We start from the raw sequence: 60,948 nt of genomic DNA, 5'->3' as shown, positions 1-60,948 counted from the left end.
AGACAACCCCGTTGGATCTTGATCTGTCATTCGTCTGCATGGCAGTTTGGTTCCTTCTCTCTGTGAACCTGGTCTTTTTTTGGCTATTAGATCAATGGAGAAATCGCCACAGACACATTCAGGTTGGTAATCAAAGTTTCATTGTACTTTAATCAATTACAATTCAAACAATTACAGAAGCTGTTCTGTCTTTGTGAAGCCTTAATGACCTAAATTGAGCCTAAATACCATCTTGTATTTCCTTTATAAATTAGGATGATGATGAAAACCTTGAAGACATTGATTGGTAAGTTGATAATGTTTTTTTCAGTGTATCCAACCGTGTGTGTGCGTGTGTGTGTGTGTGTGTGTGTTTGTTTGTGCGTGCGTGTGTGCATGCATGTGTGAGATGTGTGTGTTTATGTTTAAAATGTGTGGTATGATGCATTTTGATTGTACAAGTGTACTGAAATCATCAAAAGTCAATTTAGTTTATTTTATTTTGTTGTATCTCAAAAGGGCCCAGAGGGACAGTGTGACAGCACGGGTCGACAGCTGCCCTGACCATCTGGAAGTGCTAATGCAGATGCATGAGCGCCATTGTGACTGTCGAGGACAAGACGATTCAGGTTCTGACTCCTATGATCCGGGGGGCTGTGGACAAGACCCGGTGTCTGAGATGAGCAGAGGCTTCGCCCCCGTGCCGCCTGGCGGCGTCACCAAGCCCTTTCCAACACGCAAGGGCAAAAGTTCAAAGGGCAAATCAGAGCTGAACGTTCCTCTCTCAGCCAAGGCCGACAGGGAGCGTCTGGTGCTGCCTCGCTGTCAGAGGCTCTGTTGCAAGAGCTCAGACTCTCTGGTGAACAGGGCAGCTGTCACAGCTCCATATGACACAGCACTGTCTGTCACCGGTCCATTTGTCACAGCCCCGTCTGACACAGCCCCGTCTGTCAGACCACCATTCGCGATCACCAGGACCAGTAGAGTTGACAGCCCCGCTAGCGCCTTATCCACCCCCATGGCGTCTACTGGTGTGCTGGTAAAGGGACAATCTGACTCCGATGTTCCACGATTACCCGAGCGCCACTGGAGACAAGATCTGGAGCTCTCTCAGCGTCGGAGGGTTTTTCGCAAGAAGTGGGAGGGAGTCTTTCAAGGGTCGGCCATTTCCACCTCGGACTCTCTGATGAAGAGGACACCTGACACAGCCTTGTCTGACGCAGTCCCTTCTATCACAGCTCCATCTGTCAGACCACCATTCGCGATGACCAAGACCGTTAGAGTTGACAGCCCCGCTAGCGCTTTATCCACCCCCATGGCGTCTACTGGTGTGCTGGTAAAGGGACAATCTGACCAGGACGTACCACGATCACCCGAGCGCCACTGGAGGCGAGATCTGGAGCTCTCTCAGCGTCGGAGGGTTTTTCGCAAGAAGTGGGAGGGAGTCTATCAAGGGTCGGCCATTTCCACCTCGGACTCTATGGTTAAGAGGGCTGCTGACACAGCTCCATCTGTCAGTCGACCACTTTCCATGACCAGGATCAGTAGAGTTGACAGCCCCGCTAACGCCTTATCCACCCCCATGGCGTCTACTGGTGTGCTGGTAAAGGGACAATCTGACTCCGATGTTCCACGATCACCCGAGCGCCACTGGAGACAAGATCTGGAGCTCTCTCAGCGTCGGAGGGTTTTTCGCAAGAAGTGGGAGGGAGTCTTTCAAGGCTGGAGACAAGATCTGGAGCTCTCTCAGCGTCGGAGGGTTTTTCGCAAGAAGTGGGAGGGAGTCTTTCAAGGGTCGGCCATTTCCACCTCGGACTCTCTGATGAAGAGGACACCTGACACAGCCTTGTCTGACGCAGTCCCTTCTATCACAGCTCCATCTGTCAGACCACCATTTGCGATGACCAAGACCGTTAGAGTTGACAGCCCCGCTAGCGCTTTATCCACCCCCATGGCGTCTACTGGTGTGCTGGTAAAGGGACAATCTGACTCCGATGTTCCACGATCACCCGAGTGCCACTGGAGACAAGGTCCGGAGCTCTCTCAGCATCGGAGGCTCATTCGTAAGAGGTGGGAAGAAATCTGTCAAGGGTCGGCCATTTCCACCTCGGACTCTATGGTTAAGAGGGCTGCTGACACAGCTCCATCTGACACAGCTCCATTTGTCAGTCGACCACTTTCCATGACCAGGATCAGTAGAGTTGACAGCCCCGCTAGCGCCTTATCCACCCCCATGGCGTCTAGTGGTGTGCTGGTAAAGGGACAATCTGACTCCGATGTTCCACGATCACCCGAGTGCCACTGGAGACAAGATCTGGAGCTCTCTCAGCGTCGGAGGCTCATTCGTAAGAATTGGGAAGAAATCTGTCAAGGGGCGACCTCTTCCACCTTGGACTCTCTGATGAAGAGGACACCTGACACAGCCCTGTCTGACGCAGTCCCTTCTATCACAGCTCCATCTGTCTCTCCTCTTCCCCCTACTCCACCACCACTACGCCCCCCTACTCCTCTTCCTCCTCCCCCTACTCCACAACTACGCCCCCCTACTCCTCCTCCTCTTCCCCCTACTCCACAACCACGCCCCCCTATTCCTCCTCCTCTTCCCCCTACTCCACAACCACGCCCCCCTACTCCTCCTTCTCCTCCCCCTACTCCACCACCACGCCCCCCTACTCCTCCTTCTCTTCCCCCTACTCCACCACCACCACGCCCCCCTACTCCTCTTCCTCCTCCCCCTACTCCACAACCACGCCCCCCTACTCCTCCTTCTCCTCCCCCTACTCCACAACCACGCCCCCCTACTCCTCCTTCTCCTCCCCCTACTCCACCACCACGCCCCCCTACTCCTCCTTCTCCTCCCCCTACTCCACAACCACGCCCCCCTACTCCTCCTTCTCCTCCCCCTACTCCACAACCACGCCCCCCTACTCCTCCTCCTCTTCCCCCTACTCCACAACCACGCCCCCCTATTCCTCCTCCTCTTCCCCCTACTCCACAACCACGCCCCCCTATTCCTCTTCCCCCTACTCCACAACCACGCCCGCCTACTCCTCCTCCTCTTCCCCCTACTCCACAACCACGCCCCCCTATTCCTCCTCCTCCACCATTTGTGATGACCAAGACCGTTAGAGGAGACAGCCTCGCTAGTACCTTATCCACCCCCATGGCGTCTAGTGGTGTGCTGGGAAAGTGGTATATGTTACACGATGTGTTGTAAAGTGGCAAATGTTCCAGTTCCCCCCAACACTAGCCACTGAACAAAAACAAGACATTCAAGGCAATACATAACAAATAACACCACGATGACAGACTGACCAACACAAATCTACCCAACCACCCACCTACCAACCACATGTCTGAGGAAGGACCCTGGCTACAGTGCTGATGAACTAAACTCTGGTATGCTGGACCAGGGTGTGTGAAGAAGTGTCATCTAGACCATCACCATCTACCCCATTGGCCTCAAAATTAGGTTTGTTCAGTTTGGGGTTACTTGTTATTATGTCTTGTGCTTGTACTGATTTCATTCATGAATAAAGTCTCTGAACATTCTCTGCCTGTGTTTGGGTTCTATCTCCACTGTATACTGATGCACGTTAATCAGTGCCCATCCCACGGCTATGCTCAGTGAGCTGCCTGGACTAAGAGACTTTGTGGAATAAAATGTGTAATAAAAATCAAATTAAAGCCGCCGTAGGTAGTTAGGTGGCTAGGTAGGTAGGTAGTTAGAGAGGTAGTTAGGTGGATAGGTAGGTAGGTAGGTAGGTAGGTAGGTAGGTAGGTAGTTAGAGAGGTAGTTAGGTGGATAGGTAGGTCGGTAAAGAGGTAGATAGGTAGGTAGGTAGGTAGGTAGATGGGTAGGTAGGTAGGTGGGTAGGTAGGTAGGTAAGTAGGTAGAGAGGTAGGTAGGTAGGTAGGTAGGTAGGTAGGGAGTTGGGTAGGTAGGTAGATAGGTGGGTAGGTAGTTAGCTAGGTAGGTAAATAGGTAGGTGGGTAGGAAAATAGGTAGGTAGATGGGTAGGTAGGTAGGTAGGTGGGTAGAAAGGTAGCTAGGTAGATAGTTGGGTAGGTAGGTAGGTAGGGGGGTGGGTAGCTAAGTGGGGGGGTGGGTAGGTAGGTAGATGGTTAGGTAGGTAGGTAGGTACTGTAGATGGGTAGGTAGGTAGGTGACTAGGTAGGTAGGTAGATGGATAGGTAGGGCGGTAGGTAGGTAGGTAGGTAGGTAGATACTTTAGATGGGTAGGTAGGTAGGTAGATGACTAGGTAGGTAAGTAGATGGGTTGGTAGGTAGGTAGATGGGTTGGTGGGTAGGTAGGTAGGTACTGTAGATGGGTAGGTAGGTAGGTAGGTGACTAGGTAGGTAGGTAGATGGGTTGGTAGGTAGGTAGGTAGGTAGGTAAGTAGATGGATAGGTAGGTAGGTAGGTAGGTAGGTAGGTAGATACTTTAGATGGGTAGGTAGGTAGGTAGGTAGGTGACTAGGTAGGTAGGTAGATGGATAGGTAGGTAGGTAGGTAGATACTTTAGATGGGTAGGTAGGTGACTAGGTAGGTAGGTAGATGGGTTGGTAGGTAGGTAGGTAGGTAGATGGGTTGGTGGGTAGGTAGGTAGGTACTGTAGATGGGAAGGTAGGTAGGTAGGTGACTAGGTAGGTAGGTAGATGGGTAGGTAGGTAGGTGACTAGGTAGGTAGGTAGATGGGTAGGTAGGTAGGTGACTAGGTAGGTAGGTAGATGGGTAGGTAGGTAGGTACTGTAGGTATGCTGCCTGGTCCCATCCTACCTCCCATACACACAAACTGAAAAACATCTAAGGACATCTTAGAATCACATGACCTACTTGTACCCAACAACAGGCAAAGACAGGAGTGTAGAAGGATACGTTACTACCAAGCTTCTCAAGCTCCTCCCCCTCAAGCTCCTCCCCCTCCACCCCAAACTCTCACCTGGAGCTCTCTGGTGAGGTCGAACAATCCAGAAATTACAAACCAAAGACGAACAGGATGAGTTCCTTCACCCTGCTAACGTATACTGCTAACATCTACTGCTTCAACCTTTACATCTACTGCTTCACCTTCGAACATCTACTGCTTCACCCTCGAACATCTACTGCTTCACCCTCGAACATCTACTGCTTCACCCTCTAACATCTACTGCTTCAGCCTCCAACATCTACTGCTTCACCCTCGAACATCTACTGCTTCACCCTCGAACATCTACTGCTTCACCCTCGAACATCTACTGCTTCACCCCCTTACATCTACTGCTTCACCCTGCTAACATCTACTGCTTCGCCCTCTAACATCTACTGCTTCAACCTTTACATCTACTGCTTCACCCTGCTAACATCTACTGCTTCGCCCTCTAACATCTACTGCTTCAACCTTTACATCTACTGCTTCACCCTGCTAACATCTACTGCTTCGCCCTCTAACATCTACTGCTTCACCCTCTAACATCTACTGCTTCACCCTGCTAACATCTACTGCTTCACCCTGCTAACATCAATCAATCAATCAAAGCTTTATTTGTATAGCGCATTTCATACACAGAGGCAACACAATGCGCTTTACAGAGAACAAGGGAGGTGGGCATATGACCCACTCTCTACATATTCCAGAGGGAAGCAAAAAAACAACATCTACTCCTTCAACTCAGCCTCAAAAGCAACTCTGTGGATGTGCCAGTTACCGTAATGATAGGGTCAGTGTTTGCAACACTCCCTACTGATCATCCTAACTCTCACCTCCTTTTAGGGTGAACAATCCAGAAAGGTCAAAGGCCAAAGACCTCAGGAGCATAGCTTTGTGTCGTTGTTGGTAGTGGAGGTAGTCAGACGAACGCAGAAACAGAGGTTGAGAATCTGCATTGTACAGTATATCTGCATCGGTATTTTTGTAGTGTTCCACTTCTCTTTGTAAAAGCAATCACTCCATAGATAGAATTCACCTATTATTATTTTTTGCTAATGAGATTTTGTACCAAACTGTTTTTATGTGTTTTGTCCAGGCTATTGTGATATGGTGACACGTTTGGAATATATTTTGTATGTATACATTATGTATAAAGTACTTATCTATGTACAAGAGAAGAGTGTTTTTGCTCCTATAGTGACTCCCCCCAAATGGTTCTATGTTGCTCCATATCTGAATGTCTGTGTGTCATGTGACATTACTGTTAATGACGTACTGTATTTGTGAAACTGTATAAATGTACATAACCTTTAAAGTTGTCTCAGGTTTCTTTCATGCGTAATCAATCAATCAATCAATCAATCAATCAATCAATCAATCAAAGCTTTATTTGTAGAGCGCATTTCATACCCAGAGGCAACACAATGCGCTTTACAGAGAACAAGGGAGGTGGGCATACGACCCACTCTCTACATATTCCAGAGGGAAGCAAAAAAACAGTAATCACCCGGGGGCCAGATAAGTGAGCTGTAAAAATTCTTCCCTGACCCCTCTCAACAAGGCGATCGAGCAAGCTCCAGGAATATGTTTGTCTACCGGCTAAGAACATTTATAAAGCAATAAATTACATTAAATTACATTTCAGAGTAAGAGAGGCTAAAAAAGCATCATAGGAGAGACATGGCAAATACTGGTGTGTGTTTGCTATGGCCCAGGCCTAAAGCCGGAAATGGGCTGGTGTATGTCTGTGTGTACGTATGTGTGTGTGTTAACTAAATGCAACGACATCCACAGCAGACACAGGGGTATCTATCGGACTCCGGGAGGTCTGGGTTATGTTGCCCAGATATGGATAAAAGACGGTTAGCTCTCTCATACTTGGGCCTCAAAAGTGCAAACTCAGAGATAAATCTAACGCACCTCAAGTCAAATGTACAGTGTGTGTACTTGACCCAGGTTCTCAGTATGTGACTCACAATTCTCACCACTAGAGGGCGTCACACTCCAATTAATTCACCCATTCCCCCCTCTTTCTCATTCCATCAACTCATAGTTGATCAGATGGTAAATGGAGTGCATTAACGTATAACGCTTTTATCCAAAGCGCCTTACAAAGGCCTCTCATTCACCCATTCATCTCTCCCCGCCTCCACCCTATCTCTCTCTTCCCTCCCTCTCTCTCATCGGATCATGGGCTGTGCACTCGGGGGTCAGGAGCGCAGCGCGCCTCTGTCTTGGGCTGCTTTCAAATCCTACTGCTAGCCTACGAGAAGTCTTCAAAATAACAAAACGCCCTTGAATATGAATGATTCACAAAGAGCGATAACCCTTATTTAATATCACCAATAATGCCTATCCGTCTCTATCGAAAACGTGGACAATTAACGACTGAGCGCTGAGTGACATCGGTTGCTATCGGTTGTTATCCGACCAGCCTTTTAAGCGCTTGTGGGAGTGTATTAAATAAGGGGTATCGTTGGGTCTTAAGCAAAAAGAAGCTTAAATCTATTTCAATCTAGCCCTACATTTATTTCAATTAGCTGGCCGCCTGTTTGTGTATCTCTGCAGGCCGGAGACTTCGAGGGGGCGGGTCAACTGTCAATCAATTTTTACTTTGACCAATCAGAGGCTGACAATCGTCTTGTCAATCAAAAACTAATTTCGCCTGAAACGGTTGTCAATCACTTTTTATTTGGCGAATCGCCGTTCTCTAAGGGCGTGGTGGAAATGACGCTATAGCTAGTTCGCTAGCTATTTACATTGACTTCGTTTGCTAGTTCTCTAGCTATCTACATTGACTTCGTTTGCTATAGTTAGCTTGCTAGTTACGTAGGCCTAATGCAATTTGTTATGGAGTTAGATTGACTGGATTACATGACTGTGTGTGAGAGAGATTATATTTTTAATGCAAATCATGGAGCTTGAAAGACTTAATAAATCATGATGATAAAAGCCTTACCAAGACTCCGCTTGGTATTCTCTTAGTAGGCTTATGATCAATGTAATGGAGGCTTGTGGGTAGAGGCTAGCAATGGCCTACACTAGCCCAATAGTCCAGGCATTTTATGAGACAAAAGGGGTCAATATGGAAAAAATTGCAACAGAAATTATTTCAACTGTTTTAGTGTCATACATATGTTCTTTATAACATATCAAAAGTCCCCCAAAATCCCAGTGGTGGAAAGTAATGAAAAATGCAGATGGAAGGTATGTGACAAATATACCAATTTCCAATTTTCGCCTATGTAAAAGAAAAAGGTTTATGCATGTTTTCTTGTCTGATGTCCACACAGCACTGTCCCCAATCAACCAGAAACTATATAGGATGCATCACAGTGCATATACAGAAATATATTTTTAATTCTATTGGCATTTGGTGAAGAGAAAAGGAGTGAATCTCACACATATTGCAACAGAAAATCCTGCCCTGTAGAGAACAGTAGAACCCTGGAGAACAGTCTACAGCCCTGTAGAGAACAGTAGAACCCTGGAGAGGACAGTCTGAGATGTAGAACCGTCCATAGCAGAGCAGCCAGGTGCTAGAGGGTCCACTTCAGATACCTGTGGGAGAAAATCACACACGCGTGCGCGCGCACACACACACACACACACACGATTAGAGGGTCCACTTCAGGAGAGAAGAGAACATGAGCAGGATGATAATAATAATAATAATAACTTGCCTTCATCATCATCTACATCATCACATGCCGCCTGATGTGAATTTGCACACCCTGATCCTTTACAGCTGCTAAATGCAACAGAACACTCAAGGCCATGTTTCTTGCATGTGCACCTGAGGCTGCTGCAGTCTGTCTTGCAGGTGCATCTGATGATCTTAAGAAGTTCTTGTGGATCTGGTGGTAAGTCCGTCTGGACAGGGACAAGCCTCCCATCATTCTCGTTCCACAACCATTCTTGTGACATGATACAAATCTGCTCGTCCTCCTCATCTACCACCCCAACCTCAACTCCCATGACCTCTTCTTCAAACTTGAGCCCAAGAAAAGCATGAAGCCACGCATCTGGAACATCATGTCCGTCAAGCAGCAGCTAGGTCCCAGTGTGTGCACTCACATTCTCTTCATTCATGCTATAGCTGGGTGTGACACTACGTCCTGCCTTTATGGCATTGGGAAAGGAGCTCCCCTCAATAAGTTCAGAGCCAGCAGCGAGTTCCATCAGCAAGCTACAGTGTTTGACTCATAGTCAGCTTCTAGAGCAGAGATTGTGTCAGCAGGAGAGAATGCTTGGCTGTGCCTGTACAATGGGAAGCCTGGGGAGGGACTTGACAGTCTAAGATACAAGCGCTTTTGTGAGAAGGTGGCTACCAGCACTTCTCATGTACAGCCACAGAGTCTACCACCAACGTCAGCAGCAGCAAAGTACCAGAGTCTCCGTGTGTACTACCAGGTGCAACAGTGGAAGGGACCTGTAGATGAACTCCTGCCACAAGAATGGGGGTGGAACGAGAATGATGGGAGGCTTGTCCCTGTCCAGACGGACTTACCACCAGATCCACAAGAACTTCTTAAGGTCTTCAGTTGCACCTGCAAGACAGACTGCAGCAGCCTGAGGTGCACATGCAAGAAACATGGCCTTGAGTGTTCTGTTGCATTTAGCAGCTGTAAAGGATCAGGGTGTGCAAATTCACATCAGGCGGCATGTGATGATGTAGATGATGATGGGCCATCTACAAAATGAAGAGGCTAGATCTATAAAGAACAACACGCATCATATTGGATTAATATCATCTTTAACTGAGAGCAGTGGAGGTCATCCAGAGAGGACACAACTTAAGTGAATGTTGATGAGAACACACCATCTATTAGAAACATGAGACTAGCTCCTCCTGTCACCTCTCTCCCAGCCTGGCCTCCTCCACTCTGATGTCCATGTTGGTCTCCTCCTGTCACCTCTCTTCCACTGTGGTGTCCATGTTGGTCTCCTCCTGTCACCTCTCCTCCTGTCTTTTGTCCATGCTGGTCTCCTCCTGTCACCTCTCCTCCACTGTGGTGTCCATTTTCATCTCCTGTCCACAAATTAACAAAACATAAACATAAGCTATAAACACACACACACCCACCCACATACCCACTTATCCATCCATCCATCCATCCATCCACATTATTTTTTAAACTTGCCAGGATCTAATTAATGTAGTGTCTCTTTGGCTAACATCAGGTATCTCACCTCTCATCTCTATGTCCTCTCCTCCTGTCCCCTCTTCCACTCTTGTACCTCTTGGTTTCCTGTCAACAAATTATATATTTTTAACAGAACATAATCATGCATACTGTGTATCTATTTTCCTGTAGGAACAGCAATACTTTGAGGCGACAGTTTTCAAAATACTGTCAAAAATACAGCTTTTGGGATAAAATTATTTTGGGTGATTTTTCATGTATGGGAAGTCAGACGTCCTAGGAAGAAGAAGAAGAAAAAGTAGAAGAAGAAGAAGATATATATCTTATATATTATATATTGCCAAATACAAGAGTTCTGGCAGCTGAGGCTGCCCGGCCCCTGATTATGCTGGCGCAAGCTCAGTGTTTGTATCAGGGCTGGGTGGAGGTAATAGTTCAGAGTTTGTATCAGGGCTGGGTGAAGGTAATAGTTCAGTGTTTGTATCAGGGCTGGGTGGAGGTAATAGTTCAGAGTTTGTATCAGGGCTGGGTGGAGGTAATAGCTCAGTGTTTGTATCAGGGCTGGGTGGAGGTAATAGTTCAGTGTTTGTATCAGGGCTGGGTGGAGGTAATAGCTCAGTGTTTGTATCAGGGCTGGGTGGAGGTAATAGCTCAGTGTTTGTATCAGGGCTGGGTGGAGGTAATAGCTCAGTGTTTGTATCAGGGCTGGGTGGAGGTAATAGCTCAGTGTTTGTATCAGGGCTGGTGTGAGGTAATAGTTCGGTGTTTGTATCAGGGCTGGGTGGAGGTAATAGCTCAGTGTTTGTATCAGGGCTGGGTTGAGGTAATAATCCAGTGTTTGTATCAGGGCTGGGTGGAGGTAATAGCTCAGTGTTTGTATCAGGGCTGGGTGGAGGTAATAGCTCAGTGTTTGTATCAGGGCTGGGTGGAGGTAATACTTCAGTGTTTGTATCAGGGCTGGTGTGAGGTAATAGTTTAGTGTTTGTATCAGGGCTGGGTGGAGGTAATAGCTCAGTGTTTGTATCAGGGCTGGGTGGAGGTAATAGCTCAGTGTTTGTATCAGGGCTGGGTGGAGGTAATAGTTTAGTGTTTGTATCAGGGCTGGGTGGAGGTAATAGTTCAGTGTTTGTATCAGGGCTGGGTGGAGGTAATAGCTCAGTGTTTGTATCAGGGCTGGGTGGAGGTAATAGCTCAGTGTTTGTATCAGGGCTGGGTGGAGGTAATAGTTCAGTGTTTGTATCAGGGCTGGGTGGAGGTAATAGCTCAGTGTTTGTATCAGGGCTGGTGTGAGGTAATAGTTCGGTGTTTGTATCAGGGCTGGGTGGAGGTAATAGCTCAGTGTTTGTATCAGGGCTGGGTTGAGGTAATAATCCAGTGTTTGTATCAGGGCTGGTGTGAGGTAATAGCTCAGTGTTTGTATCAGGGCTGGTGTGAGGTAATAGCTCAGTGTTTGTATCAGGGCTGGGTGGAGGTAATAGCTCAGTGTTTGTATCAGGGCTGGGTGGAGGTAATACTTCAGTGTTTGTATCAGGGCTGGTGTGAGGTAATAGTTTAGTGTTTGTATCAGGGCTGGGTGGAGGTAATAGCTCAGTGTTTGTATCAGGGCTGGGTGGAGGTAATAGCTCAGTGTTTGTATCAGGGCTGGTGTGAGGTAATAGTTTAGTGTTTGTATCAGGGCTGGGTGGAGGTAATAGCTCAGTGTTTGTATCAGGGCTGGGTGGAGGTAATACTTCAGTGTTTGTATCAGGGCTGGTGTGAGGTAATAGCTCAGTGTTTGTATCAGGGCTGGGTGGAGGTAATACTTCAGTGTTTGTATCAGGGCTGGTGTGAGGTAATAGTTTAGTGTTTGTATCAGGGCTGGGTGGAGGTAATAGCTCAGTGTTTGTATCAGGGCTGGGTGGAGGTAATAGCTCAGTGTTTGTATCAGGGCTGGGTGGAGGTAATAGCTCAGTGTTTGTATCAGGGCAGCCTCACTCATTTTGGGCAAAGTGATAGTAGAGAGAGTGACAGAGAGAGTGATAGACAGAGAGAGTGATAGACAGAGTGACAGACATAGAGTGATAGTGATAGACAGAGTGACATAGAGAGTGATAGACAGGCAGGCAGGTAGGCCAAGATTACATCATTAATGATATGTGTTAGATGATAAACTTGCCTTAGATAGACTGTAACCGAGTTGAATTGTTTAAACTCACTCATAAGTGAAACGCACTCATCGCCTACTCTCCTTGCAACACACACTTCTAAAGTTATTTACAATGGCTCTAACCACACCCCTTTCCTCACCTAAATGTCTCTAACCACACCCAGCCCACCTAAAGGGCTTTTTGCTGATTGGGTATCTCACTGTAACTTGAGATCAATGCTCTAGCAGCTTAAACCATCTCAAATATGCAGTCAGTTGGTAGCAGTCACCAGCCTCAGCGACATGAACAAACTGGGAAAAACATCAATAGGTTACCAGCAATGGAGAAATTCTGAAATTAGGTACAGTAACCAAATCAGACATATTATACAGGAATGTATTGTATTCATATTCCATGAGGGCGACAGTAAGTACATAGGTGAATGTCTTTGAGGAAAAACCTGTCTGGGAGGGGTTTCAGGGAAGGAAAATGTGCATTTTGTGTTCCAGGTTACATACAAATTCAAGTTTCAAGAGTTACACAAGTTCTGTTGTGTTTTCCCAGGCATGTTCTATAAATCAAACATGTTCTTGGAAATGTCCTGTTTGCAGCGTGGTAACATTCAGAGGTGGAGCAGATAGTCTCCGTCACACAGATGAGGACCAGTGTGCAGATTATGAGGTTAACACCACCACCTCTATTCAGACTGTGGATCTTGTGCTCCACAGTTCAGCGCCTTTCGAACAGGATCTGCCCACTCAAGGTTTGTGGAGAAACACGTTTCAACACAGTCATGTTCAACATTACCTGACTTCTCTCTAAAAAGCCCTGATAGTCAATGGACTGAAGCCAGTTTTGACTGATATGGTCTGGAGTGTCTATGACAGTGATAAGGTGTTCAGCTCGCTAATGCCATGGTTTAAGATGTTCAGCTGGCTAATGCCATGGTTTATTGCTTCATCAACACTGTTTTCGTAGTCCTCCTTTCATTCAGGTAAGAACTGCAGATTTTGTAAGAGTATATGTCATTGTTTCCCTAACAATTACCATTGCATAATTAACTCTAATTGGACACCAGCATGTGCAAAATCAACAACCAATCAATGCTGTGCTGGCACTTAATTCATCATGAATTGTCTCAATAACTATTTATGATCATAATATTTCAGTGGTTTGTTTTGTTGTACTAAAGCTGTGTATGGGTGAGTTTGGATGGGATAGAGTTGTTCTTCTCATGGTTGTCCTGTGGTTTCTTTCTCCTCATGTTTCTCATGCAGATACCTTCACCGTGGAGGATGCCGTGGAGACCATTGGTTTTGGAATGTTCCAATGGAAGCTCTCTGTCCTCACTGGGTTGGCATGGGTGAGAGTGGACATTACTGTCGTTTTTCCTATGCTAGACTGATGATTGTAATTAACTCCTAGTGACCAGTCAACTAAAGTAGTTCTGGTGTCTTGTTGTCTCTGATCTGATTGGCTGGCTTTAGACAGCAGATGCTATGGAGATGATGACCCTCAGTATCCTGGCTCCTCAGCTACACTGTGAATGGAGGCTTCCCAGTTATAAACTGGCATTTATAGTGTCGGTCAGTCTCTCTCTCTCTCTCTCTCTCTCTCTCTCTGGTACCCCTGTGGCTCAAGTGTTAGTATATTGTTGCTTGAGCTAGAACACACAGCATCATTACATTCATAACCGAATTACATGATATTAGTTGCACTTTCAACTACTTGTTTACAAATTGTCCAAGATGAGCCTGTGTAGATTATTAGGATCTGTGCTTTTATAATGGCATTGCATGTTTCTCAGGCAGTGTTCATTGGGATGATGGTCAGTTCCACTCCGTGGGGGAATATAGCAGACAAGTATGGCAGGAAACTAGTAAGTTTATTTATTTATTTATGTATGTGTTTATTTTACATGCACTTGAGGCAAAGGTTATTGTTCACTCAATGTGTTGAGTTATGGATATAGTTATGTGGACTTACTTATTACATTGTGTGTGTGTGTGTGTGTGTGTGTGTGTGTGTTTAACAGGGAAGCAACAGCACTCATGAGATAGACAGTAGTCTTCAAAAATTTAATGGGCAGGAATGAACGTTGGATGCTGATGAAGGCTTAAGGCTGGAACGTTCATTCCTGCCCATTAAAGTTTTGAAGACCATTGTCTATCTCATGAGTGCCGTTGCGTCCCTTCATTCATTATAGCACTTGACCTGGCACCTGTGACTGCTCCAGTTTAATTTGGAGTTGTGCGCACTCGTACGCTTTTGTGTGTGTAACAGGGCCTGGTGGTGTGTATGGTGTGGACCCTGTACTATGGCGTGCTGTGTGCCTTCGCTCCGACATACGGCTGGATCCTGGTCCTGCGCGGCCTGGTGGGCGTGGGCATCGGAGGAGCCCCTCAGTCGTGAGTGAACCTCGTAGGCCACCGTACCGCTGGGGCCTCCACTGCTGCATCATGTCAGGGATCAAACACACTTTCAAACAGGGTTTCATTTAACACAGTAATACCCAAACATAATATGAAGCTTGAAAGGGAAAGAATAGACAAAACATCTGCTTTGTACAACAAGTTTCAAATCTTGTGAAATGTTGAATGTAGGCCATCAGACAGAATGAAGAACATGGTGTTATTGTAACACGCCCACATAATCTCCTAGGTCAGTAACTCTAGACCTGTGAACAACAGCAGAACAAGGAACAAAACTGTGTATTAATATCCTGGAGTGACAGAACCTGTTCCTGACGCAGACACACACACACACACACACACACACACACACACACACACACACACACACACACACACACACACTGCAACATCATCATAGACACATTTAAATGAGCAGAGTACATACCTTCCTTTCTATTTCAGGGTGACCCTGTACTCAGAATTCCTCCCAGTGAAGTCAAGAGGCAACTGCATTATACTGATTGAGGTAGCCTGCTGTGTCCAGAGAGTGTTTTTCTATGACTTTCCTTTTTTATGTCATAACAAGGAAATACTTCGCACATCTGGTTCAAAGACAGGTGTGTAGGAGAGGGATACATCCAAAGTATAAAAAAGGAAAAATGTAAACTATTAGTGCACCTAATTGATCTCTGATCCTCCCTAATTGTTATTTTGAAATGCCCCCCTTTTTGTAGTTGAAATGTAAAATTGTTTGCAATCTCTGTACTTTTTTCTGTACTTGTGTTCATTTGTCATGTGTTTAATTTCTAATCCTGTTATTTTAACTAGTTGATTATTGACTTGTTATCAACTTAGTAGTCGATGATTTTTGTTAAGCAAATTCCATTTCTCACGTGAAGCCACACCCTAGAACCACACCCTGGAACCGGAACCTATTTAGATTGGAGTCTCAGTGTATGGATTCTCATTAATTTTTGTCTGACGAAGGTCTATGACCAAAACATTACCTAACCCTAACCCTATCACCTATTAAAATCTGTGCAGGTTTAGACAGTGTGCGGGTTTCCTCTTTTATCTCATAAAAGACAAAGATTTTGGCTGCAGCCCAGACTGTATATAGAATAATCCCCTTCTGAACTTTGCTCTCCCCTCAGATATTCTGGGCCCTTGGTGCTGTATCTGAGGTCCTTCTGGCCATGTGGATAATGCCTACTCTTGGCTGGCGCTGGCTGCTAGCCCTGTCCACGGCCCCACTGGCGGTCTTTGTTGCCCTCAGTTATGTAAGTATTGCTTACAAATCGTTATTCATTCTGTATCATTCATGGCAAACACTCAGGTGCATCCGTGGCTCACTGAACACGCCTGTACTCGCTAGTGAACAGGAAGTAATGCAGCCTGAACTGTCTGATGCAGTGGCTGCCTGAGAGTGCCCGCTTTGATGTGCTGACAGGAAACAGGGAGAAAGCTCTGTCAACGTTGAACCGCATCGCCACTGACAATGGCAAGACCATGCCGCTAGGCGTGCTGGTAGCCAACAAGCAGGTAAGACAGTAAAACTAGTGTGCTGTGTGTTTGTTCAAGGTATGTACAAGGTGGTGTCACTGAGATCTTAAATCCAGCAAAACATTTACTCAACATTAGTAAGTCTTGCTCACACTGATGTCTGTGAAATGATAACAACTGTGTTACTTTTCTGTGTGGCAGGAAAACCGCGGAAGGATCAGCGATCTCTTCACCCCTCAGTATCGCACCACTACTCTTCTTCTGTGGTTTATATGGTAAGATAGATACCAGGATTAGTTTTTTCCTCCTGTCCAATTATCACCAGTTTGATGGTCTCAGAGTCCTGTCAAGGAGTTGTTATGTAAAATAATTGAGACTATGGCATGAGCTATAGTTGGAGCTTACTCCATTTAATGAATCTCACATTCCCAAGCAAGCGGACGCACAACGTGACGTCAGTAGTAGCATGACAAATGTAACATGCAATACTAGAACATGGTTCTGTCGTAAGAGTGGAACGCTAGAACACAGCTCTGTCGTAAGTGTGGAACGCTAGAACACAGCTCTGTCGTAAGAGTGGAACGCTAGAACACAGCACTGCCACGACAGTGCCAGACGTAACAGGAGTGGTTCAGACCGTGTGTGATCTCTCTCTGCCCCAGGTTTGCGAACGCCTTCTCCTACTATGGCCTGGTCCTCTTAACCACAGAGCTGTTCCAAGCGGGGGATGTGTGCGGTGGTGAGTGAAAGCAAGTTTTATTTAAAATATCATGTTTCATGTCTTGTCTAGTTTGGAAGTCTGAAAACAGAACAATCCCCTAGTGACGCAAGGTGCCAAGATTGAGCCCAGCTGTGACCTGGAGTGCAAACACCTAACGTTAGATGATTACAAAGACCTTCTCTGGACCACATTAGCAGAATTCCCAGGTAAACAACAAACTTAACCAGAGTTACCAGGAAGGGAAACTATTGAAGCTCCTCTGGCTGGGCCGGTTCCTCTCCTGATCCTCAGCCTCCATCAGCATGTTTACCTTCAGCAAAGCAGCCATGTTTGTGCTCGTCCCACTGCAGGGATCCTTCTAGCCCTGTGGGTGATTGATCGCCTGGGCAGGAAGAGAAGCATGGCGCTGTGCTTCCTCGGGTTCGCTCTGTCCATTCTACCCCTGTACGCTTGTATTGGGAGGTAAGTGCTATGGGTCACCTTGTCACTCTTGCCACTCTGGAGTATATCTACAAGACTATATGAACTTCACCCCCCCCCCCTCTCTCTCTCTCTCTCTCTCTCTCTCTTTCGTTCTTTCTTCAGGATAGCTCTCATCATCTTCATCTTCATAGCTAGAGCCCTCATCACTGCGGGATTCCAAGTTGCTTATGTTTACACACCAGAGGTATTGCAAGCTTAACTCTTTACTTGTAATCTTGAGCACATTTGATCCAAGTTCAAATGTTTATTATTAATATTATTATTGTTGTTGTTGTTGTTATTGTTATAGGATAAGGCTGTACAGTGTATATATAGTGTGTATGGTGTATGTAGCTGTATTGTAATTTCCCCCACCCTGGCTGTTCAGGTATACCCCACAGCAGTCAGAGCTCTTGGGCTGGGCTCTAGCAGTGGGATGGGCAGGGTCGGAGCCCTCTTCACTCCTTTTGTGGCACAGGTGTGTAACACTGGACCACTCTGTAAAGAAAAGATCCTCTTTCTATGTGTAACATTTCTCTGTGCTTTACTAATTTACTGTTATTTTCAAGTAATGAGCACGTAGTATTCTGTTATTATCTTATTGTGTTCATACCGTAGGTGTTGGTGAGAACATCCGTGTTTCTGAGCCTGTCGGTGTACTGCCTCTGTTCCGTGCTGGCCATAGGAGCATCTCTGCTCCTGCCCATTGAGACCACCGGCCGCAGCCTGCAGGAGTTCAGCCCCCGCGCTGGGGAACAGGAGATGACCAACCAGCAGTCCAGAGGCTCCGAGCCCACGTCAACACCCACGTCCACGACAGCCATTAACAACAACAGGATGGCACAAGGCATTGAGAGAAATTGAAAAAAAGTGATTGCCTCAGTCTTTCAAATAAAAGACAATAATTGACCCACTGAGTCCATTAAGATGTATAGCCTTCATCTTTGGACATTTAAAGTTATACAGTGTAAGAAAGATGATTTTGCACGAAAGTCTGGATTAAGGGAAATACCAATAAATAGTCTACCTCATCTTTGTCATCATTTTTGCCTTCGTGCATGGCACTGTCCCTACTAACACAGTACGTAAAACTGACGGGACACATTGGTGTAATTGTGGTAACTTTGCGACGTCACCAGCAGCGGACCTAGCTGACACCTAGCTGACACTTGCCTTTTCAGTCGCAAAATAACCAAAATAGCCGTCCTCAAGGACACTGTAAGGGAACGTAGCCGCCACTGCTGCTTAAATCCGTAACTACGATGTAATTAAATAACGTGACAATGTGGTTACATCACAGTCCCAATCTGACTTTATTGGAAATGTGTCACAGTGGGTCAGAACATTTGTAAATTACTTAGGTTTTAAAATAAATTTTGAAGTCATACAGTTACAGAATTGTAATAATGAGGAGAAATCCTGCATGTCTGTTTTGTGTGTAATTTCTCATTTACAGTTAATATTAACACTAAAGATTTGCAGTCTAGGCCTAATAAAAATAATGATAAAAAATATGCCTATGAATAAAGTCCTAATTTTGCAACCTAAATGTGAGCAATGAACGCTGAGCAGTGAACGTAGAATGCAAGGCATTGGGCTACTTTCTTAGGTGACACAATTGAAAAACTAGACAAACAAGTTACACACTCTGTGCCAGTAGGTGGCGGTATGCACATTAAAGTTGTTTGCGATCCGCCACTAAACCCAGCGAAGAAGAAGAAGAACGAGGACGGGTGAAACTTCCGCTCCGTTTGAAACAGAAGCGATTGAGAAAGACCAACACGCTGTCTTTGTCCCCGCGACAACACAGATCCTGTAAGTATCTCAATTTCAATGTATACATTAGTATGTATACATACATACTATGTATTTTGGTATCGTCCCAGATAAAACACCAACGTTATGTGCAAGCTTCCCTTTTGTAATGATTATCAATATGCAGATGCTCTCTTTCCAATGTTAGCTAACTAGCTAGCCAGCTAACATGATTAGCCTTTTTCTGTACATCATGGCTAGCTAAGTAGCCTACGTAAAATTACTCTCGCAATTATTGTTATAACTTTAGCTTTTGTGTAATTGTAGCTTAAATTATAATGTTGGCTTGGCAACTTGAGAATATTTCAGTTGTGTACACATATAACTTTTATGAAGTGTTGTCGTGGGCCATTGTTTCCTAATTACGGGCAATGGTGGAGTCTTCTCAAGTCTAGCAGGCTCGCGCGAGCTCCTGCACGTTCGTACTGTTTCATCGCTTGGAATAAAATGCGATAATTAGCTTACTCATTGATTTCGCATTAACCCATGACACCGTTAGTATGTGTTTGTTTTTGGGCATTCATTTTTCCGAAGTTAACGTTAACAGAATACTAGAAGCCCCAACAACGGAGCTAGGCTAGCTAGCAGGATTTGTTATAGCAGCCATCTTGGCTCATTTGGTTACAGCAGCCATCTTGGTGGATTTCATGTTACTCTTAACTGTTGAAATGGTTGCTCATTCTGTCAAACGGGTAAAGAATTGTGTACTACGTTTTCACTCACATACAAATCCAAATTTTGCATAATAGGTACTCATGATGTGGACTACTATTAGAGGCGCTAAGACGGGGACAGGCGTGGCCAGGGGCAGTCCTGGGACAGCACCACAGGCTCTGTGAGTCTTGTTCAGTTGAATGCCCTCATGAGTATTAACAGAAGAGCACCATATACATATGCACACATACACTCTAACATGTCGCTCTCTCCTCAGCTCAGCCCAATGGTCTCTGATGGTTCTGTCTGGCCAGCCCTTAGGTGGAGAAACACCTGATCATCAATAAAGGCAGGCACACGTAAGTACAAATGCACATACGTTTCCATAGACGGGATAAACAAATGGGGATATTGATATTGAGTTAATGTTAGCGGTAGACATGTGAGATTCATAAGACGCATCACTGATGCCAGTGACGCCACAATATCAGGGAAATTGAGCAATTGCTTCCCTGTAGTGCAAACTTGCAAGATTCGCTCAGTTATTAACCCTTCTTGCCTTTTTTGTTGTTGGTTTTCTCTCTCCTCCTTCCTCTCTGTGCAGTTCTCCTGTGTGCTGAGCCGCTATCCCATGTATTGCCACTGCTGACAGGGTAGAGCTCAGCCCCATGCAGAAGTGAGTGATGAGGAGAGGGAAGATCATTTTCCTGTTTTTTTTCCCTCCAGTTTTAGGAACCGTCTCAAGAATGTGTTCCCCACTTTTATGCCTTTAAATCAGGGTTGGAGTATTCCAGGTGTGTGGCCATGGCCATGAACACCAGTAGAGGAGGGAACCAAGTGTCTCATTCTCTCTCCACAGTTGTGTGGTTGTAACCCCCCACTAGCTACATATTCATTCAATCTTTATTTAACCTCGTGAATCAATTGAGAGTAAGCTCTCATTTACAATGACGTATAATCACTCTATATTTGAACTTGTACTACAGGTGAGATAATCCTTTTTAATGGTCTCTCTCATTCGCTCTCCTAGCTGTGATGTTAGAGTTGTGCAAGACTTGGGTGTTCTCCTGCTCTGAGTGCCCATTCTCCTATACCTCCCAGATCTACCTCCACAAGCACATCAAGAGGAGCCATGACAACCTCTGTCTCTGCTGAGGAACACACAGAGCATTATGAAGTAGCCAGTGCCTTGGCGAAGGTGTTTGAGCAGCAGTCATCAATGGATTAACTCCCAAGACACAAGGAAGAGACAGTGCAACACACGCTATGACTCCAGTGAGGAAGGTAATATAATAAAGTGCATTCAACAGTCCCAAAAGAGTACTACTTGAGTTGACTAATCTGAGCTAATTTACCTCTACTATATGTTCCAGTGCCCAGGCAGCCGGTCGGCAGAACTCAGACCAGACCAGCTATGCCAGGTGCCAGAGCCGGAAGGCCTGCTCTGCCAGTTATCAATGCAGGTATCCATGCATGTTTGTGTTGGTGAAATGTCTATGCATATTTGCACACTTACAGTTAACTCAGGACTTTCTGAAGACTCATGTACTCAGTTCACTAATTCGCTCATCTCACATCTCACTACTCGGCAGTAGATGTTCATCGCCCGGGTCCTTTGAGCCAAGGCGCTGTGAGCCCAGGCCCTTCAGACGTCCAGGCACGAGCAGCATGCATCAGCGATTAGCACCCCGGCCAGACCAGGTCAGGGTCTGACATGTCTCATGTCGAGTTGATTCTTCCCCTTATGCCAGAATCACTACGCCGCCAGCACCATAGTTTCCTGCTCATCCCTTTATCCTCTGGTTTTCAGGTAGTTCTCTGATGCCATCGCCTGTGAGACCAACAGCTCCAGCAGTGTTGCCATCAAGCTCTGCAGATGCTGGTATGCTGAATTTTGTGAACTACTTCATGCTGCATGTAGGGATATACTTTGAGCTGAATATCCATTATGGGACCGTACAATTACTTATAGCCACATCTGTGTTTAATATCCAGACTTCCAGAGGATGATGTGTCAGCAGTTCTCCAGCGTCATGCAGAGTCTGAGGGAGATGGCACAGACAATGATGAGGCTGGAGCAGAGACTGTCCGGCGAGTCTGCAGACAGCTATCGGGGAGCAGTACTGGATGACCTGCACCCTGCTAAAACGGAGGAGGAGCTGCTGGTCTTGGAGGAGCAGCTGAAGGACAAGGATCATCAAAGGAAGATGGTGAGTAACTTCAGGGCAGAACTTTGTTCCTTATTTTTGCAGGGAAGTGTTAAGGAAATGTAAAAGTAAATGATTGTCTTTATGTTTTGCAGACACGATATCTGAGTTCCATTGGCGGCAAAGATCTGCCAGATGTGGTCCGGCGGGTGCTGTCAGCCATTGCCATACACAGAGTGTGGTGTGTCTACAGCGTCCATGGGAAGAGGGGGAAGAAGCCTCTGAAGAATATGACCCTCTACAATGTCATATTACGTAAGGGATTGTTCATATTTTCGCAAAATAATACATTGTCTTTGCTTCATGCCATGTGCATTGAAACCATTCCCTTTTTGGTTAAAAGGTGCAGTTATGGCCTGTAAGCCAAGCACCACTGTGACGGAGGTGTCTGCCCAGCTGCAGGAGATGCTGAAACATGCCCCTGCTCGATGCAAAAAGGTATGTGATGTCAGGCAGTTAATTTTCTCGTATCCAGTGACATGGCATGCTTCCAATGAACGTATGCGACTTGCTTTACAGCCATTTCATTATGTCCTTAGGCATCTGCTCCAGCCCAGCTGACCTCCCCAGCCCAGCCCCTGACCGCAGCTCCAGCCCTGACCACAGTGGAGTATTCAGATGAGGATGACCTCTTCTGCCCAGACCCTCGATTCAGATGTGGGTGACCCCCAGCCCGTCTCCCTAAACCTGCCTTTCCAGCCTGCCAGGATGGATGCCTTTTTTGTAAATAGTTTTTGTAAATTTTAACCTTTTTTTTGTGGGATACAACGGTCTGTTCCCGGTCTGCCTGCCACAGAATGCGCACTGTTTCATTTTTGTTTTTAGAACTTTTGCAATTGTCAGATAATGGGTTGCTAGCCAGAGCTTGTACATGCTTTTTTTTGCTTTTCTGGCTATGCGTAATGTGACAGACCGTAAACCTCATCCTTGTAAATATGTATACTTTTAATTTGTAATGTACTTTGTGTAATAAAATGTTCTAAACTGTTAATGGTGTTCAGTCTTATATTGGTTTGTATCATAATGCTTGCTGCTATATCCCCATATAGCATTAATTAGGGCCCGAGCACTGGCGGTGCGAGGCCCTATTGAAACTCGAAGGATTATTATTCTTCTCCTTCTTCTCCTTCTCCTTCTTTACTCCAAACAAATGCCTTTTAGGCGGCCTGAACATCGATGAAAACGGATGAAACTTTGCAGATACGTCAGTCCCGGTGAAAAATTTGATAATTCAAGGGTGACGGAAATGGGTGTGGCAAAACGGCTCAAGAGCGCCCCGTGGAAAGTTTAAAATGGCGAGCCCCACCTTTCAGTTTGATGTAGGCAAACGAAATTCGGTGGGCATATGTATTTCATCGAGCCACACTTAAATGTCTCTTGGAGCTATACCCAACATGCAACAGGAAGTCCGCCATTTTGCTCTTAATGTGCCATTTTGTCCTTGTTTTGACCATTTCCATGCCTTGTACTTCGACGAACTCCTCCTACAGATTTCATCCGATCAACTTCATATCGGGTCAGCTTCATCTTAAGACCTTTGTGATCAAAAGTTATCAAAAAAATTGAGTTTTCACCAAACACCCTTGCCGTGGCGCCCCGCCAAAGTTTGACATTTCGCCATAAAACACGAAGTCCTCATAACTCCTACATACATTATCCAATTTGTCCGATATATCTCACGCTTCATGACGGTTCTGTCCTGAACACATCTATGTGTCAGTATTGCGTCATACTTATAGCGCCACCTATTGGTGAAACAGGAAGTCCTCATAACTCCTCCATACATTATCCAATTTGTCCGATATAGCTCACGCTTCATGACGGTTCTGTCCTGAACACATCTATGTGTCAGTATTGCGTCATACGTATAGCGCCACCTATTGGTGAAACAGGAAGTCCTCATAACTCCTGCATACATCATCCGATTTGCACCAAATTGCTGATGCTTCATGAAGGTGACCTTCTGAACCCATCTATGTGTCGGTATTGAGTCACACTTACAGCGCCACCTACTGGTGAAACAGGAAGTCCTCATAACTCCTACATACTTTGTCCGATTTACACAACATTTCTCACGCTTCATCAAGGTACTGTCCTGAACACATCTATGCGTCGGTATTGAGTCACGCTTAGAGCGCCACCTACTGGTGACAGGAAGTTTCTGTCAGTACTGGACACCGAAATAGCACACCCTTTAACGGCGCCACACCCCGACCCGCGTGGGGTGCGAGGGCCCGCTCACTGCTGCTCGCAGCACTAGTTCGTTTTTGTACTGGTAAATGCTAAATATAGCCAGTGGTACTGCAAATGCTAAATATAGCCAGTGGTCAGTAAGTGACCATATTTGCACCGTGCGAAAAAGACGTGCAGACCAAGTCATATAAATACCTGTAAATCTAGTGTCAGCCAAGTGAGTTTATTACGGAAGTTCCTGCCCACGTTTTTTGCACGCAGCCGCACCATATTTGCACCGTGCGAAAAAGACGTGCAGACCAAGTCATATAAATACCTGTAAATCTAGTGTCAACCAAGTGAGTTTATAACGGAGGTTCCTGCCCACGTGATCACGTGCGTTCTTTGCACGCGGCCGCAAATTCGGAATGACGTGTCGTTCTAACGTAGTGTCTACTAATCGGCAGATCTCGCGTTTCCGTAAAGGCCGCGTAATTTCCGCACGCGGCGCAGATGAATCGTCACCTATAGCGGCCGTATGTAGAACGTTTGCGCAACCTGCGTGTGTTAATAGGGTTGTGTCAATCTCCCTTACCTCGAAAGACGTCCAATATGTTCGCTTGATCGTCCGCAGCTGACACTTATTAATGACAAATTAGCTTTGCGTCTCACACCCCTTCTCCTAAGAGAAAGGCGATTCGGCAAATAAAAAGTGATTGACAACCGTTTCAGGCGAAATGAGTTTTTGATTGACAAGACGATTGTCAGCCTCTGATTGGCCAAAGTAGAAATTGATTGACAGTTGACCCGCCCCCTCGAAGTCTCCGGACCTGCAGAGATACCTGGCCACGCCCCCTGCTATCCTTCCTCTCACTATCCCCATAGATAGGTCAGTAGTGGACTCACCAGCCCCATGGAAATTGTCATTAAAAGAGTTCAAATTTCCCAAGTCCTGTTTAGATAAGAAAGTTTCTTGTAAACATAAAATATCACAGTTTTTCAGCAGGTTGTCAACTACTATACGTCGGGCTCTGTCTCCTGCGTTGTTGCCCAGGCGTAGCCCGCGGCAGTTGTATGATCCAACCCGCATAAAGTTTAAAGTATCGTGGGCTCCTTTCAAATCCTACTGGCCTACGAGTATAGTCTTCAAAATAACAAAACGCCCTTGAATATGAATGATTCATAGAGAAGGATTACCCTTATTTAATATCGCCAATAATGCCTATCCATCTCTATCGAAAACATGGATAATTAACGACTGCAGAGCTGAGTGACATCACTACGGACACTATGCTATCTGTTGTTATCTGACCAGCGCTCCTATTTAATTCTGAATGTCGGAGTGTATTAAATAAGGGGTATCGTTGGGTCTTAAGCAAAAAGAAAATAGCTTAAATCTATTTAAATCTAGCCCTACATTTATTTCAATTATAGCCGCCTGGACTAGCCGTCAAGTCACAGTGTTCTATCCGCTCTGTGACATCACGGGCACTACGGCGTAACGTGCACACGTCACAGCGGCAAGGTACATATCTGGACTAGCCGTCCAATCACAGTGTTCTATCCGCTCTGTGACATCACGGGCACTACGGCGTAACGTGTACACGTCACAGCGGCAAGGTACATATCCTGCTGTAACAAGTGGACAAGCCTCAGTGCGGTGTTTGCGATGAGAAGAACATGTTGCTAAAGATGTATCTTTGCCAATATGTTTGTTAGTGGAATAACTAATGTTTTTAAAACCCGAGAGAGGGTGCCGTGTGGACATGTACACCATGGTCCTTATAAGGCGACGCCCTCTCAGACAACCCCGTTGGATCTTGATCTGACATTCGTCTGCATGGCAGTTTTGTTCGCTCTCTCTGTGAACCTGATCTTTTATTGGCTCTTAGATCAATGGAGAAATCGCCACAGAAACATTAAGGTTGGTAATCAAAGTTGCATTGTACTTTAATCATTTACAATTCAAACAATTACAGAAGCTGTTCTGTCTTTGTGAAGCCTTAATGACCTAAATTGAGCCTAAATACCATCTTGTATTTCCTTTATAAATTAGGATGAAAACCTTGAAGACATTGATTGGTAAGTTGATAATGTTTTTTTCAGTGTATCCAACCGTGTGTGTGTGTGTGTGTGTGTGGGTGTGTTTGTTTGTGCGTGCGTGTGTGCATGCATGTGTGAGATGTGTGTGTTTATGTGTAAAATGTGTGGTATGATGCATTTTGATTGTACAAGTGTACTGAAATCATCAAAAGTCATTTTAGTTTATTTTATTTTGTTGTATCTCAAAAGGGCCCAGAGGGACAGTGTGACAGTCGACAGCTGCCCTGACCATCTGGAAGTGCTAATGCAGATGCATGAGCGCCATTGGGACTGTCGAGGACAATACGATTCAGGTTCTGACTCCTATGATCCGGGGGGCTGTGGACAAGACCCGGTGTCTGAGATGAGCAGAGGCTTCGCTCCCGTGCCACCTGGCGGCGTCGCCAAGCCCTTTCCAACATGCAAGGGCAAAAGTTCAAAGGGCAAATCAGAGCTGAACGTTCCTCTCTCAGCCAAGGCCGACAGGGAGCGTCTGGTGCTGCCTCGCTGTCAGAGGCTCTGTTGCAAGAGCTCAGACTCTCTGGTGAACAGGGCAGCTGTCACAGCTCCATATGACACAGCACTGTCTGTCACCGGTCCATTTGACACAGCTCCATCTGACACAGCTCCATCTGTCAGTCGACCACTTTCCATGACCAGGATCAGTAGAGTTGACAGCCCCGCTAGCGCCTTATCCACCCCCATGGCGTCTAGTGGTGTGCTGGTAAAGGGACAATCTGACCAGGACGTTCCACGATCGCCCGAGGCCCACTGGAGGCGAGGTCCGGAGCTCTCTCTGCGTCAGAGACTCTTTCGCGAGAAGTGGGAAGACGTCTGTCAAGGGACGAACACTTCCACTTCGGACTCTCTGATGAAGAGGACACCTTACACAGCCCCGTCTGTCACAGGTCCATCTGACCCAGTCCCTTCTATCACAGCTCCATCTGTCAGACCACCATTCGCGATGACCAAGACCGTTAGAGTTGACAGCCCCGCTAGCGCCTTATCCACCCCCATGGCGTCTAGTGGTGTGCTGGTAAAGGGACAATCTGACCAGGACGTTCCACGATCACCCGAGCGCCACTGGAGGCGAGATCTGGAGCTCTCTCAGCGTCGGAGGGTTTTTCGCAAGAAGTGGGAGGGAGTCTAACAAGGGTCGGCCATTTCCACCTCGGACTCTATGGTTAAGAGGGCTGCTGACACAGCTCCATCTGACACAGCTCCATCTGTCAGTCGACCACTTTCCATGACCAGGACCAGTAGAGTTGACAGCCCCGCTAGCGCCTTATCCAGCCCCATGGCGTCTAGTGGTGTGCTGGTAAAGGGACAATCTGACTCCGATGTTCCACGATCACCCGAGTGCCACTGGAGACAAGATCTGGAGCTCTCTCAGCGTCGGAGGCTCATTCGTAAGAATTGGGAAGAAATCTGTCAAGGGGCGACCTCTTCCACCTTGGACTCTCTGATGAAGAGGACACCTGACACAGCCCTGTCTGACGCAGTCCCTTCTATCACAGCTCCATCTGTCTCTCCTCTTCCCCCTACTCCACCACCACCACGCCCCCCTACTACTCCTCCTCCTCCCCCTACTCCACAACTACGCCCCCCTACTCCTCCTCCTCTTCCCCCTACTCCACAACCACGCCCCCCTACTCCTCCTCCTCTTCCCCCTACTCCACCACCACGCCCCCCTACTCCTCTTCCTCCTCCCCCTACTCCACAACCACGCCCCCCTACTCCTCCTCCTCTTCCCCCTACTCCACAACCACGCCCCCCTACTCCTCCTCCTCTTCCCCCTACTCCACAACCACGCCCCCCTACTCCTCTTCCTCCTCCCCCTACTCCACAACCACGCCCCCCTACTCCTCCTCCTCTTCCCCCTACTCCACAACCACGCCCCCCTACTCCTCCTCCTCTTCCCCCTACTCCACCACCACGCCCCCCTACTCCTCCTCCTCTTCCCCCTACTCCACAACCACGCCCCCCTATTCCTCCTCCTCCACCATTTGCGATGACCAAGACCGTTAGAGGAGACAGCCCCGCTAGTACCTTATCCACCCCCATGGCGTCTAGTGGTGTGCTGGGAAAGTGGTATATGTTACACGATGTGTTGTAAAGTGGCAAATGTTCCAGTTCCCCCCAACACTAGCCACTGAACAAAAACAAGACATTCAAGGCAATACATAACAAATAACACCACAATGACAGACTGACCAACACCAATCTACCCAACCACCCACCTACCAACCACATGTCTGAGGAAGGACCCTGGCTACAGTGCTGATGAACTAAACTCTGGTATGCTGGACCAGGGTGTGTGAAGAAGTGTCATCTAGACCATCACCATCTACCCCATTGGCCTCAAAATTAGGTTTGTTCAGTTTGGGGTTACTTGTTATTATGTCTTGTGCTTGTACTGATTTCATTCATGAATAAAGTCTCTGAACATTCTCTGCCTGTGTTTGGGTTCTATCTCCACTGTATACTGATGCGCGTTAATCAGTGCCCATCCCACGGCTATGCTCAGTGAGCTGCCTGGACTAAGAGACTTTGTGGAATAAAATGTGTAATAAAAATCAAATTAAAGCCGCCGTAGGTAGTTAGGTGGCTAGGTAGGTAGGTAGTTAGAGAGGTAGTTAGGTGGATAGGTAGGTAGGTAGGTAAGTAGGTAGTTAGAGAGGTAGTTAGGTGGATAGGTAGGTAGGTAGTTAGAGAGGTAGTTAGGTGGATAGGTAGGTAGGTAGGTAGGTAGTTAGAGAGGTAGTTAGGTGGATAGGTAGGTCGGTAAAGAGGTAGATAGGTAGGTAGGTAGGTAGGTAGATGGGTAGGTAGGTAGGTGGGTAGGTAGGTAGGTAAGTAGGTAGAGAGGTAGGTAGGTAGGTAGGTAGGTAGGGAGTTGGGTAGGTAGGTATATAGGTGGGTAGGTAGTTAGCTAGGTAGGTAAATAGGTAGGTGGGTAGGAAAATAGGTAGGTAGATGGGTAGGTAGGTAGGTAGGTGGGTAGAAAGGTAGCTAGGTAGATAGTTGGGTAGGTAGGTAGGTAGGGGGGTGGGTAGCTAAGTGGGGGGGTGGGTAGGTAGGTAGATGGTTAGGTAGGTAGGTAGGTACTGTAGATGGGTAGGTAGGTAGGTGACTAGGTAGGTAGGTAGGTAGATGGATGGTAGGGCGGTAGGTAGGTAGGTAGGTAGATACTTTAGATGGGTAGGTAGGTCGGTAGATGACTAGGTAGGTAAGTAGATGGGTTGGTAGGTAGGTAGGTAGGTAGATGGGTTGGTGGGTAGGTAGGTAGGTACTGTAGATGGGTAGGTAGGTAGGTGACTAGGTAGGTAGGTAGATGGGTTGGTAGGTAGGTAGGTAGGTAAGTAGATGGATAGGTAGGTAGGTAGGTAGGTAGGTAGATACTTTAGATGGGTAGGTAGGTAGGTAGGTGACTAGGTAGGTAGGTAGATGGATAGGTAGGTAGGTAGGTAGGTAGGTAGGTAGGTAGATACTTTAGATGGGTAGGTAGGTAGGTAGGTAGGTGACTAGGTAGGTAGGTAGATGGGTTGGTAGGTAGGTAGGTAGGTAGGTAGGTAGATGGGTTGGTGGGTAGGTAGGTAGGTACTGTAGATGGGAAGGTAGGTAGGTAGGTGACTAGGTAGGTAGGTAGATGGGTAGGTAGGTAGGTGACTAGGTAGGTAGGTAGATGGGTAGGTAGGTAGGTGACTAGGTAGGTAGGTAGATGGGTAGGTAGGTACGTACTGTAGGTATGCTGCCTGGTCCCATCCTACCTCCCATACACACAAACTGAAAAACAATTAAGGACATCTTAGAATCACATGACCTACTTGTACCCAACAACAGGCAAAGACAGGAGTGTAGAAGGATACGTTACTACCAAGCTTCTCAAGCTCCTCCCCCTCAAGCTCCTCCCCCTCCACCCCAAACTCTCACCTGGAGCTCTCTGGTGAGGTCGAACAATCCAGAAATTACAAACCAAAGACGAACAGGATGAGTTCCTTCACCCTGCTAACGTATACTGCTAACATCTACTGCTTCAACCTTTACATCTACTGCTTCACCTTCGAACATCTACTGCTTCACCCTCGAACATCTACTGCTTCACCCTCGAACATCTACTGCTTCACCCTCTAACATCTACTGCTTCAGCCTCCAACATCTACTGCTTCACCCTCGAACATCTACTGCTTCACCCTCGAACATCTACTGCTTCACCCTCGAACATCTACTGCTTCACCCCCTTACATCTACTGCTTCACCCTGCTAACATCTACTGCTTCGCCCTCTAACATCTACTGCTTCAACCTTTACATCTACTGCTTCACCCTGCTAACATCTACTGCTTCGCCCTCTAACATCTACTGCTTCAACCTTTACATCTACTGCTTCACCCTGCTAACATCTACTGCTTCGCCCTCTAACATCTAATGCTTCAAACTTTACATCTACTGCTTCACCCCCTAACATCTACTGCTTCACCCTCTAACATCTACTGCTTCTGCTTCACCCTGCTAACATCAATCAATCAATCAAAGCTTTATTTGTATAGCGCATTTCATACACAGAGGCAACACAATGCGCTTTACAGAGAACAAGGGAGGTGGGCATATGACCCACTCTCTACATATTCCAGAGGGAAGCAAAAAAACAACATCTACTCCTTCAACTCAGCCTCAAAAGCAACTCTGTGGATGTGCCAGTTACCGTAATGATAGGGTCAGTGTTTGCAACACTCCCTACTGATCATCCTAACTCTCACCTCCTTTTAGGGTGAACAATCCAGAAAGGTCAAAGGCCAAAGACCTCAGGAGCATAGCTTTGTGTCGTTGTTGGTAGTGGAGGTAGTCAGACGAACGCAGAAACAGAGGTTGAGAATCTGCATTGTACAGTATATCTGCATCGGTATTTTTGTAGTGTTCCACTTCTCTTTGTAAAAGCAATCACTCCATAGATAGAATTCACCTATTATTATTTTTTGCTAATGAGATTTTGTACCAAACTGTTTTTATTTGTTTTGTCCAGGCTATTGTGATATGGTGACACGTTTGGAATATATTTTGTATGTATACATTATGTATAAAGTACTTATCTATGTACAAGAGAAGAGTGTTTTTGCTCCTATAGTGACTCCCCCCAAATGGTTCTATGTTGCTCCATATCTGAATGTCTGTGTGTCATGTGACATTACTGTTAATGACGTACTGTATTTGTGAAACTGTATAAATGTACATAACCTTTAAAGTTGTCTCAGGTTTCTTTCATGCGTAATCAATCAATCAATCAATCAATCAATCAATCAATCAATCATAGCTTTATTTGTAGAGCGCATTTCATACCCAGAGGCAACACAATGCGCTTTACAGAGAACAAGGGAGGTGGGCATACGACCCACTCTCTACATATTCCAGAGGGAAGCAAAAAAACAGTAATCACCCGGGGGCCAGATAAGTGAGCTGTAAAAATTCTTCCCTGACCCCTCTCAACAAGGCGATCGAGCAAGCTCCAGGAATATGTTTGTCTACCGGCTAAGAACATTTATAAAGCAATAAATTACATTAAATTACATTTCAGAGTAAGAGAGGCTAAAAAAGCATCATAGGAGAGACATGGCAAATACTGGTGTGTGTTTGCTATGGCCCAGGCCTAAAGCCGGAAATGGGCTGGTGTATGTCTGTGTGTACGTATGTGTGTGTGTGTGTTAACTAAATGCAACGACATCCACAGCAGACACAGGGGTATCTATCGGACTCCGGGAGGTCTGGGTTATGTTGCCCAGATATGGATAAAAGACGGTTAGCTCTCTCATACTTGGGCCTCAAAAGTGCAAACTCAGAGATAAATCTAACGCACCTCAAGTCAAATGTACAGTGTGTGTACTTGACCCAGGTTCTCAGTATGTGACTCACAATTCTCACCACTAGAGGGCGTCACACTCCAATTAATTCACCCATTCCCCCCTCTTTCTCATTCCATCAACTCATAGTTGATCAGATGGTAAATGGAGTGCATTAACGTATAACGCTTTTATCCAAAGCGCCTTACAAAGGCCTCTCATTCACCCATTCATCTCTCCCCGCCTCCACCCTATCTCTCTCTTCCCTCCCTCTCTCTCATCGGATCATGGGCTGTGCACTCGGGGGTCAGGAGCGCAGCGCGCCTCTGTCTTGGGCTGCTTTCAAATCCTACTGCTAGCCTATGAGAAGTCTTCAAAATAACAAAACGCCCTTGAATATGAATGATTCACAAAGAGCGATAACCCTTATTTAATATCACCAATAATGCCTATCCGTCTCTATCGAAAACGTGGACAATTAACGACTGAGCGCTGAGTGACATCGGTTGCTATCGGTTGTTATCCGACCAGCCTTTTAAGCGCTCCTATTTAATGGAGCGCTTGTGGGAGTGTATTAAATAAGGGGTATCGTTGGGTCTTAAGCAAAAAAGAAGCTTAAATCTATTTAAATCTAGCCCTACATTTATTTCAATTAGCTGGCCGCCTGTTTGTGGATCTCTGCAGGCCGGAGACTTCGAGGGGGCGGGTCAACTGTCAATCAATTTTTACTTTGACCAATCAGAGGCTGACAATCGTCTTGTCAATCAAAAACTAATTTCGCCTGAAACGGTTGTCAATCACTTTTTATTTGGCGAATCGCCTTTCTCTAAGGGCGTGGTGGAAATGACGCTATAGCTAGTTCTCTAGCTATTTACATTGACTTCGTTTGCTAGTTCTCTAGCTATCTACATTGACTTCGTTTGCTATAGTTAGCTTGCTAGTTACGTAGGCCTAATGCAATTTGTTATGGAGTTAGATTGACTGGATTACATGACTGTGTGTGAGAGAGATTATATTTTTAATGCAAATCATGTAGCTTGAAAGACTTAATAAATCATGATGATAAAAGCCTTACCAAGACTCCGCTTGGTATTCTCTTAGTAGGCTTATGATCAATGTAATGGAGGCTTGTGGGTAGAGGCTAGCAATGGCCTACACTAGCCCAATAGTCCAGGCATTTTATGAGACAAAAGGGGTCAATATGGAAAAAATTGCAACAGAAATTATTTCAACTGTTTTAGTGTCATACATATGTTCTTTATAACATATCAAAAGTCCCCCAAAATCCCAGTGGGGGAAAGTAATGAAAAATGCAGATGGAAGGTATGTGACAAATATACCAATTTCCAATTTTCGCCTATGTAAAAGAAAAAGGTTTATGCATGTTTTCTTGTCTGATGTCCACACAGCACTGTCCCCAATCAACCAGAAACTATATAGGATGCATCACAGTGCATATACAGAAATATATTTTTAATTCTATTGGCATTTGGTGAAGAGAAAAGGAGTGAATCTCACACATATTGCAACAGAAAATCTGACGTGTATTAATCAAATAGCTCAAGAGTCTAGAACCCTGGAGAGGAGAGTCTACAACCCTGGAGAACAGTCTACAGCCCTGTAGAGAACAGTAGAACCCTGGAGAACAGTCTACAGCCCTGTAGAGAACAGTAGAACCCTGGAGAGGACAGTCTGAGATGTAGAACCGTCCATAGCAGAGCAGCCAGGTGCTAGAGGGTCCACTTCAGATACCTGTGGGAGAAAATCACACACGCGTGCGCGCACACACACACACACACACGATTAGAGGGTCCACTTCAGGAGAGAAGAGAACATGAGCAGGATGATAATAATAATAATAATAATAACTTGCCTTCATCCTCATCTACATCATCACATGCCGCCTGATGTGAATTTGCACACCCTGATCCTTTACAGCTGCTACATGCAACAGAACACTCAAGGCCATGTTTCTTGCATGTGCACCTGAGGCTGCTGCAGTCTGTCTTGCAGGTGCATCTGATGATCTTAAGAAGTTCTTGTGGATCTGGTGGTAAGTCCGTCTGGACAGGGACAAGCCTCCCATCATTCTCGTTCCACAACCATTCTTGTGACATGATACAAATCTGCTCGTCCTCCTCATCTACCACCCCAACCTCAACTCCCATGACCTCTTCTTCAAACTTGAGCCCAAGAAAAGCATGAAGCCACGCATCTGTAACATCATGTCCGTCAAGCAGCAGCTAGGTCCCAGTGTGTGCACTCACATTCTCTTCATTCATGCTATAGCTGGGTGTGACACTACGTCCTGCCTTTATGGCATTGGGAAAGGAGCTCCCCTCAATAAGTTCAGAGCCAGCAGCGAGTTCCATCAGCAAGCTACAGTGTTTGACTCATAGTCAGCTTCTAGAGCAGAGATTGTGTCAGCAGGAGAGAATGCTTGGCTGTGCCTGTACAATGGGAAGCCTGGGGAGGGACTTGACAGTCTAAGATACAAGCGCTTTTGTGAGAAGGTGGCTACCAGCACTTCTCATGTACAGCCACAGAGTCTACCACCAACGTCAGCAGCAGCAAAGTACCAGAGTCTCCGTGTGTACTACCAGGTGCAACAGTGGAAGGGACCTGTAGATGAACTCCTGCCACAAGAATGGTTGTGGAACGAGAATGATGGGAGGCTTGTCCCTGTCCAGACGGACTTACCACCAGATCCACAAGAACTTCTTAAGGTCTTCAGTTGCACCTGCAAGACAGACTGCAGCAGCCTGAGGTGCACATGCAAGAAACATGGCCTTGAGTGTTCTGTTGCATGTAGCAGCTGTAAAGGATCAGGGTGTGCAAATTCACATCAGGCGGCATGTGATGATGATGATGATGAATGCAAGTTATTATTATTATTATTATTATTATCATCCTGCTCATGTTCTCTTCTCTCCTGAAGTGGACCCTCTAATTGTGTGTGTGTGTGTGTGTGTGTGTGTGTGTGCGCCCGCACGCGCGTGTGATTTTCTCCCACAGGTAGGCCTATCTGAAGTGGACCCTCTAGCACCTGGCTGCTCTGCTATGGACGGTTCTACGTCTCAGACTGTCCTCTCCAGGGTTCTACTGTTCTCTACAGGGCTGTAGACTGTTCTCCAGGGTTCTACTGTTCTCTACAGGGCTGTAGACTGTTCTCCAGGGTTGTAGACTGTCCTCTCCAGGGTTCTAGACTCTTGAGCTATTTGATTAATACACGTCAGATTTTCTGTTGCAATATGTGTGAGATTCACCCCTTTTCTCTTCACCAAATGCCAAAAGAATTAAAAATATATTTCTGTATATGCACTGTGATGCATCCTATATAGTTTCTGGTTGATTGGGGACAGTGTTGTGTGGACATCAGACAAGAAAACATGCATAAACCTTTTTCTTTTACATAGGCGGAAATTGGAAATTGGTATATTTGTCACATACCTTCCATCTGCATTTTTCATTACTTTCCACCACTGGGATTTGGGGGGACTAACTGATATGTTATAAAGAACATATGTATGACACTACAACAGTTGAAATAATTTCTGTTGCAATTTGTTCAAGGTTATGTCATAAAATGCCTGGACTACAGGGGGAGGGGAGCATCACTACTGATCCATAGCCAGGACTGGGATGTCCTCAGTGGAGGTCCCAAGTCAGTCTTCTAGTCATTTAACCAGCCTGTCAGTAGATGTGCTCTACTTGTATTGATTTGTTCATACACTAGTATTCCAGCACGGGTTATGTTCTTGAATGCTTCTGGTAACTAGCAGTTCTCTTAGCAACCTAATTTAATCCCCATCACTGTTTTCAAATCCACATAGGGGAAACATATGGCTGAGAGATGTATGGAGGAAAATCAACAGCACCCCACACACACACACTTACATAATCAACCAAGCAAGTTCTACCTTTCTATACCACAAATATAAGTTTGAGAACCGAGGATACATACAGCCCGCCTAAGGGGGTTCTAATGTACTGACCTCCCGGCACAGGCCTGACCCTGCTGGCAAGCTGCCTTGGGCCTAGCCAAGGAACAAGCGTTTCAGCTTCCGCTCACCTGTATGCAGCTTATACCATGCTGACTGGCCTGGACTAGTCACCACATCCACAGTCTTGCCAAGTCGGAGATACCCTTGTGCATTTGACAAAACAAGTGTCATACAATTAAGGTTATCATTTGTGCAGCATGTGTGCTGTAAGTGTAAAGACAAGATACAGATAATTTTCTCCAGGTTTTATTGAATAGCTTGTAGACCACACAAACACTGGGCTGACAGTTCAGTTGTTCAAGGCGGACCTGGGAGACCATTCAGGACACCTTGTTTGGGTCGAGGCTCTGCTTAGTCTACTGGCCCAGGTGAACCATCAAACGATGTACTGACGCTGAGAATGGAGACACGACACAGCTGGCCGACACTTCCTGCAGTCTAAGAGGTTAGGGTTAGGGCTAGACTGAATGTAGGTTGGCATAAAATAATACATATTTATTTTTAAATGGATGGAAAGATGCTGCCCATGCCTAGATCTTTATGTCTATTCAGCATGTCTGTTCTCACCCACTGAGGTCCCATCACCAAACGTGAAGCCTCAGATACAATAATAAAACAGGGGCAGACAATGAAAGATAGAGATGGACAGACAGACATGTAGACAGATAGGTTAAAAAATTAGATTAGAACTCTTAGTTAAAAAATGTGATTAGAACTCAGTGTTGTGATCAGACGGTACAACCAAAATGTCACCACAGTGTAGTGATGCAGACAGAGTTATGAACACCTGCTCCTTGATTAGAAGGAGGTCATCTGCCCTCTGAAACATTCAGGACCAGGGCTGTACGCAGGATTTTTGTAATACCGAGGTCATTTAGTTGTGGTGCTTCAATCTGGTGCACTTTGAGAGCAAAATGAAGAGGCTAGATCTATAAAGAACAACACGCATCATATTGGATTAATATCATCTTTAACTGAGAGCAGTGGAGGTCATCCAGAGAGGACACAACTTAAGTGAATGTTGATGAGAACACACCATCTATTAGAAACATGAGACTAGCTCCTCCTGTCACCTCTCTCCCAGCCTGGCCTCCTCCACTCTGATGTCCATGTTGGTCTCCTCCTGTCACCTCTCTTCCACTGTGGTGTCCATGTTGGTCTCCTCCTGTCACCTCTCCTCCTGTCTTTTGTCCATGCTGGTCTCCTCCTGTCACCTCTCCTCCACTGTGGTGTCCATTTTCATCTCCTGTCCACAAATTAACAAAACATAAACATAAGCTATAAACACACACACACCCACCCACATACCCACCCATCCATCCATCCATCCATCCACATTATTTTTTAAACTTGCCAGGATCTAATTAATGTAGTGTCTCTTTGGCTAACATCAGGTATCTCACCTCTCATCTCTATGTCCTCTCCTCCTGTCCCCTCTTCCACTCTTGTACCTCTTGGTTTCCTGTCAACAAATTATATATTTTTAACAGAACATAATCATGCATACTGTGTATATATTTTCCTGTAGGAACAGCAATACTTTGAGGCGACAGTTTTCAAAATACTGTCAAAAATACAGCTTTTGGGATAAAATTATTTTGGGTGATTTTTCATGTATGGGAAGTCAGACGTCCTAGGAAGAAGAAGAAGAAAAAGTAGAAGAAGAAGAAGATATATATCTTATATATTATATATTGCCAAATACAAGAGTTCTGGCAGCTGAGGCTGCCCGGCCCCTGATTATGCTGGCGCAAGCTCAGTGTTTGTATCAGGGCTGGGTGGAGGTAATAGTTCAGAGTTTGTATCAGGGCTGGGTGGAGGTAATAGCTCAGTGTTTGTATCAGGGCTGGGTGGAGGTAATAGTTCAGTGTTTGTATCAGGGCTGGGTGGAGGTAATAGTTCAGTGTTTGTATCAGGGCTGGTGTGAGGTTATAGTTCAGTGTTTGTATCAGGGCTGGTGTGAGGTAATAGTTCAGTGTTTGTATCAGGGCTGGGTGGAGGTAATAGCTCAGTGTTTGTATCAGGGCTGGTGTGAGGTAATAGTTCAGTGTTTGTGTCAGGGCTAGTGTGAGGTAATAGTTCAGTGTTTGTATCAGGGCTGGGTGGAGGTAATAGTTCAGAGTTTGTATCAGGGCTGGGTGGAGGTAATAGTTCAGTGTTTGTATCAGGGCTAGGTGGAGGTAATAGTTCAGTGTTTGTATCAGGGCTGGGTGGAGGTAATAGCTCAGTGTTTGTATCAGGGCTGGGTGGAGGTAATAGCTCAGTGTTTGTATCAGGGCTGGGTGGAGGTAATAGCTCAGTGTTTGTATCAGGGCTGGGTGGAGGTAATAGTTCAGTGTTTGTATCAGGGCTGGTGTGAGGTAATAGTTTAGTGTTTGTATCAGGGCTGGGTGGAGGTAATAGCTCAGTGTTTGTATCAGGGCTGGGTGGAGGTAATAGCTCAGTGTTTGTATCAGGGCTGGGTGGAGGTAATAGTTCAGTGTTTGTATCAGGGCTGGTGTGAGGTAATAGTTTAGTGTTTGTATCAGGGCTAGGTGGAGGTAATAGCTCAGTGTTTGTATCAGGGCTGGGTGGAGGTAATAGCTCAGTGTTTGTATCAGGGCAGCCTCACTCATTTTGGGCAAAGTGATAGTAGAGAGAGTGACAGAGAGAGTGATAGACAGAGAGAGTGATAGACAGAGAGAGTGATAGAGTGATAGACAGAGTGACAGACATAGAGTGATAGTGATAGACAGAGTGACATAGAGAGTGATAGACAGGCAGGCAGGTAGGCCAAGATTACATCATTAATGATATGTGTTAGATGATAAACTTGCCTTAGATAGACTGTAACCGAGTTGAATTGTTTAAACTCACTCATAAGTGAAACGCACTCATCGCCTACTCTCCTTGCAACACACACTTCTAAAGTTATTTACAATGGCTCTAACCACACCCCTTTCCTCACCTAAATGTCTCTAACCACACCCAGCCCACCTAAAGGGCTTTTTGCTGATTGGGTATCTCACTGTAACTTGAGATCAATGCTCTAGCAGCTTAAACCATCTCAAATATGCAGTCAGTTGGTAGCAGTCACCAGCCTCAGCGACATGAACAAACTGGGAAAAACATCAATAGGTTACCAGCAATGGAGAAATTCTGAAATAAGGTACAGTAACCAAATCAGACATATTATACAGGAATGTATTGTATTCATATTCCATGAGGGCGACAGTAAGTACATAGGTGAATGTCTTTGAGGAAACACCTGTCTGGGAGGGGTTTCAGGGAAGGAAAATGTGCATTTTGTGTTCCAGGTTACATATAAGTTCAAGTTTCAAGAGTTACACAAGTTCTGTTGTGTTTTCCCAGGCATGTTCTATAAATCAAACATGTTCTTGGAAATGTCCTGTTTGCAGTGTGGCAACATTCAGAGGTGGAGCAGATAGTCTCCGTCACACAGATGAGGACCAGTGTGCAGATTATGAGGTTAACACCACCACCTCTATTCAGACTGTGGATCTTGTGCTCCACAGTTCAGCGCCTTTCGAACAGGATCTGCCCACTCAAGGTTTGTGGAGAAACACGTTTCAACACAGTCATGTTCAACATTACCTGACTTCTCTCTAAAAAGCCCTGATAGTCAATGGACTGAAGCCAGTTTTGACTGATATGGTCTGGAGTGTCTATGACAGTGATAAGGTGTTCAGCTCGCTAATGCCATGGTTTAAGATGTTCAGCTGGCTAATGCCATGGTTTATTGCTTCATCAACACTGTTTTCGTAGTCCTCCTTTCATTCAGGTAAGAACTGCAGATTTTGTAAGAGTATATGTCATTGCTTCCCTAACAATTACCATTGCATAATTAACTCTAATTGGACACCAGCATGTGCAAAATCAACAACCAATCAATGCTGTGCTGGCACTTAATTCATCATGAATTGTCTCAATAACTATTTATATTCATAATATTTCAGTGGTTTGTTTTGTTGTACTAAAGCTGTGTATGGGTGAGTTTGGATGGGATAGAGTTGTTCTTCTCATGGTTGTCCTGTGGTTTCTTTCTCCTCATGTTTCTCATGCAGATACCTTCACCGTGGAGGACGCCGTGGAGACCATTGGTTTTGGAATGTTCCAATGGAAGCTCTCTGTCCTCACTGGGTTGGCATGGGTGAGAGTGGACATTACTGTCGTTTTTCTTATGCTAGACTGATGATTGTAATTAACTCCTAGTGACCAGTCAACTAAAGTAGTTCTGGTGTCTTGTTGTCTCTGATCTGATTGGCTGGCTTTAGACAGCAGATGCTATGGAGATGATGACCCTCAGTATCCTGGCTCCTCAGCTACACTGTGAATGGAGGCTTCCCAGTTATAAACTGGCATTTATAGTGTCGGTCAGTCTCTCTCTCTCTCTCTCTCTCTCTCTGGTACCCCTGTGGCTCAAGTGTTAGTATATTGTTGCTTGAGCTAGAACACACAACATCATTACATTCATAACCGAATTACATGATATTAGTTGCACTTTCAACTACTTGTTTACAAATTGTCCAAGATGAGCCTGTGTAGATTATTAGGATCTGTGCTTTTATAATGGCATTGCATGTTTCTCAGGCAGTGTTCATTGGGATGATGGTCAGTTCCACTCCGTGGGGGAATATAGCAGACAAGTATGGCAGGAAACTAGTAAGTTTATTTATTTATTTATTTATGTGTTTATTTTACATGCACTTGAGGCAAAGGTTATTGTTCACTCAATGTGTTGAGTTATGGATATAGTTATGTGGACTTACTTATTACATTGTGTGTGTGTGTGTGTGTGTGTGTGTGTGTTTAACAGGGAAGCAACGGCACTCATGAGATAGACAGTAGTCTTCAAAACTTTAATGGGCAGGAATGAACGTTGGATGCTGATGAAGGCTTAAGGCTGAAACGTTCATTCCTGCCCATTAAAGTTTTGAAGACCATTGTCTATCTCATGAGTGCCGTTGCTTCCCTTCATTCATTATAGCACTTGACCTGGCACCTGTGACTGCTCCAGTTTAATTTGGAGTTGTGCGCACTCGTACGCTTTTGTGTGTGTAACAGGGCCTGGTGGTGTGTATGGTGTGGACCCTGTACTATGGCGTGCTGTGTGCCTTCGCTCCGACATACGGCTGGATCCTGGTCCTGCGCGGCCTGGTGGGCGTGGGCATCGGAGGAGCCCCTCAGTCGTGAGTGAACCTCGTAGGCCACCGTACCGCTGGGGCCTCCACTGCTGCATCATGTCCGGGATCAAACACACTTTCAAACAGGGTTTCATTTAACACAGTAATACCCAAACATAATATGAAGCTTGAAAGGGAAAGAATAGACAAAACATCTGCTTTGTACAACAAGTTTCAAATCTTGTGAAATGTTGAATGTAGGCCATCAGACAGAATGAAGAACATGGTGTTATTGTAACACGCCCACATAATCTCCTAGGTCAGTAACTCTAGACCTGTGAACAACAGCAGAACAAGGAACAAAACTGTGTATTAATATCCTGGAGTGACAGAACCTGTTCCTGACGCAGACACACACAAACACACACACACACACACACACACACACACACACACACTGCAACATCATCATAGACACATTTAAATGAGCAGAGTACATACCTTCCTTTCTATTTCAGGGTGACCCTGTACTCAGAATTCCTCCCAGTGAAGTCAAGAGGCAACTGCATTATACTGATTGAGGTAGCCTGCTGTGTCCAGAGAGTGTTTTTCTATGACTTTCCTTTTTTATGTCATAACAATGAAATACTTCGCACATCTGGTTCAAAGACAGGTGTGTAGGAGAGGGATACATCCAAAGTATAAAAAAGGAAAAATGTTAGTGCACCTAATTGATCTCTGATCCTCCCTAATTGTTATTTTGAAATGCCCCCCTTTTTGTAGTTGAAATGTAAAATTGTTTGCAATCTCTGTACTTTTTTCTGTACTTGTGTTCATTTGTCATGTGTTTAATTTCTAATCCTGTTATTTTAACTAGTTGATTATTGACTTGTTATCAACTGAGTAGTCGATGATTTTTGTTAAGCAAATTCCATTTCTCACGTGAAGCCACACCCTAGAACCACACCCTGGAACCGGAACCTATTTAGATTGGAGTCTCAGTGTATGGATTCTCATTCATTTTTGTCTTACGAAGGTCTATGACCAAAACATTACCTAGCCCTAACCCTATCACCTATTAAAATCTGTGCAGGTTTAGACAGTGTGCGGGTTTCCTCTTTTATCTCATAAAAGACAAAGATTTTGGCTGCAGCCCAGACTGTATATAGAATAATCCCCTTCTGAACTTTGCTCTCCCCTCAGATATTCTGGGCCCTTGGTGCTGTATCTGAGGTCCTTCTGGCCATGTGGATAATGCCTACTCTTGGCTGGCGCTGGCTGCTAGCCCTGTCCACGGCCCCACTGGCGGTCTTTGTTGCCCTCAGTTATGTAAGTATTGCTTACAAATCGTTATTCATTCTGTATCATTCATGGCAAACACTCAGGTGCATCCGTGGCTCACTGAACATGCCTGTACTCGCTAGTGAACAGGAAGTAATGCAGCCTGAACTGTCTGATGCAGTGGCTGCCTGAGAGTGCCCGCTTTGATGTGCTGACAGGAAACAGGGAGAAAGCTCTGTCAACGTTGAACCGCATCGCCACTGACAATGGCAAGACCATGCCGCTAGGCGTGCTGGTAGCCAACAAGCAGGTAAGACAGTAAAACTAGTGTGCTGTGTGTTTGTTCAAGGTGTGTACAAGGTGGTGTCACTGAGATCTTAGATCCAGCAAAACATTTACTCAACATTAGTAAGTCTTGCTCACACTGATGTCTGTGAAATGATAACAACTGTGTTACTTTTCTGTGTGGCAGGAAAACCGCGGAAGGATCAGCGATCTCTTCACCCCTCAGTATCGCACCACTACTCTTCTTCTGTGGTTTATATGGTAAGATAGATACCAGGATTAGTTTTTTCCTCCTGTCCAATTATCACCAGTTTGATGGTCTCAGAGTCCTTTCAAGGAGTTGTTATGTAAAATAATTGAGACTATGGCATGAGCTATAGTTGGAGCTTACTCCATTTAATGAATCTCACATTCCCAAGCAAGCGGACGCACAACGTGACGTCAGTAGTAGCATGACAAATGTAACATGCAATACTAGAACATGGTTCTGTCGTAAGAGTGGAACGCTAGAACACAGCTCTGTCGTAAGAGTGGAACGCTAGAACACAGCTCTGTCGTAAGAGTGGAACGCTAGAACACAGCACTGCCACGACAGTGCCAGACGTAACAGGAGTGGTTCAGACCGTGTGTGATCTCTCTCTGCCCCAGGTTTGCGAACGCCTTCTCCTACTATGGCCTGGTCCTCTTAACCACAGAGCTGTTCCAAGCGGGGGATGTGTGCGGTGGTGAGTGAAAGCAAGTTTTATTTAAAATATCATGTTTCATGTCTTGTCTAGTTTGGAAGTCTGAAAACAGAACAATCCCCTAGTGACGCAAGGTGCCAAGATTGAGCCCAGCTGTGACCTGGAGTGCAAACACCTAACGTTAGATGATTACAAAGACCTTCTCTGGACCACATTAGCAGAATTCCCAGGTAAACAACAAACTTAACCAGAGTTACCAGGAAGGGAAACTATTGAAGCTCCTCTGGCTGGGCCGGTTCCTCTCCTGATCCTCAGCCTCCATCAGCATGTTTACCTTCAGCAAAGCAGCCATGTTTGTGCTCGTCCCACTGCAGGGATCCTTCTAGCCCTGTGGGTGATTGATCGCCTGGGCAGGAAGAGAAGCATGGCGCTGTGCTTCCTCGGGTTCGCTCTGTCCATTCTACCCCTGTACGCTTGTATTGGGAGGTAAGTGCTATGGGTCACCTTGTCACTCTTGCCACTCTGGAGTATATCTACAAGACTATATGAACTTCACCCCCCCCCCCCCTCTCTCTCTCTCTCTTTCGTTCTTTCTTCAGGATAGCTCTCATCATCTTCATCTTCATAGCTAGAGCCCTCATCACTGCGGGATTCCAAGTTGCTTATGTTTACACACCAGAGGTATTGCAAGCTTAACTCTTTACTTGTAATCTTGAGCACATTTGATCCAAGTTCAAATGTTTATTATTAATATTATTATTGTTGTTGTTGTTTTTATTGTTATAGGATAAGGCTGTACAGTGTATATATAGTGTGTATGGTGTATGTAGCTGTATTGTAATTTCCCCCACCCTGGCTGTTCAGGTATACCCCACAGCAGTCAGAGCTCTTGGGCTGGGCTCTAGCAGTGGGATGGGCAGGGTCGGAGCCCTCTTCACTCCTTTTGTGGCACAGGTGTGTAACACTGGACCACTCTGTGAAGAAAAGATCCTCTTTCTATGTGTAACATTTCTCTGTGCTTTACTAATTTACTGTTATTTTCAAGTAATGAGCACGTAGTATTCTGTTGTATTTTCCATCTTATTGTGTTCATACCGTAGGTGTTGGTGAGAACATCCGTGTTTCTGAGCCTGTCGGTGTACTGCCTCTGTTCCGTGCTGGCCATAGGAGCATCTCTGCTCCTGCCCATTGAGACCACCGGCCGCAGCCTGCAGGAGTTCAGCCCCCGCGCTGGGGAACAGGAGATGACCAACCAGCAGTCCAGAGGCTCCGAGCCCACGTCAACACCCACGTCCACGACAGCCATTAACAACAACAGGATGGCACAAGGCATTGAGAGAAATTGAAAAAAAGTGATTGCCTCAGTCTTTCAAATAAAAGACAATAATTGACCCACTGAGTCCATTAAGATGTATAGCCTTCATCTTTGGACATTTAAAGTTATACAGTGTAAGAAAGATGATTTTGCACGAAAGTCTGGATTAAGGGAAATACCAATAAATAGTCTACCTCATCTTTGTCATCATTTTTGCCTTCGTGCATGGCACTGTCCCTACTAACACAGTACGTAAAACTGACGGGACACATTGGTGTAATTGTGGTAACTTTGCAACGTCACCAGCAGCGGACCTAGCTGACACCTAGCTGACACTTGCCTTTTCAGTCGCAAAATAACCAAAATAGCCGTCCTCAAGGACACTGTAAGGGAACGTAGCCGCCACTGCTGCTTAAATCCGTAACTACGATGTAATTAAATAACGTGACAATGTGGTTACATCACAGTCCCAATCTGACTTTATTGGAAATGTGTCACAGTGGGTCAGAACATTTGTAAATTACTTAGGTTTTAAAATAAATTTTGAAGTCATACAGTTACAGAATTGTAATAATGAGGAGAAATCCTGCATGTCTGTTTTGTGTGTAATTTCTCATTTACAGTTAATATTAACACTAAAGATTTGCAGTCTAGGCCTAATAAAAATAATGATAAAAAATATGCCTATGAATAAAGTCCTAATTTTGCAACCTAAATGTGAGCAATGAACGCTGAGCAGTGAACGTAGAATGCAAGGCATTGGGCTACTTTCTTAGGTGACACAATTGAAGAACTAGACAAACAAGTTACACACTCTGTGCCAGTAGGTGGCGGTATGCACATTAAAGTTGTTTGCGATCCGCCACTAAACCCAGCGAAGAAGAAGAAGAACGAGGACGGGTGAAACTTCCGCTCCGTTTGAAACAGAAGCGATTGAGAAAGACACGCTGTCTTTGTCCCCGCGACAACACATATCCTGTAAGTATCTCAATTTCAATGTATACATTAGTATGTATACATACATACTATGTATTTTGGTATCGTCCCAGATAAAACACCAACGTTATGTGCAAGCTACCCTTTTGTAATGATTATCTATATGCAGATGCTCTCTTTCCAATGTTAGCTAACTAGCTAGCCAGCTAACGTGATTAGCCTTTTTCTGTACATCATGGCTAGCTAAGTAGCCTATGTAAAATTACTCTCGCAATTATTGTTATAACTTTAGCTTTTGTGTAATTGTAGCTTAAATTATAATGTTGGCTTGGCAACTTGAGAATATTTCAGTTGTGTACACTATAACTTTTATGAAGTGTTGTCGTGGGCCATTGTTTCCTAATTACGGGCAATGGTGGAGTCTTCTCAAGTCTAGCAGGCTCGCGCGAGCTCCTGCACGTTCGTACTGTTTCATCGCTTGGAATAAAATGCGATAATTAGCTTACTCATTGATTTCGCATTAACCCACGACACCGTTAGTATGTGTTTGTTTTTAGGCATTCATTTTTCCGAAGTTAATGTTAACAGAATACTAGAAGCCCCAACAACGGAGCTAGGCTAGCTAGCAGGATTTGTTATAGCAGCCATCTTGGCTCATTTGGTTACAGCAGCCATCTTGGTGGATTTCATGTTACTCTTAACTGTTGAAATGGTTGCTCATTCTGTCAAACGGGTAAAGAATTGTGTACTACGTTTTCACTCACATACAAATCCAAATTTTGCAATAAAGGTACTCATGATGTGGACTACTAATATAGTGTCTTGCAAAATCTATTTAATTACTGAGTTTGAAGGGTGGTAGACATGTTGCCCTGTTCCTCTAAACATGTCAGAAATCACGTGGTCCTGTGGAGTGTGCATGTCAGCCAACGAGAGGGTCACCCACCCACTCTCTCTCTCTCTCCCTCTCTCCCCTCCCATGCTCTGTTGCCAACCTCCCAGTTCTTGTTTGAACTGAGCAAGAAGCAGGTGAGCGGGACAGGAAGAGGCGCTAAGACGGGACAGGCGTGGCCAGGGGCAGTCCTGGGACAGCACCACAGGCTCTGTGAGTCTTGTTCAGTTGAATGCCCTCATGAGTATTAACAGAAGAGCACCATATACATATGCACACATACACTCTAACATGTCGCTCTCTCCTCAGCTCAGCCCAATGGTCTCTGATGGTTCTGTCTGGCCAGCCCTTAGGTGGAGAAACACCTGATCATCAATAAAGGCAGGCACACGTAAGTACAAATGCACATACGTTTCCATAGACGGGATAAACAAATGGGGATATTGATATTGAGTTAATGTTAGCGGTAGACATGTGAGATTCATAAGACGCATCACTGACGCCACAATATCAGGGAAATTGAGCAATTGCTTCCCTGTAGTGCAAACTTGCAAGATTCGCTCAGTTATTAACCCTTCTTGCCTTTTTTGTTGTTGGTTTTCTCTCTCCTCCTTCCTCTCTCTGCAGTTCTCCTGTGTGCTGAGCCGCTATCCCATGTATTGCCACTGCTGACAGGGTAGAGCTCAGCCCCATGCAGAAGTGAGTGATGAGGAGAGGGAAGATAATTTTCCCGTTTTTTTTCCCTCCAGTTTTAGGAACCGTCTCAAGAATGTGTTCCCCACTTTTATGCCTTTAAATCAGGGTTGGAGTATTCCAGGTGTGTGGCCATGGCCATGAACACCAGTAGAGGAGGGAACCAAGTGTCTCATTCTCTCTCCACAGTTGTGTGGTTGTAACCCCCCACTAGCTACATATTCATTCAATCTTTATTTAACATTGTGAATCAATTGAGAGTAAGCTCTCATCTACAATGATGTATAATCACTCTATATTTGAACTTGTACTACAGGTGAGATAATCCTTTTTAATGGTCTCTCTCATTCGCTCTCCTAGCTGTGATGTTAGAGTTGTGCAAGACTTGGGTGTTCTCCTGCTCTGAGTGCCCATTCTCCTATACCTCCCAGATCTACCTCCACAAGCACATCAAGAGGAGCCATGACAACCTCTGTCTCTGCTGAGGAACACACAGAGCATTATGAAGTAGCCAGTGCCTTGGCGAAGGTGTTTGAGCAGCAGTCATCAATGGATTAACTCCCAAGACACAAGGAAGAGACAGCGCAACACACGCTATGACTCCAGTGACGAAGGTAATATAATAAAGTGCATTCAACAGTCCCAAAAGAGTACTACTTGAGTTGACTAATCTGAGCTAATTTACCTCTACTATATGTTCCAGTGCCCAGGCAGCCGGTCGGCAGAACTCAGACCAGACCAGCTATGCCAGGTGCCAGAGCCGGAAGGCCTGCTCTGCCAGTTATCAATGCAGGTATCCATGCATGTTTGTGTTGGTGAAATGTCTATGCATATTTGCACACTTACAGTTAACTCAGGACTTTCGGAAGACTCATGTACTCAGTTCACTAATTCGCTCATCTCACATCTCACTACTCGGCAGTAGATGTTCATCGCCCGGGTCCTTTGAGCCAAGGCGCTGTGAGCCCAGGCCCTTCAGCCCTTCAGACGTCCAGGCACAAGCAGCATGCATCAGCGATTAGCACCCCGGCCAGACCAGGTCAGGGTCTGACATGTCTCATGTCGAGTTGATTCTTCCCCTTATGCCAGAATCACTACGCCGCCAGCACCATAGTTTCCTGCTCATCCCTTTATCCTCTGGTTTTCAGGTAGTTCTCTGATGCCATCGCCTGTGAGACCAACAGCTCCAGCAGTGTTGCCATCAAGCTCTGCAGATGCTGGTATGCTGAATTTTGTGAACTACTTCATGCTGCATGTAGGGATATACTTTGAGCTGAATATCCATTATGGGACCGTACAATTACTTATAGCCACATCTGTGTTTAATATCCAGACTTCCAGAGGATGATGTGTCAGCAGTTCTCCAGCGTCATGCAGAGTGAAAGTTTCTTGTAAACATAAAATATCACAGTTTTTCAGCAGGTTGTCAACTACTATACGTCGGGCTCTGTCTCCTGCGTTGTTGCCCAGGCGTAGCCCGCGGCAGTTGTATGATCCAACCTGCATAAAGTTTAAAGTATCGTGGGCTCCTTTCAAATCCTACTGGCCTACGAGTATAGTCTTCAAAATAACAAAACGCCCTTGAATATGAATGATTCATAGAGAAGGATTACCCTTATTTAATATCGCCAATAATGCCTATCCATCTCTATCGAAAACGTGGATAATTAACGACTGCAGCACTGAGTGACATCACTACGGACACTATGCTATCTGTTGTTATCCGACCAGCGCTCCTATTTAATTCTGAATGTCGGAGTGTATTAAATAAGGGGTATCGTTGGGTCTTAAAGTCCAGGTTAACCCAGTTCAAATTTTTGTTATGAGCTTCACACACCACAGGAAAACATGTCATTAACCACCCAGCCAAATCTGAGTGATTAAAAATGTCGCTAAGTATATAAAATAAGGCTTCAAAATCGGTTAAAAATCAGCAGCATTCTCTGGTCTGAGACTGTGGGGGCGTGTCTGCTGAAGGCACCGAAGCCACACCCAATTGCGTGGGGAGGGGGTGTGGAGGGAAGAACCTGTCAAATAGTACCGTTCTCTGGTCTGCATATTGTCACACTGGCACGCCGTCTCTTTTGTGGTAGGAAGGCACAGCTTTGTGAAAACAGAGAGTTGAAATTACACTTGTCTAATGAGTCAAACGCACAGATGCTTCCTCCTAACCTACCTCCTGACAAACAACACAGGTAAAACTGTAGCTACTCTATACCAACGCGCCAGTGTTACTGCCCTTAGATGCAAAATACAAAAACAGGCAACGAGGAAGTCTGTCCCTATTTTCTCCCTGCCACCTCCGGACCCATTCCTATCCCTAACAGGCGATCCTGTCGTCCCTTGGGATCAATGGAAAAAGTTGTTTAAAATGTACCTTTTAGTCACTGGCTTGAACAGCGCTGATAGCGCGAAGAAGCGTACACTACCGGAGTTGATAATCGGGACAGACTCATCCACTCTCGTTGGCAATGTTATGTGTGAGAATAACGAGCACTCGGCTTCAACTTTCCCGCAACATATCCAACAGAACTGGAATGTTCAGCCAGTAGCCGCCGAGCACCGCTTCACTGGGAGAGGGTGCGTCTTTCTCCAGCTGCAGCTGGTCTACCTAACCATCCCCCTCGCTCCCACCTCCCGGTCTCCCGCTGGAGAAATATACTGTAACCACTAGCGGTGAACCCATACGCACATCAGGTGCCACAAATATGGCAGGCAGTTTCTGTTAGTTAACGCTTATAGTCATAATATATCATCTGTAACGTTATTTGGTGGGTGGTCGCCTGGTCGGTGCTGCTAGCTATGTTAGCTAGACTAAGGTTATATACACACTCCCATTTGCAACAAGCTACATAGATAATGTTAGCTATAATTCCTCCTAAGATTACATATAATTAATCATAGCTGACATTACCACATAAATGTCAAGACACATTTTGTAGATTAACGTAGCAGTGTATTTTCCTATTGCTTACGTTACCTAGCTAACGTTATAACGTTAATTAGCTATAAGCACACAAGGCAGCGGTGTCGGCACCAAAGGTTGATGCGACAGGAGGAGAATGGAGGCCGGGGAGGGAGATGGTTGGCTCCGCCGAATTCACCAGGACCAGTCGTGAGTCCGTGAAACCCAAAAGCCTCATATTATAATTGCAGAAGCTTTCGGGAGTGAAATGTTTGCTGCAGAGGCGGGCGCTAGCGGTGACAGACTCTGTAACACCATGGCTCTTCAAAAATGCTAACCCATTTGCTTCTCATTTCAGCTTTACTCGGGAGTGAAAGAAGGAGACCTTATCATCCCATTCCTGCTGGCATCCAGGAAGGATGCATTTTCGTTTAGTTTTATGCATAGGCATTGCTAACTAAGTAAAACTAGCTAATTCTAGACTGTTGGTTAAAACTAGCTAATTCTAGACTCAAGATTGAGCAGAACCGAAGATTCAAATCCGTTCTAGCTTTATATAGTGTTAGGGCGGGGATATGCTAAGAACACCGCTCTACGTCATCCGGTACCGTTTTTAAGCCCGCCCAGAAAATCCAGAAATCAAAACTGGTAAAAAATACAAAACTGGTCTAACTTCACAATTCAGTACTACACATGGTTCATCCCATTTTTACATGTTATCAGCAATGCATCACTAACACATAGAATGTGTTTTCAAGCAAATCTCTGATTTTGGTTAACTGGGACTTTAAGCAAAAAGAAAATAGCTTAAATCTATTTAAATCTAGCCCTACATTTATTTCAATTATAGCCGTCTGGACTAGCCGTCAAGTCACAGTGTTCTATCCGCTCTGTGACATCACGGGCACTACGGCGTAACGTGTACACGTCACAGCGGCAAGGTACATATCCTGCTGTAACAAGTGGACAAGCCTCAGTGCGGTGTTTGCGATGAGAAGAACATGTTGCTAAAGATGTATCTTTGCCAATATGTTCGCTAGTGTAATAAATCATGTTTTTAGAACCCGAGAGAGGGTGCCGTGTGGACATGTACACCATGGTCCTAAGGCGACGCCCTCTCAGACAACCCCGTTGGATCTTGATCTGACATTCGTCTGCATGGCAGTTTTGTTCGCTCTCTCTGTGAACCTGATCTTTTATTGGCTCTTAGATCAATGGAGAAATCGCCACAGAAACATTAAGGTTGGTAATCAAAGTTTCATTGTACTTTAATCATTTACAATTCAAACAATTACAGAAGCTGTTCTGTCTTTGTGAAGCCTTAATGACCTAAATTGAGCCTAAATACCATCTTGTATTTCCTTTATAAATTAGGATGAAAACCTTGAAGACATTGATTGGTAAGTTGATAATGTTTTTTTCAGTGTATCCAACCGTGTGTGTGTGTGTGTGTGTGTGGGTGTGTTTGTTTGTGCGTGCGTGTGTGCATGCATGTGTGAGATGTGTGTGTTTATGTGTAAAATGTGTGGTATGATGCATTTTGATTGTACAAGTGTACTGAAATCATCAAAAGTCATTTTAGTTTATTTTATTTTGTTGTATCTCAAAAGGGCCCAGAGGGACAGTGTGACAGTCGACAGCTGCCCTGACCATCTGGAAGTGCTAATGCAGATGCATGAGCGCCATTGGGACTGTCGAGGACAATACGATTCAGGTTCTGACTCCTATGATCCGGGGGGCTGTGGACAAGACCCGGTGTCTGAGATGAGCAGAGGCTTCGCTCCCGTGCCACCTGGCGGCGTCGCCAAGCCCTTTCCAACACGCAAGGGCAAAAGTTCAAAGGGCAAATCAGAGCTGAACGTTCCTCTCTCAGCCAAGGCCGACAGGGAGCGTCTGGTGCTGCCTCGCTGTCAGAGGCTCTGTTGCAAGAGCTCAGACTCTCTGGTGAACAGGGCAGCTGTCACAGCTCCATATGACACAGCACTGTCTGTCACCGGTCCATTTGACACAGCCCCGTCTGACACAGCCCCGTCTGTCAGACCACCATTCGCGATCACCAGGACCAGTAGAGTTGACAGCCCCGCTAGCGCCTTATCCACCCCCATGGCGTCTACTGGTGTGCTGGTAAAGGGACAATCTGACCAGGACGTTCCACGATCACCCGAGCGCCACTGGAGGTGAGATCTGGAGCTCTCTCGGCGTCGGAGGCTTTTTCGCAAGAAGTGGGAGGGAGTCTATCAAGGGTCGGCCATTTACACCTCGGACTCTATGGTTAAGAGGGCCGCTGACACAGCTCCATCTGACACAGCTCCATCTGTCAGTCGACCACTTTCCATAACCAGGATCAGTAGAGTTGACAGCCCCGCTAGCGCCTTATCCACCGCCATGGCGTCCAGTGGTGGGCTGGTAAAGGGACAATCTGACCAGGACGTTCCACGATCGCCCGAGGCCCACTGGAGGCAAGATCTGGAGCTCTCTCTGCGTCAGAGACTCTTTCGCGAGAAGTGGGAAGACGTCTGTCAAGGGACGAACACTTCCACTTCGGACTCTCTGATGAAGAGGACACCTTACACAGCCCCGTCTGTCACAGGTCCATCTGACCCAGTCCCTTCTATCACAGCTCCATCTGTCAGACCACCATTCACGATCACCAGGACCAGTAGAGGAGACAGCCCGGTTAGCGCCTTATCCAGCCCCATGGCGTCTAGTGGTGTGCTGGTAAAGGGACAATTTGACTCCGATGTTCCACGATCACCCGAGTGCCACTGGAGACAAGATCTGGAGCTCTCTCAGCGTCGGAGGCTCATTCGTAAGAAATGGGAAGAAATCTCTCAAGGGGCGACCTCTTCCACCTTGGACTCTCTGATGAAGAGGACACCTGACACAGCCCTGTCTGACGCAGTCCCTTCTATCACAGCTCCATCTGTCAGACCACCATTCGCGATGACCAAGACCGTTAGAGTTGACAGCCCCGCTAGCGCCTTATCCACCCCCATGGCGTCTAGTGGTGTGCTGGTAAAGGGACAATCTGACCAGGACGTTCCACGATCACCCGAGCGCCACTGGAGGCAAGATCTGGAGCTCTCTCGGCGTCGGAGGCTTTTTCGCAAGAAGTGGGAGGGAGTCTATCAAGGGTCGGCCATTTCCACCTCGGACTCTATGGTTAAGAGGGCTGCTGACACAGCTCCATCTGACACAGCTCCATCTGTCAGTCGACCACTTTCCATGACCAGGACCAGTAGAGTTGACAGCCCTGCTAGCGCCTTATCCACCCCCATGGCGTCTAGTGGTGGGCTGGTAAAGGGACAATCTGACCAGGACGTTCCACGATCGCCCGAGGCCCACTGGAGGCGAGGTCCGGAGCTCTCTCTGCATCAGAGACTCTTTCGCGAGAAGTGGGAAGACGTCTGTCAAGGGACGAACACTTCCACTTCGGACTCTCTGATGAAGAGGACACCTTACACAGCCCCGTCTGTCACAGGTCCATCTGACCCAGTCCCTTCTATCACAGCTCCATCTGTCAGACCACCATTCGCGATCACCAGGACCAGTAGAGTTGACAGCCCCGCTAGCACCTTATCCACCCCCATGGCGTCTAGTGGTGTGCTGGTAAAGGGACAATTTGACTCCGATGTTCCACGATCACCCGAGTGCCACTGGAGACAAGATCTGGAGCTCTCTCAGCGTCGGAGGCTCATTCGTAAGAAGTGGGAAGAAATCTGTCAAGGGGCGACCTCTTCCACCTTGGACTCTCTGATGAAGAGGACACCTGACACAGCCCTGTCTGACGCAGTCCCTTCTATCACAGCTCCATCTGTCAGACCACCATTCACGATGACCAAGACCGTTAGAGTTGACAGCCCCGCTAGCGCCTTATCCACCCCCATGGCGTCTAGTGGTGTGCTGGTAAAGGGACAATCTGACCAGGACGTTCCACGATCACCCGAGCGCCACTGGAGGCGAGATCTGGAGCTCTCTCAGCGTCGGAGGGTTTTTCGCAAGAAGTGGGAGGGAGTCTATCAAGGGTCGGCCATTTCCACCTCGGACTCTATGGTTAAGAGGGCTGCTGACACAGCTCCATCTGACACAGCTCCATCTGTCAGTCGACCACTTTCCATGACCAGGACCAGTAGAGTTGACAGCCCCGCTAGCGCCTTATCCAGCCCCATGGCGTCTAGTGGTGTGCTGGTAAAGGGACAATCTGACTCCGATGTTCCACGATCACCCGAGTGCCACTGGAGACAAGATCTGGAGCTCTCTCAGCGTCGGAGGCTCATTCGTAAGAAGTGGGAAGAAATCTCTCAAGGGGCGACCTCTTCCACCTTGGACTCTCTGATGAAGAGGACACCTGACACAGCCCTGTCTGACGCAGTCCCTTCTATCACAGCTCCATCTGTCTCTCCTCTTCCCCCTACTCCACCACCACCACACCCCCTACTCCTCTTCCTCCTCCCCCTACTCCACAACTACGCCCCCCTACTCCTCCTCCTCTTCCCCCTACTCCACCACCACGCCCCCCTACTCCTCTTCCCCCTACTCCACAACCACGCCCCCCTATTCCTCCTCCTCTTCCCCCTACTCCACCACCACGCCCCCCTACTCCTCCTCCTCTTCCCCCTACTCCACCACCACGCCCCCCTACTCCTCCTCCTCTTCCCCCTACTCCACAACCACGCCCCCCTATTCCTCCTCCTCCACCATTTGCGATGACCAAGACCGTTAGAGGAGACAGCCCCGCTAGTACCTTATCCACCCCCATGGCGTCTAGTGGTGTGCTGGTAAAGTGGCAAATGTTCCACGATCTCTCCAGTTCCCCCCAACACTAGCCACTGAACAAAAACAAGACATTCAAGGCAATACATAACAAATAACCCCACGATGACAGACTGACCAACACCAATCTACCCAACCACCCACCTACCAACCACATGTCGAGGCCACTGGGGCAACTCGGGCTCTTGAGAAGACATCTGTCCTCACATCCTGGTCCAAATTACCAGAGTTTAGTTCATCAGCACTGTAGACAGGATTCTTCTTCATCATATCCACGTATGTTGTCTTCAGAGCACCACGTGTGGCTTTACCATGCTTGGGTTCCCAGAGGACAAGGTTTGAAGTGATGAGGTCAGGGCGTTCGCTATGGTCAGCTATCCTTAGTCTCCACCGATGTATCTTTGTGTTCATCAGCGGTAGACCAATGTAGAGGTCAACAATGTTCATGTGTTCCATCCACAAGATGTCCTCGGCCGTACGGAGGTAGTTGTAGGCTTCCCACCTACCTACCTCCTGGGGAGGGAGGTAGGTGGGTGGGTAGGTAGGTAGGGAGGTAGGTGGGTGTGTAGGTAAGTAGGTGGGTAGGTAGGTGGGTGGGTAGGTAGATAGGTGGGTAGTTAGGTAGCTAAGTAGGTAGCATGGTCAAGACACGTGGTGCTCGAAAGACAACATACGTGGACATGCTGAGGAAGGACCCTGGCTACAGTGCTGATGAACTAAACTCTGGTATGATGGACCAGGGTGTGTGAAGAAGTGTCATCTAGACCATCACCATCTACCCCATTGGCCTCAAAATTAGGTTTGTTCAGTTTGGGGTTACTTGTTATTATGTCTTGTGCTTGTACTGATTTCATTCATGAATAAAGTCTCTGAACATTCTCTGCCTGTGTTTGGGTTCTATCTCCACTGTATACTGATGCGCGTTAATCAGTGCCCATCCCACGGCTATGCTCAGTGAGCTGCCTGGACTAAGAGACTTTGTGGAATAAAATGTGTAATCAGAATCAAATTAAAGCCGCCGTAGGTAGTTAGGTGGCTAGGTAGGTAGGTAGTTAGAGAGGTAGTTAGGTGGATAGGTAGGTAGGTAGTTAGAGAGGTAGTTAGGTGGATAGGTAGGTAGTTAGAGAGGTAGTTAGGTGGATAGGTAGGTAGGTAGGTAGGTAGTTAGAGAGGTAGTTAGGTGGATAGGTAGGTCGGTAAAGAGGTAGATAGGTAGGTAGGTAGGTAGATGGGTAGGTAGGTAGGTGGGTAGGCAGGTAAGTAGGTAGAGAGGTAGGTAGGTAGGTAGGTAGGGAGTTGGGTAGGTAGGTAGATAGGTGGGTAGGTAGTTAGCTAGGTAGGTAAATAGGTAGGTGGGTAGGAAAATAGGTAGGTAGATGGGTAGGTAGGTAGGTAGGTAGGTGGGTAGAAAGGTAGCTAGGTAGATAGTTGGGTAGGTAGGTAGGTAGGTAGGGGGGTGGGTAGCTAAGTGGGGGGGTGGGTAGGTAGGTAGATGGTTAGGTAGGTAGATGGGTAGGTAGGTAGATGACTAGGTAGGTAAGTAGATGGGTTGGTAGGTAGGTAGGTAGGTAGGTAGATGGGTTGGTGGGTAGGTAGGTAGGTACTGTAGATGGGTAGGTAGGTAGGTAGGTAGGTACTGTAGATGGGTAGGTAGGTAGGTGACTAGGTAGGTAGGTAGATGGATAGGTAGGTAGGTAGGTAGGTAGGTAGGTAGGTAGGTAAGTAGATGGATAGGTAGGTAGGTAGGTAGGTAGATACTTTAGATGGGTAGGTAGGTAGATGACTAGGTAGGTAAGTAGATGGGTAGGTAGGTAGGTAGGTAGGTAGGTAGGTAGGTAGGTAGGTAGATGGGTTGGTGGGTAGGTAGGTAGGTACTGTAGATGGGTAGGTAGGTAGGTAGGTGACTAGGTAGGTAGGTAGATGGGTTGGTAGGTAGGTAGGTAGGTAGGTAGGTAGGTAGATGGATAGGTAGGTAGGTAGATGGGTTGGTAGGTAGGTAGATGGGTTGGTAGGTAGGTAGGTAGATGGATAGGTAGGTAGGTAGATGGGTTGGTAGGTAGGTAGGTAGATGGATAGGTACGTAGGTAGATGGGTTGGTAGGTAGGTAGGTAGGTAGGTAGGTAGGTAGATGGATAGGTAGGTAGGTAGATGGGTTGGTAGGTAGGTAGATGGGTTGGTAGGTAGGTAGGTAGATGGATAGGTAGGTAGGTAGATGGGTTGGTAGGTAGGTAGGTAGGTAGGTAGGTAGGTAGGTGACTAGGTAGGTAGGTAGATGGGTTGGTAGGTAGGTAGGTAGGTAGATGGATAGGTAGGTAGGTAGGTAGATACTTTAGATGGGTAGGTAGGTAGGTAGGTAGGTGACTAGGTAGGTAGTTAGATGGGTTTTTGGTAGTGGAGGTAGTCAGACGAACGCAGAAACAGAGGTTGAGAATCTGCATTGTACAGTATATCTGCATCGGTATTTCTGTAGCGTTCCACTTCTCTTTGTAAAAGCAATCACTCCATAGATAGAATTCACCTATTATTATTTTTTGCTAATGAGATTTTGTACCAAACTGTTTTTATGTGTTTTGTCCAGGCTATTGTGATATGGTGACACGTTTGGAATATATTTTGTATGTATACATTATGTATAAAGTACTTATCTATGTACAAGAGAAGAGTGTTTTTGCTCCTATAGTGACTCCCCCCAAATGGTTCTTTGTTGCTCCATATCTGAATGTCTGTGTGTCATGTGAAATTACTGTTAATGACGTACTGTATTTGTGAAACTGTATAAATGTACATAACCTTTAAAGTTGTCTCAGGTTTCTTTCATGCGTAATCAATCAATCAAACAATCAACCAATCAATCAAAGCTTTATTTGTAGAGTGCATTTCATACCCAGAGGCAACACAATGCGCTTTACAGAGAACAAGGGAGGTGGGCATACGACCCACTCTACATATTCCAGAGGGAAGCAAAAAAACAGTAATCTCCCGGGGGCCAGATAAGTGAGCTGTAAAAATTCTTCCCTGACCCCTCTCAACAAGGCGATCGAGCAAGCTCCAGGAATATGTTTGTCTACCGGCTAAGAACATTTATAAAGCAATAAATTACATTAAATTACATTTCAGAGTAAGAGAGGCTAAAAAAGCATCATAGGAGAGACATGGCAAATACTGGTGTGTGTTTGCTATGGCCCAGGCCTAAAGCCGGAAATGGGCTGGTGTATGTCTGTGTGTACGTATGTGTGTGTGTGTGTTAACTAAATGCAACGACATCCACAGCAGACACAGGGGTATCTATCGGACTCCGGGAGGTCTGGGTTATGTTGCCCAGATATGGATAAAAGACGGTTAGCTCTCTCATACTTGGGCCTCAAAAGTGCAAACTCAGAGATAAATCTAATGCACCTCAAGTCAAATGTACAGTGTGTGTACTTGACCCAGGTTCTCAGTATGTGACTCACAATTCTCACCACTAGAGGGCGTCACACTCCAATTAATTTACCCATTCCCCCCTCTTTCTCATTCCATCAACTCATAGTTGATCAGATGGTAAATGGAGTGCATTAACGTATAACGCTTTTATCCAAAGCGCCTTACAAAGGCCTCTCATTCACCCATTCATCTCTCCACGCCTCCACCCTATCTCTCTCTTCCCTCCCTCTCTCTCATCGGATCATGGGCTGTGCACTCGGGGGTCAGGAGCGCAGCGCGCCTCTGTCTTGGGCTGCTTTCAAATCCTACTGCTAGCCTACGAGAAGTCTTCAAAATAACAAAACGCCCTTGAATATGAATGATTCACAAAGAGCGATAACCCTTATTTAATATCACCAATAATGCCTATCCGTCTCTATCGAAAACGTGGACAATTAACGACTGAGCGCTGAGTGACATCGGTTGCTATCGGTTGTTATCCGACCAGCCTTTTAAGCGCTCCTATTTAATTGCGCTTTAGTATCTGGCGGCGGACAGACCCATCTCTGTTGGTCGTGTTTGAGTGAGCGTTGAGTTTTTTGTTCCGCTGTTATGTTTATGACCTGAAGAAAATAGAAAATAAATAACTCCATTGCCACACACACACACCTTGGTCACAGGCTGTTTCACAAACACAGGTGCAGTATGTTATAGCCTACTGAACCTGATCTGATTATCAAAGAAAGAGTTTCTACATAAATATAACATCAAAGCTGAGGTGTGAACCTCTATCTCCTCCCCCCCTCTCTCCCCTCTCTCTCCTCCAGGATGTGAAGGCTCAGAACACTGTCTCAAGTTCCCCAGTGCTCAGGTCTGTCTCAAGGTCCCCAGTTCTCTGACCTGTCTCAAGGTCCAGAGGCCAACTCTTCCTGGCTGGACACGGTCATCCGCACACACACACACATTCAGGTCATGAGTGATTATGGTTTCTGTCTGTTTTTACTTTCCTTACTGTGAGTGTGGCTGCCTTTGTCCCTTTATGTTGTCCAGTCTCCCAGACATTGGGAAACTCAATTTGTAAAATGGTTATAATTTAATATACAATAACTTGACCTTAGTACAGTCATCATGCCGTTACCACTACATGGCCTCTGATGTTGTTGTTTACACACTGTAAAACATAATAAAGCAGTCTAATTCCAGCAAGGTCTTCTGGTCTGCTGTTCTTACAAATCAAAGACCTTCACTGTGCTCTTATGAAGAAACGGTTCCTGAAGTAATCTTTCTTCAAAATGCAACAAGTGCAGAATCCTTTGAGGAGCCTCCAGGAACCATTTTTATAAAGGCAAGTTCGTCTAAGAATTTGGTCACCTCCAGGAACCGTTAGACCCTTGACAAGTTCATTACATTTTGAAAGACCCCTAGGTGCCTCGGTGGTCTGAGAAAAGTTGTAAAAGACAACCGAAATAAAAAATCTGGAAACTTTATTTTAAAAATCCCATATTTTAAACAATCATATAATCTAAATAATAAGATCACAGACTAATTGAACAAAAATACCTAAACATTTGTGCATAATTTCCATCTTAGAACACGGTTAGGTGATTCTCATGAACTTGGAAAAAAATGCAAACTTTGCAAAAAAAACAAAACAACCTTTATTATAACCAAATAAACATTTCCATCAATTAACAATTAGGCTAAACTAACTGACAAGTAGCCTATTTAATCAACAATAACAATAAACATCACAAAACATTATCTCCTCTCCTCCCATCTCTCTTCCCTCCTCTAATCTCTCCACCTGTCTCCTCTCCCCTCTTCATCTCTCCACATCTCATATCTTCCTATCTCCTCCCTCTCTTCTCCAAACTCTTCCTCTCCTATCTCCTTTCCTCTCCCCTCATCTCCTCCCATCTAATTTTTTTACTGAAAGGCTCCACGCGTCTGACTTTGACATGCTACAGTACAATCAGGCTGGGAAATGCCTCGGCTTCTTTCTGAACTGCTTTCTGCCTTTTGTTGGCCTGAATCATCCTCTTCATCCCGGGGTCCATGATCAGGTCCTCCTCCTCCACGTCCGTGTTTCCACAGCCCACCTTCGGACAGCGGAGCTGCTTATTCTTGGCGCGTTTGGCTCTGATCATGCCGAGGATCGCCTCCAGTTCGTAATGGTGGCCACACTTGCTGTTCTTCACGGGGATCTCCATCTCGGTCTGCGTCAGGGGACAGATGAAGTTCACCTGACACCGCGTCACGGCAATGTCCTCGTCCAGCTGCTCCTCCGTGTCCTCGGCCGTGTCCACAGTTGGTTTAAGGCGGCATCCTCGGGGCTGACCGGCTCGGCGTGGCTCTGTGGCTTTGCATGGTCGAGCCTGACCATGGCCTCGGCGTCCGGGTGCTGATGCTGATGCTGCAGCAGACTGGGCTCTTGACATAACTTCTCCATGACCTGGGCAAGGCATGCCTCCCTGCGGTAGTTCAATATTATCTTCTTCAATTTGGTAGTTAAATATTATCTTCTTCAATTTGTTCCGATCTACTGAAGCCCCGCCTGTCACACTTTCCATTCGAGCCTATAGCTACTTTGGCACAGTAGCCTACTAGCTACCTTGACATAGGAAACTGATC

At 46.0% G+C, this 60,948-nt stretch overlaps 3 protein-coding genes across 3 annotated transcripts; 2 read left to right on the top strand and 1 right to left on the bottom strand.

Moving 5' to 3' along the window:
• Window positions 1-658: 658 nt before the first annotated feature.
• On the top strand, window positions 659-18,126 carry LOC311307357 (synaptic vesicle 2-related protein-like; the record flags this gene model as incomplete). The annotated part of the gene is made up of 15 exons (XM_084436152.1): window positions 659-803; window positions 13,440-13,525; window positions 13,650-13,748; window positions 13,970-14,041; window positions 14,446-14,570; window positions 15,039-15,102; window positions 15,731-15,856; window positions 15,990-16,118; window positions 16,281-16,354; window positions 16,742-16,818; window positions 16,902-17,006; window positions 17,151-17,262; window positions 17,386-17,467; window positions 17,651-17,740; window positions 17,881-18,126. The coding sequence occupies 15 exons, from the start codon at window positions 659-661 to the stop codon at window positions 18,124-18,126; spliced, it is 1,632 nt and encodes a 543-aa protein (XP_084292278.1).
• Window positions 18,127-26,556: 8,430 nt separating this feature from the next.
• Window positions 26,557-44,747, top strand: LOC311307356 (synaptic vesicle 2-related protein-like; the record flags this gene model as incomplete). The annotated part of the gene is made up of 15 exons (XM_084436151.1): window positions 26,557-26,701; window positions 40,094-40,179; window positions 40,304-40,402; window positions 40,620-40,691; window positions 41,094-41,218; window positions 41,671-41,734; window positions 42,356-42,481; window positions 42,615-42,743; window positions 42,906-42,979; window positions 43,367-43,443; window positions 43,527-43,631; window positions 43,776-43,887; window positions 44,001-44,082; window positions 44,266-44,355; window positions 44,502-44,747. The coding sequence occupies 15 exons, from the start codon at window positions 26,557-26,559 to the stop codon at window positions 44,745-44,747; spliced, it is 1,632 nt and encodes a 543-aa protein (XP_084292277.1).
• A 15,531-nt stretch (window positions 44,748-60,278) lies between these two features.
• On the bottom strand, window positions 60,279-60,755 carry LOC311307355 (E3 SUMO-protein ligase NSE2-like; the record flags this gene model as incomplete). Its single annotated transcript, XM_084436150.1, has 1 exon — window positions 60,279-60,755. One exon carries the CDS (start codon window positions 60,753-60,755, stop codon window positions 60,279-60,281), a length of 477 nt encoding a protein of 158 aa, XP_084292276.1.
• Between the last annotated feature and the right edge of the window lie 193 nt (window positions 60,756-60,948).

The sequence above is a fragment of the Borostomias antarcticus genome, assembly GCF_949987555.1.
Source record: "Borostomias antarcticus genome assembly, chromosome: 3".
Taxonomy (NCBI): domain Eukaryota; kingdom Metazoa; phylum Chordata; class Actinopteri; order Stomiiformes; family Stomiidae; genus Borostomias; species Borostomias antarcticus.
The sequence above is the reverse complement of the archived record's forward strand: the minus strand, read 5'-3'. Positions and strand labels throughout refer to the sequence as shown.